This window comes from Engystomops pustulosus, chromosome 1, assembly GCF_040894005.1.
Source record: "Engystomops pustulosus chromosome 1, aEngPut4.maternal, whole genome shotgun sequence".
NCBI lineage: Eukaryota > Metazoa > Chordata > Amphibia > Anura > Leptodactylidae > Engystomops > Engystomops pustulosus.
The window spans coordinates 150,406,051-150,478,139 of record NC_092411.1 but is presented as its reverse complement, the minus strand read 5'-3'; the positions used below and the strand labels follow the sequence as shown (position 1 = coordinate 150,478,139).

At 43.0% G+C, this 72,089-nt stretch overlaps 2 protein-coding genes across 5 annotated transcripts in view; one reads left to right on the top strand and one right to left on the bottom strand.

Annotated features, from left to right (window-relative positions):
• TLE5 (TLE family member 5, transcriptional modulator) overlaps positions 1-5,196 on the bottom strand; it is a 17,127-nt gene extending 11,931 nt beyond the window's left edge. The window contains exons 1-3 of one of the 4 annotated variants that reach the window (XM_072110737.1): positions 4,785-5,196; positions 3,652-3,749; positions 482-545 (exon numbers count right to left, since the gene is read on the bottom strand). In XM_072110737.1, the coding sequence (XP_071966838.1) occupies positions 482-545; positions 3,652-3,749; positions 4,785-4,847 (225 nt within the window). In that variant the 5' untranslated portion in view covers positions 4,848-5,196. The remainder of the gene's footprint in view (positions 1-481; positions 546-3,651; positions 3,750-4,784) is intronic. The other 3 variants (XM_072110746.1, XM_072110754.1, XM_072110763.1) reach the window with 3 other exon arrangements.
• A 32,347-nt stretch (positions 5,197-37,543) lies between these two features.
• GNA11 (G protein subunit alpha 11) lies at positions 37,544-65,195 on the top strand. The gene is made up of 7 exons (XM_072110724.1): positions 37,544-37,968; positions 53,348-53,532; positions 53,664-53,818; positions 55,163-55,291; positions 60,002-60,131; positions 60,520-60,673; positions 61,193-65,195. Exons 1-7 carry the CDS (start codon positions 37,833-37,835, stop codon positions 61,381-61,383), a joined length of 1,080 nt encoding a protein of 359 aa, XP_071966825.1. The 5' UTR covers positions 37,544-37,832; the 3' UTR covers positions 61,384-65,195.
• Positions 65,196-72,089: the final 6,894 nt, after the last annotated feature.

Genomic DNA, 72,089 nt, shown 5'->3' with positions numbered 1-72,089 from the left:
AGGTATTACATGATTCCAAATAGACGGACAGCACCACAGCTGTTCCCATAACATTAGACATGTTATTCTTTATAAGTTGTCCACCATGAGGGATTCTTCTCACACAGACAACTTATCTGGAGAATGGGGGCCGCTTATATCCTAATCTAAATAAAGCAGAAGTCACACACGCGGATGGCCAATCCATGTGTATGGGACTGCTGCAAATAGAGTTATAGCACTTGTCCATCTACTGCAGCCACATAGCACAATGGACCATTCATTCAGAAAATCATAGGACACCACCTTAGAGAGGAGACAACCATCGGCCAGACATTTTATTCCCATATCCTATAGAGATAAGCGTTTGTTAAAGAAAATGCCCTTTAAAGGTGGCAGCATGTCAGTCAGAACATGAGCAAAGACAGAATTTATTTTCCTCTAAATCCTGAGTGTGCAGAAGATAAAAAGATGTCCAATACTTTTCTTTCTAACAACTTACCATGACGTAGTGCCTCTGCATCTCAGATTTCTCACTGGCCAACTTGTCACATTCCAGCTTAAGACTGAAATACATAAAGGATCTGTTAGAAGAGGATCATATGACTGATGTGTCACAGAGGTGTTATGGGTGCCACATGCTGACATTAATCCAGAATGTGGCACTTGACTAACCCTAACTTGACTACCTAATTCAAACGCACAGTGACCTCCTATGTGCCGGCAGTTATGAGAAGGGTAATGCCATTTTAAAGTGTAATTTCTGCCGCAGTATTAACTACATTACTAAGCTACATTCATGTTAGAGAAGTATAACTTGGCACCATAAGGCTCTTTTGAGACCAACCATGTGTCAGTTCACCATGGTGCCATAATATACATATATACAGTATTCTGCTATTCTGATCCAAAAAAAAAAATGACTCTTTGTATGGCCCCACATCTCTGTGCAATCCAAATCTAGTCAGACTTCCTCAATGCACTTGATATGGGTCTAAATGGGGCCTCAGAGTGTGCAATAACTAGTAACACTCAGTTGCCAATTTATTGGTGACAGGAGGAAGAATGCTCTATGCCATTTTTACCTCCAAGAAAAGATACCTCATAATTGATATACAGGAAGAGACATTTACATGGATACATCTAAATAAAATGGGAATGGCTGGTGATATCAATTTCCTGTTTGTGGCACATTCGTGTATGGGAGGGGGAAAACTTTTCAAGATGGATGTTGAACGGGAAGAGGGTCATGTAACACAGTAAATTAGTGAATTTTTACTCAATCTGTGAGTTGTTTAGGGCCGTATTGAGACCCCCATAGGACTTCAGTGAGACCCTTTTTTATGGGATTTCAGATTCATCTTGTAAAAATAAACTTCACCAAATGTATTATGGAAAATAAGATACAACTACTCTACTATGCCACTGTACTGTAAATGGTAAAAGAGGTTTTCCCAAAAACAAGATAGGGTCTCACCTCTATATTAGTTATATTGGTTCCTTTTACTGCATATGACCGATTAGATCTTCTATATGGCTTTTTTGTACTAGGTCTATTATGCCCCTGATGAGCCCATTTTCATCTGTGAAACATGGCATGTAGGGTTTTTGAGTAGGTGTGGCCTAAGAAACCTATAAACTTGCTTGTTTAACCAATTTCCTTGACTATCTAGGGTTCTTCCCTTTGAGTTATAGGTTCCCAATAATTATTCAGAGATACGTTATCTGTATTTGTTTATTACACTATTTGATGGATCCTCCATCCCTACAAATAGGGACAGTGGGCCTATATTAGGGAGAGGTTCCACACGGTGTGGCAGCTGGTTAGGGCTGCGGCCCCGTGTTGAGGTCTTAGGGTGAAACAGGGTATTCCAGTCCTCCCCTTCCCTTTTAGGGTTTTATAAGGTACCCCGCACTCAACACAACTAAGAGTGCTTCCCTGTGTTTTTTTTTTTTATCAGACACACATTGTTCTCTCCTTCCTTTCCCCACTTATTTTACATTCCGTTTCTGTGCACACTATGGGTATAGACAGAGGTCAATACCATTTTGCCCACATCTTAAGACTGCACACCACTGAAGTGCATGCAGAAGATGTCCCCCACATCGTATAGCTACAGGTATGTGACTACCCATATCTCAGTCTGTTATGCATATTGGGGTAAAAGAAGACACTGTATATTATGCCTATGAAAGGAGCACCTAAGTAGTTTTCCTCACTGATTGGTGTTTTTAGTGCTCCTCATTGGAGTTCAATTTACATTCTATATATTTTTATTAAAGTAGATTTAATAAAAGCTAAGTTTTAATATAGGTCCTCTACCGTATTGTACGCCATATAATTTTTGTCAACCCTGGTGGTTCAGGTAGGGAGTATACACTACCCTCCTCCTCTTGTACTTTTGTCCATGTAACTTCTAGCAGTACATTGAATCAGTCAGCTCCCTCCCCCTCCGTCTCCATCCTGGTGACAGGTGAAGTGGGGGCACATTTCAAACAACTATAACTGTATCATGGCACCTAGAACACAGTTCTGAAGACATTTTAAACAGGAGAATCTCATTTAATTATGTTATTAGGTACATCAGACACAGAGATGCCCATAGTTAAAGCTACAGCCAGAAATGGGAGCTTTAAAATAAAATTGCACACAAGACATTAGGATATCAGGACATTAGATGTCCCTGGTTCTGTGGCACAAAACATTGTGCCATGGTTCAGAAGATATTTTCGGGGTAGGTCTTATTTTTCAGGGAAACACAGTAGGAACACTGTATGGGGAAGTCTAAAATCCTCCTTCCATCTCAACAGGCTAGTGTACTGCTCTATGCACGACTGGCCAGCACATAGGTGAAAATGTTTATACCCATCTTGGAACAAATGCTATATTCATTTCTTTTAGCTTTCACCATGTCCTACTTTACTCTGATCCTGTTATTTTAGGAGTACAACCCCTTTAATACTTGAGCTGTGCTTATTCAAGACTGTCTACTGGGTACAAGCATAACCCCATCACAAGCTCAAAAGAGAGGCCGCTGCATATGGAATATATATTCTGCCAGAAATAAAAGCAGCTGGGAATGAAGTCCAAAGGCAAAATCATTGCTAAGGGGGGGGGGGGGGGGGGGGGGGGTATGTATAGCAAACCCTATAGAGGTACAACTTCATTGTCTTGAAAGGGTCTTATTCACAAAATCCATCCACACACTATTATAGTAAGCAGGACAAGAGCATGTAAGTTAGTATGCTGACATTCAATGACAAAAGTGGGATTATGAATTTGGTGAGCAATAATAACACACATGATGCTAGAAAGAATTCATTATAAAATAAATTAAGATGGTTATACGATGGGACAATCCCCAAAATTAACTTAAGGCTTAAGAAAAATAAACCCATGCACATCACGTAGGATCGATCCAGAAGCGTCTGAGGGAGCTGCGGTGACAGTGGCATAGCATAGTTCATTACAGTAGCAGAGCCTTGGCTGCGGGCCAGGATTTAGGTGAAGAGACAACTGTCTGTGGGAAGAGTCGTGGAGGAATATACAAGCTGCCTGCCAAGCAGGATTGTGAGGACTGGCGAGCATGTGGACACAATGGCACACACTCATTAGACTGGATGAGGCCTCAGCATGCTAGAGAAGACTAATGTCACAAGGGCTTGTCTTACCTGTGATACTGCGCCTGCAGCAACTGGAACTCGTCTTTAATGCGATCACAGGAATCCGAGGTGGTGAACTTGAGTTGCTGGGGCAGGTGAGAGGAGCTCTGAGAAGGAGAGGGGAGATGTGAAATAATGATTTCTATAGTCGTAAAGCATTCCTGCCATGCTAGCACACTCACTACACACAATGCTGCAGCTCAAAAGGGTTTAATGCACCAGAAATCAAGATCCAGACACACCAACATGATCCCGATGGTCATAAGGACAGCACCTTGTTGTATGGTGAACTGCAGTCATACACTTCCCTAGTGGAGCATTAATGACTAGAAGCCTCCACAAGTCTCCTCTTGTAAGATTGGGGAAACTCTCTGGAAGGAGAACTAAAGCCTCTCGCTCAGCCAAACCAATTCCCTACACTGTACTGAAGAGATGCAACCATGTTGAAACAGGGCGGTGTACAATTGGGAATGTGTTCCTCCTGGAATAGATATACCACGTAGGTAATTAAGGTAAACGTATGATGGTAGCGTCTAATACACTATACACTAAGGTAAACGTATGATGGTAGCGTCTAATACACTATACATGAAGGTAAACGTATGATGGTAGCGTCTAATACACTATACATGAAGGTAAACGTATGATGGAGGCCATTAATACACTGTACATGAGGGTAATGTATTAGAAATTGTGTATGTGCTACCGGTAGTAAATACAAACCTTCAATGAATTAGTTTATCTATACAATGTATTCCCAGAATGTGACCCTGAATATACTGCATACAACACATGGTAGGTATATAGTAACCAGCACCCATAAAACAATACAGTATACACACATCAGTGGTACCACAGTGCCGGGGTCCAACTGAGGCCTTGTATTACGCCAAGGTTGTATGGCAACACATGGAGAGTGCTGCTGTGCACTGCCTCTGTAATACAATGTTCTTCTACATGAACAGTATATATCTCACAGTACACATACAATACATTTCATCCTACTATACAATATTATAGGCTTAGAAAAACGAGAGGTGCAACTTGCAAAGACGCCACAGAATAGGGTTCATGTATGTAGTAATGAGCACAGGATATAACGTGCTCCATACATGACACACAGCACGCACTCACTCACTCACACGAAGGAGTAATGACGGGCCTGTCCTCACCGAGTGGCGGCCGCTGCTTTGAGGAAACATCATGTCCCTCTGTGGCCCCGGTCTGTGGTGATCCTGTACCCAGTGTCAGTGCCTCCAGCACCAGCCTCTCCTGCTGGTCTGCCAAAGATCAATGCCCTCAGCAGCTTCAATGGCCCGTTGTCTCGCACTCGTTAGCCCGTACACCGTTCTCCTGTGCCCGACCTCCCCGATGCTCTGCCCCGCTCTTTCACCCGCTTCACCCCCTCTCCTAAGGCCCCGGCCTGTCCCTGCTCTGCGCCTCGATCCCAGCTCTCAATCTAATCAGGATCCTTTTGTTTAATGGCGTCTGCGGCTGAATGGGTCTCTAGCACCCTCAGCAGGACGGCAGCGGAACTGCAGAAAACGGTCTGGCGCTTCCAGCGCTGTTATGAAGACTTCCAGAAGGAGCCAGTAATACAGGCACCTCTCCTGCTGTGTAGCGCCTCCTGAGGGCATTTTCAATATTGTGTTTTTGTTGCGTTATTAAACGCACCCAAAACGCAAGTGAAGGACTTGGCCAAAACGCACATGAGTTTACATTGAGGGCACGTTCACACGTTGAGTTTTGGTTGCGTTTAATTGCGTTTGAAACGCATTACAACAGCTGATGAGAGGTAATTTGTCTAATTACATTACCGTATACGCTTGCTAACGCAATGTTAACACATGCATTAACAAAACGCATGTGTTAACATTGCATTTACAATGTGTTTTGTAAACAGAAATATTAACAGTGATGTAATTATGAAAATCACATCTCAGCTGTTGTAATGCGTTTCAAACGCAATGAAAACGCAGGTCAAAACGCAACGTGTGGGCGCATGCACATGTGTTGCGTTTTTGACGCATTGCACTGGCTTCAGCCATGATTACATGCTAAGGTTACATTGAGTTTCCACTGCATCTACTAAAACGCAATGTAACCTTAGAATGTAGTCAAGGCTGAAGCCAGTTGAAAGCGTCAAAAACACAACGCGCGACACGATGCATCATGTGAACGCGCCCTGAAGCAGTTTCCTTAACCCCTTAGCGCAGTGCCTTAGCGCTCAGTGGCGGATATATCCGCCATGGAGCTGATGCCGGCTCGGCTCTGGAACGGCACCCCAGTGTAACACCCGCGATCGGAGTGGGCTCCGATCGCGGATGTGTAACTGTTAAATGCCGTAGTCAGCGCGACCGAGGCATCTAACATGCCTCTGGGGGTCTCTCCCATTTTCAGGGGGAGCCGATTGCTGCTATGGAAGGGCTGGGGTCTGATCTGGTCCCCAGCACTGCCTGCAGGAATTGCCAGTAAGATGGTGTCTGTGACGTCTGTGCAAGTACATAGGCTGACACTGCTAATACCCTGCAATACATAAGTATTGCAGGGTATTATCATGAACAAGCAATCATGTACCATGTTGGATAAAGTAAAAAAGAAAATGTTATTCAATAAGAATTAAAGTAATAAATCAATAAAAATGCCCATAAGCCCCATAACATATAAAGAGACATATAATAAATCATAACAAAACATATATATAAACATATATAGTATCAACCCGTAACAACCCGTAGAATAAAAGTAAATCATTATTGAACCTGTACGATGAACGCCGTTAAAAAAAACTGTTGAAAACCCACCAAAAATTATAATTTTTACCTATTCAATCTTACAAAAAATGCAATAAAAAGTGATCAAAAAAACATATGTACTCCAAAAAACAAGCCATCAACCAGCTCTGTAGCCAAAAAAGTACCAATGTTATGCCACTTGGAAGTCGGCAATGCAAAAATGATAGATTTTTCCCCACATTACGGTTTTATTTGACAAATTTAGTAAAATGTAAGAAAATATATTCAAGTCTGGTATCCCCGTAATCGTATCGACCCATAGAATAAAGATAACATGATTGTTAGGCTAAACGGTGAACACAAAAAAAAAAGTCAAAAATTCAGTACAGAATTGATGCTTTTCTACACCTGCCCTCAAAAACGAGTTCCTAAATTTTCCACAATGGGGGATACCAACCCCAAAATAGCAACACTGGAAAAAGCATCTCATCCCGCAAAAAAAATGCCATCACATGGACCCAATAACGAAAAAGCTAAAATTTTATAGCCTACAAAAGGAGGCAACATGAAAACTAAAATCCTGGCAGCTGCAGGGCGCTCCTTCCCTTCTGTGCACCCATAAAACAAGTAACGGACACTTGTGGGGGGGTCTCTGTACTCGGGAGAAATTGCAGAACAAATTGTATGGTGGGTTTTCTCTTTTTATCTCTTGGAAATACGACTAAATGAACGTATAACCGGCACAATTTGACAATTCTAAATTTCACCTCCATTTTGATTCAATTACTATGAAGATCTCAAGGGGATTAACAATCTTCCTAAAAGCTGTTTCTGATAGTTTGAGGGGTGCAGATTTGAAAATGGGTTGATTATATAGGGGGGGGGGTTTGATGCTAAATATGTAAAATTTCATTCAAAACAGTATTTATCCGCAAAAGAGTAAATTCTGAAAATACGGAAAATGGCTATTCGCGCAACATCAAAATAAATTATCCAGACATTTCAAAAATTATGAAAATGTAAAGTAGACATATGGGAAATGTTATTCAGCAACTTATTTAGGGGGTAAATTTATCTGTCTGAAAATGTAATGATTTCGAATTTCAATAAAGTGAAATCTTTCAAAAAATTCATCATTTTTTCTTTTATTGGAAAATAAACGCAAAACCTATCAGCCAACATTTACCACTAAAATGAAGTACAACAATCTCAGAATCGCTTTGATAAGTAACAATGTTCAAAAGTTATAACCATATAAAGCGACGCAAGTCAGAATCCAAAAAATGGGGCTGAGCCTTAAGCTAAATGAGTATACCCATTTGAGCAAATAAATATTATTCAATTTACCAATATACTTTCTGTTTCAGTTCATAAGGGTGGTGACACACATGGCGTTTTTAGATCGTAAAAAACGCATGCGTTTTTGACCGGTTTGAATTAAGATAATTGGTCAAACCTGTCAAAAAAGACCCAAAAACGGCCTAAAAACGCCATATGTGTCACCACCCTAAGGGTTTTCTAGATTTCTGCTTGTTGTCATTCTATCAAAAGCTTCTGAGTTTAATGTCAGGGCGCCTTCCCACAAGCTGTTTTCAACGTTTTTTTAAACGCATTCAAAACGCAAGTGAGAGAGGGGGTCTGCCTGAAACGCATGCGTTTCATTGCAAATGTATATATGCGTTTTGGCCAAACCCCCTCCCACTTTTGTTTTGGATGCCTTTAAAAACGTGCCGAAAACGCTATGTGGGAGTGGACACAAATCTGACAATGGACACAGAGCTCTGATTATTCTCTGTGTGATATAACGAGCTGTGCACCTGTGTGACCATGGTCAGATTTCTATCCACTGGAAGTCCACTTAGGCCCCTTTCGCACTTGCATTTTTGACGTGCAGAACTAGGATTGCACTCTGACCCATTGTAAGCAATGGGCTTTTTCATACTTGCATTTTTTTAATCATGGCATGCTCTACTTTTGCAAGTCACACGCGTAAAAAACGCAACATACAAGTCAATGGAGACGCATCAAAAATGCATTGCACTCTGAGACACATGCAAGTGCAATGTGTTTTTCACGCATCAATTGCCATAGAAAAGATAGAGCTCAGCCCTGAGTCCATTTCACGCGCATTATCTGTGCGTGAAAAACGCATTGAAAACGCGCGTGAAAAACTGAGACACTGAACAAACTCTGACTGGAAACTGATTGCACTCTGATGCAAAATGTCAGTTTTTCACTGACCAAACCCTGATTGCACCCTGATCAGACTCTGACGTGATCTGCAACGCAAGTGTGGAAGGGGCCTTAGAGGGCGCATTCACTTTATGCTAGCATCGCGTCTCTGGAAACGCATATGCAATCGCTCTGAGTCCCTCCCCATGTGTGCTAGCATCGCGTTATGAATGTGATGGTAGCGAAACATGTGAACGCGCCAAGAAGCTTTAGACAGAATAGCAAGCAGAGATCTAGAAAACCATGAGGAATGGATACAGAAAGTACAGTGCCTACAAGTAGTATTCAACCCCCTGCAGATTTCGCAGGTTTGATAAGAAGCAAATAAGTTTGAGCCTTCAAACTTCATACAAGAGCTGGATTGCATAAGAACAGATGCATAAATCTTACCAACCAAAAAGTTATGTTGCTTAGTTATATTTTAATAAATTTTAAACATAAAAGTGTGGGTCAATTATTATTCAACCCCTAGGTTTAATATTTTGTGGAATAACCCTTGTTTGCAATTACAGCTCATAATCGTCTTTTATAAGACCTGATTAGGCCGGCACAGGTCTCTGGAGTTACCTTGGCCCACTCCTCCATGCAGATCTTCTCCAAGTTATCTAAGTTCTTTGGGTGTCTCATGTGGATTTTAATCTTGAGCTCCTTCCACAAGTTTTCAATTGGGTTAAGGTCAGGAGACTGACTAGGCCACTGCAACACCTTGATTTTTTTCCCTCTTGAACCAGGCCTTGGTTTTCTTGGCTGTGTGCTTTGGGTCATTGTCTTGTTGGAAAATGAAATGACGACGCATCTTAAGATCCTTGATGGAGGAGCGGAGGTTCTTGGCCAAAATCCCCAAGTAGGCCGTGCTATCCATCTTCCCATGGATGCGGACCAGATGGCCAGAAGCAGCCCCACAGCATGATGCAGTGCCATCCAGTCTCCAAACGTCACGTGTGTGGTTGGCACCAAAGATCTCGATCTTGGTCTCATCAGACCAGAGAGCCTTGAACCAGTCTGTCTCAGAGTCCTCCAAGTAATCATGAGCAAACTGTAAACGAGCCTTGACATGACGCTTTGAAAGTAAAGCTACCTTACGTGCTCGTCTGGAACGGAGACCATTGCGGTGGAGTACGTTACTTATGGTATTGACTGAAACCAATGTCCCCACTGCCATGAGATCTTCCCGGAGCTCCTTCCTTGTTGTCCTTGGGTTAGCCTTGACTCTTCGGACACGTCTGGCCTCGGCACGGGAGGAAACTTTCAAAGGCTGTCCAGGCCGAGGAAGGCTAACAGTAGTTCCATAAGCCTTCCACTTCCGGATGATGCTCCCAACAGTGGAGACAGGTAGGCCCAACTCCTGGGGAAGGGTTTTGTACCCCTTGCCAGCCTTGTGACCCTTAACGATCTTGTCTCTAATGGCCTTGGAATGCTCCTTTGTCTTTCCCATGTTGACCATGTATGAGTGCTGTTCACAAGTTTGGGGAGGGTCTTAAATAGTCAGAAAAGGCTGGAAAAACAGATTATTAATCCAAACATGTGAAGCTCATTGTTCGTTGTGTCTGAACTACTTCTTAATACGTTAGGGGAACCAAACAGAATTCTGGTGGTTTGAGGGGTTGAATAATAATTGACCCATACTTTTATGTTTAAAATTTATTAAAATTTAACTGAGCAACATAACTTTTTGTTTTGTAAGATTTATGAATCTGTTAATAATTGTATAACTTTAATAAATTGTATAACTTTTCATGATACAGACATTAACTTTATACATTCATTTGCTGAAATGGGAATACCCATTTAACTTTTTCATTAGGCCGGTGACACACGTGGCATTTTTGGTGCACTTTTTTTCATTGCGTTTTGAAATACATGTCATTGCATGCACAAACAGCAGGGAGAAGGTCACAAATTCGTTTTTACAAATTCCACAAATGCTGCATATACATCCCCACAGACGGGCATCTGAATGAGCCCTAAGGCTGGTGCCACACGCACCGCTTTGTCTGCGTTTGAAAACGCAAACGCAGACAAAGCCGCGCCTACCAGGGCAGGCCGCGGGCCGATCGCATCAGCGTTTCTATGGAAACGCCTGCTATCGGGAACAAGCCGCCGTTTTTTTGAGTTAATTTAATGCAAAACACCGGCGGCTTGTTCCCGATCGCAGGCGTTTCCATAGAAAAGCCGATGCGATCGGGCCGCGGCCCGCCCCGGTAGGCGCGGCTTTGTCTGCGTTCAAACGCAGACAAAGCAGTGCGTGTGGCACCGGCCTAAGGCTACATTCACACGGGGGGCGTATATACAGACGACGTATAAATGGCGTATATATGTCCCCCATAGACGGCGATGGGCGCACGGCACTGTACGTGAGAGCTACGGTGCAGCACAAATGTGGCACTGTACCGTCCCGTAGCCGGGAAAAAGATCGGACCTATCCTATCTTTCCCCGGAATATGGTGCCCTCGCCATATAACTCTATGGAGAGGGGTGGGGGTAAGCACTCTCCCTGGTGCCGACATATGACCGCCGTGCTACGGTATGGGGGGTACATGTGTGTGGTAATTTAGCCCAAGGGTCAGTACCTATCCCCGTTCAGGTTTCCAGTTTGCCGTTTCCGTTTTTTTTTTTAAAGTATTTATTTTTGCAATTTTTGAAAAATTTTTAACAATTACAATAAACAAACCAAAGAACAAGATTGTCTGTTACATACTTTCTTCCCCACAATACAAAATAATTGAATAACATCCGTGGTAACGAACAGGATCTTATTGCGTTCCAATATTGACTAAGGGATATATCGCGATAAATGACAGCAGATAATGTAGCCAGACGTCTTGTTACGACAAAAATAACTGTTGACACATCACCAGGTCATCACCACCACTTTTCGGGCGTAGTATAAGACAAACCTAAAGAAAATTTTGTCATAGTGGCCATTGATAACTTCGTTTATGATGCCGAGGAGACACACAGAGGGAGACAGTAAGCGTGGGAAATCAAAGTGTAAATTTAGGAACTCCAGCACTTCGGACCAGAAGACATGAACCCTAGGGCAGGACCAGACACAATGCAGGAAGGATCCGACATCAGCCTGACAGCGAAAGCAAAGGTCATTGGGCATTGCTCCCATACGGAATAATCTAGCAGGGGTGAAGTATACTCGATGGAGGAATTTAGATTGGATCAGGAAGTCCCTCGCGCTCACTACAGATGTGAAGTAGGACAGTTCGACCTCCCTCCAGTCATCATCGGACAGGTCAGGGATATCCTGTCTCCAGCGTTCACGGGCTCTATCAAACGGTCTGGACTTTTGCTCTTGTAGGAGAGCATAGCACTGAGTGAGTGGCTTAGGGAGGTCCGGGGTACTCATCAGAGTCTCTAGTTTGGAGAATTTCACTGTCTGGCTGAAGGAGTCGAATTGGGCTTTGAATGCGTGTCGCAGTTGCGTGTAATGGAAGCTGGCCATATTGGGTACAGTATGTCTCTCCCTTATCTCGTTAAAGCTGAGTAATTCTGCTTCCGGGGATAAGAGCTGACCTACAAATTTCACCCCCGCCGCCCCCCACATTGTCCAGCCTGGGAGGGAGAGGAAGTGAGAAAGCCACGGATTGAGCCACAATGGAGTCCTGGGCGAGAGAGGGGGAGGGCTGCCTGTTTCTACCAGGGATTGTGCCGTACGCCAGCACACCGCTACCGTACGTAGGGGAAGTGGGGTATCAGATGGAGACTTATACCTGTACAGCAGGTTTGTAAGGGCCTCGTAGGAACCCACCAGGGCACCAGCCAGTGCAGTAGCTGCATTACCCATATCTATATCTATCCACCACTGGGCATATACTAGCTGGGAAGCCAGGTAATAAAGATACAGATCCAGGGCAGCCAGTCCACCCCTAGCCTTGGGAGCCTGAAGCAGCGCTAAACTGAAGCGCGGGACGCCCCCTTGCCAGTAGAAGGATCTGAGAATGCCGTCTATGCGTTTGAACAGGCTCTTAGGAAGCAGTATAGGACAGGCTTGGAAAAGGTATAGAAATTTGGGGAGGAAGATCATTTTGAATATGTTAATGCGCCCGTATAGGGACAAGGGGAGAGTGGACCAGGCTTTTAAGCGCGATCCCGTTGCATTTATCAGGGGTGTAATGTTTAGTTCCGTATATGCCTGGACCTTGCGTGACACCTGGACTCCCAGATATTTAAAAGTGGACACTACCTGAACCGGGACAGGGAGGGAGTGTACCCCTGCATCTAATAAGGGAAAAAGGGCCGATTTATCCCAGTTAACCCGGAGACCCGAGAACCCCCCATAGCATTCTATCAGGGACAGAAGGGATTCCAGAGAGGGGCCCACATCCCCAAGGTATACAAGTGTATCATCAGCATAGAGAGATACCTTTTCAATGATAGAACCTCTATGCCATTTCCGTTTAAAGTAAAGTCTACAAATAACAAACAAGTGTTTTTCCTGTTTATTTCAACAGACTTGCAATGGTGTCCTTTAGCTCCCCTTTTTATATCTTCCGTTATTTGAGCTGATGGTAACTGCCCCTAAGTTGCCATATACACTCACCGGCCACTTTATTAGGTACACCTGTCCAACTGCTCGTTAACACTTAATTTCTAATCAGCCAATCACATGGCGGCAACTCAGTGCATTTAGGCATGTAGACATGGTCAAGACAATCTCCTGCAGTTCAAACCGAGCATCAGTATGGGGAAGAAAGGTGATTTGAGTGCCTTTGAACATGGCATGGTTGTTGGTGCCAGAAGGGCTGGTCTGAGTATTTCAGAAACTGCTGATCTACTGGGATTTTCACGCACAACCATCTCTAGGGTTTACAGAGAATGGTCCGAAAAAGAAAAAACATCCAGTGAGCGGCAGTTCTGTGGGCGGAAATGCCTTGTTGATGCCAGAGGTCAGAGGAGAATGGGCAGACTGGTTCGAGCTGATAGAAAGGCAACAGTGACTCAAATCGCCACCCGTTACAACCAAGGTAGGCACAAGAGCATCTCTGAACGCACAGTACGTCGAACTTTGAGGCAGATGGACTACAGCAGCAGAAGACCACTCCTTTCAGCTAAGAACAGGAAATTGAGGCTACAATTTGCACATGCTCATCGAAATTGGACAGTAGAAGATTGGAAAAACGTTGCCTGGTCTGACGAGTCTTGATTTCTGCTGCTACATTCGGATGGTAGGGTCAGAATTTGACGTCAACAACATGAAAGCATGGATCCATCCTGCCTTGTATCAACGGTTCAGGCTGGTGGTGGTGGTGTCATGGTGTGGGGAATATTTTCTTGGCACTCTTTGGGCCCCTTGGTACCAATTGAGCATCGTTGCAACGCCACAGCCTACCTGGGTATTGTTGCTGACCATGTCCATCCCTTTATGAGCACAATGTACCCAACATCTGATGGCTACTTTCAGCAGGATAATGCGCCATGTCATAAAGCTGGAATCATCTCAGACTGGTTTCTTGAACATGACAATGAGTTCACTGTACTCAAATGGCCTCCACAGTCACCAGACCTCAATCCAATAGAGCATCTTTGAGATGTGGTGGAACGGGAGATTCGCATCATGGATGTGCAGCCGACAAATCTGCGGCAACTGCGTGATGCCATCATGTCAATATGGACCAAAATCTCTGAGGAATGCTTCCAGCACCTTGTTGAATCTATGCCACGAAGAATTGAGGCAGTTCTGAAGGCAAAATGGGGTCCAACCCGTTACTAGCATGGTGTACCTAATAAAGTGGCCGGTGAGTGTATTTGTTCAAAGGTGTATGCACAAAGCTCTTAAAGGGAATGTCTTGGATAAATTAATATCACAGGGCGGGTTCCCACATGCCGTTTTTGTCGCATTTCATTGGAAACACATCAGTTTTTTTGAAGAACCCTCCCACTTGCATTTTGGATGCATTTAAAAAGGCAACAAAAACGCCACATAGGAACGCGAACTGGTGGTTCCATGGATATCAAACACACATGATCTATTGGCCTCAGTGGGGGCCTACAATACTTGCACATAATGGTGGTCTGTGGTATTAGTTGTAGGGAATTTAGGTAAGGTGCAATTTTGGGCTAGGCAAAGTTAGATGCAACCAAGGAGCTAGCAACATGTGGCCGTTCATACATCCCCCATAGATGGCAATGGCCGCACCCTACTGCTCCGTACACAGGAAAAGGATAGGACCTATCTTTCCCCGTGTTACGTCCCGTATGCCATGCATTGCTATAGAGAGGGGAGGGGTCACCCCTCCTCCTCCACCTGGTGCCAGACGTTCGTGTGCATGCGGCATTAGGGCGCTGCCACACTAGGTGTTCTTGGACCATTTTGGACCGTTTTTAAACGAACTGAAATACATGCATTTTCAGTTAGTTTAATTGGTTATAACTTTGGAACGCTTTAACATATCCGGGTGATTTGGAGATTGTTTTCTTGAGACACATTGGGGCAGATTTACTTACCCGGTCCATTTGTGATCCAGCGGCGTGTTATCTGCTCTGGATTCGGGTCCGGCCGGGATTTATTAAGGCAGTTCCTCAGACGTCCACCAGGTTGCGCTGAAGTTCCCTGGAACGCACTGGTATACACCGAGCCGGGCTGAGTGAAGGTAAGTGCAAGCTCCGCGACAGATTATTTTTTTTTTTAAATGTGGTGGTTTTTCCGAATACGTTTTTCGTTCGTCCACGCCCTCCGATTTCCGTTGCGTGCATGCCAGCGGCAATGCGCCACAATCCGATCGCGTGCACCAAAATCCCGGGGCAATTCAGGGGAAATCGGTGCAAATCGGAAATATTCGGGTAACACGTTGGGAAAACACGAATCGGGCCCTTAGTAAATGACCCCCATTGTACTTCATGATAGTGGTACAATTTAAGTGATTTTGCGTTTCATTCTGGGAAAAAAAATGAAAACTAGGCAAAAATTTGGAAAAAATCCTCAAAGTTTGAAATGTTCTGCATTCAAGAGAGGTTGTAAAACTACCCTAAACGGAAGATAACTAACATTTCCGGAATGTCTGCTTTATGTTAGAATGATATTTTATCCATTATCTCCTTTTTTCTAGGATGTTATGAGGCTTAGGACAACACAGCTTTCAAGTGATTTTAAAAAGCCTTAATAATAGTAGACCCCTATAAATTACCCCACTATATAAACTACACCCCTCAATTTTTTTGGGAAAATACATTCATATAGGCCAGAAATGACACTTTCATAATGACTAAAATGATGAAATTCTCTGCCCAATTTCTCCCGAGTGTATCGACACCCAATATGTGGTGCTAACCTGCTGTATGGGCGCACGGCCAGGCATAGGATCAAAGCAGCGCTATTCAGAGCAGATTTGTGTTGTCACAATGTACAGGCTATAAAATTTTAATTTCTTTTTGGTAATGCGAACATATGAGGGCTTATTATTTGCGGAGTGAGATGCACTGTATAGGTAGTTAATTTTGGGGGTCTACAGCTTATTCATGAGATTTTATTAACTATTTTAAGGGGATTAGAAACAAAATTATCCATTTTTATTTAGATTTTTAGCACTTTTTTTCCCCGCTTGCCATAACATAAGAAAAATATTTTATCTTTATTCTCTGGTTCACTATGATAAAGGTGATACCTCATTTATACAGTTTTTCTTATCTTTTACTGAGCAAAACCAATACAGGCAGTCCCTGGGTTACTACAAGATAGTGTATAACAAAAAATGCCAAAAGGCCAATTTAACCCTTTTATGTGCTAACTAAAATTTAACTTTTTTTTTTTTTTTCTAAGTTTAAAATATTTGTAAGAGAATATTACATTAGTATTTTGGCTCAGTATTTTTGTTTTAAAATATATCAAGGAGGAGGGGCCATGCCACTTGAAATTTTTACCTTTTTATCTCCTTATGAGACTATTTCCTATACATGGGTGCAGTGTCTGTTCAGCCATTCACTCTGATTCTCACACAGACAAGGGAAGACAACAAGGGAGGGGGAATTTTTAGGATTGGGGTAGGGTAGAGAGGTAGGAGCACAGAGGTCTGTGTATCGCTATTAGCCCAGTGTTCAGTAGTTTTCAGTATTCATTCAGACCCTGTTCAGGGCGTCTAGATAAATAGCTTTTTCTCTCTTTTCTCTACAAGTGATTAATATCCCCTATTCTCCTCTATCCCATGTATAGCACATAGCATCCACTCTATTCGACTATTTGGGTATAGATCACTTACTCACTACCATCATGTAGTCTCTGGTGCTTGTTAACTATACCTAGTCCTCCCTCTCAACAACTTGCTTCGTTTTTAACCCCTGTTCTGGTGGCTACCTCAGTTGGCTGTATATTGTGGCCGTCTCTCATTCCTTGCTTTAAAACCTAAGATGCCCCCCCCCCCTCCCCGACATATTTCGCCACCTAGCGTGGCGTCATCAGGGGTTTGGGGCAAATGCCCTTTTTTTTTTTTCCATGTACAGGAAATAGTCTCATAAGGAGATAAAAAGGTAGAAATTTCAAGTGGCACGGCCCCTCCTCCTTGATATATTTTAAAACAAAAATACTGAGTCAAAATACTAATGTAATGTTCTCTTACAAATATTTTAAACTTAGAAAATAAAAGTTAAATTTTAGTTAGCACAAAAAGGGTTAAATTGGCCTTTTGGCATTTTTTGTTATGCATTGAAATTGAGTTAACCCAGCTACAAACAGGTTCAATTATTTGTCTGGACGTACAAGATAGGGTCCGGAGGTTTGTTCTTAAGTTGAATTTGTATATTTTATAATTGTAGATCCAGACAAAAAAAAATTTTGGCCCCAGGGACAGTTGGAGTTTAAACATTTTTTGCTGTAATGGGACCAAGGATTATCAATAAAGCTTCATTACAGACACCTTACAGATCATAGCAGCCTGGGACTAAAGTAAAGCATTCAGAAAGCTTCACCAGAGGTCAGAGTGGTCTGCCTGTAACTATGGGTTGTCTGTAAGTCGGGTGTCCTTAAGTAGGGGCCCGCCTGTATTGTAGAAAATCGCATTGTTTTTACTATCTCCAACTTTTTAGGGGCATAACTTTTGTATTTTTCTGTTGACAGGTCTAGTTGAGAGCTTACTTTTTGTGAAAAGAGTTGTTCTCCCGTGATCCCTGTCTCGGATCGCGGATGCACCCGTGTCTCTCCGTATGCCCCCGGACCTCCCGTTGCTGACCCCGGGTTTGGACTTGACCTTGCATCTCTGCTGCCTGACCTGACCTTCTGCCTGGAACTGACCACAAGACTGTCTCCTTCTAAGGTACCTCGACCTCGGCTGCCTCTGCGGGCTAGTCGCACCTGAGGAACGACCTGGTGGTACCCTGCAGCAGCAAGTCCATCCCACTTTGCGTCGGGCTCTGGTGCCACTTAGACTCTGGTCCCAGGTGTTGCCTAGTACCATCTCCCGCGGTGGTCCAGAGGATCCACTGTTCCTGAATCCTGACAGTAAGATCCAGCCATGGATCCCGCTGAGGTTCCGCTCCCTGAGCTGGCAGATATCACTACGTTTCTGGCTCGACAGTTCCAGCGGATCAACGTGCAAGGTCAGCTGCTTGATCAGATCACCTCTATGCTGCAACATCTTTGGACTTCCCAGCCGCATCCACCATAGCAAGGGTCAGCAGCTCCTCCTGCTTCTACTGTTTGCTTGCCTCCCGCTGAACCCAGGTTGAGACTTTCCTTACCTAGGCTTAATAGAAGAAGCGTCCCCATTTGAGAGAGAGGCTCTGGTGACCCGATCCAGGTTTCTGCATTCCTGGATTCGGGATCTACAGCAAACTTTGTGGATGCTGCCCTGGTCTCCCAGCATCACCTCCCAGTGGTTTGTCTCAAGAAACTCTCAAGAAACCACTGTCCATTGCCTCGGTCAGCGGCCAGAGTCTTTCCGTGCCCATCTGGTTCTGCACAGAACCCCTACTCCTGCAAGTTGGTGCTCTACACAAAGAGACTTTCTTTGTTTGTGCTACCTGAATGCACTTCTGCTCTCCTGCTGCTGGGTCTCACCTGGTTGCAGCATCATGCCCCTGTGCTGGACTGGTCCTCTGGGGAGATTCTCCGTTGGAATCTGGACTGTTCCTCACACTGTAGGGAGATTCCTCGTCCGCTACCTGTCAGGACTTCGATGTTGTCTTCCAAGCCTCTGAGGGGCTTCCCGCTGCATACCTGGACTTCTCGGATTTTCCAAGAAGCACACATTCCTCCACATTGTCCCTACGTTTGCCCCATCAACCTGCTGCCCGACTCCTCTCCTCCGCGGGGTCGGGTGTACCCGCCCTCAGTTCCTGAGACTGCCGCTATGTCTGAGTACATCAAAGAGAATCTGCAAATGGGCTTCGTACACAGATCCTTCTCTCCAGCTGGCGCAGGTTTATTTTTTGTCACAAAGAAGGATGGTTCTCTCCGCTCCTGTATTGAATATCACGGTCTTAACAAGGTCACCATCAAGAATCGCTATCCTCTGCTGCTGATCACGGAGCTGTTTGACCGTCTTCAGGCGCAACAGTTTTCTCCAAATTGGATCTTCGTGGAGCCTACAACCTCATCCGCATCAGGAAAGGGGACGAGTGGAAGAACGCCTTTAACACCCGTGATGGACATTTTGAATACTTAGTTATGCCTTTTGGACTTAGTAATGTGCCATCCGTTTTTCAGGAGTTTGTTAATGACATCTTCGGCGACTTGTTGTACAGTTGTGTCGTGGTATATCTAGATAACATCCTTGTGTATTCTGCAGATCTCGAGTCCCATCAGTCCCACATATGGCAAGTGCTCAGCCGCCTCAGGGTTAACCATCTCCGATAAAGGCTTGCAGATGGATCCTGCCAAGTTATCTGCAGTTCTTCAGTGGCCATGCCCAGTCAGACTACATGGCATTCAAAGATTTCTGGGCTTCGCAAACTATTATAGACAATTTATCCAACATTTCTCATCTCTGGTAGCCCTGATGGTGGTGCTTGCAAAGAAAGGTGCAAATTCCCGTGTCTGGTCTCTGAGGGAGGAGGAGGCCTTCTCAAGATTAAAGACTGCCTCTTCTTCTGCAGTATCAGTTCTTACTCGACCTGATACCAAAAAGCCTTTTCTTGTGGAAGTTGACACCTCCTCAGTGAGAGCTGGGGCGGTCCTTACTCAGAAAGGGCCTAAGGGCCTAACTCTTACCTGCAGCTTCTTCTCCAAAACTTTCTCTTCCGCAGAGAGAAACTATTCTATAGGAGATTGTGAGCTTCTGGCTATCTAGCTTGCCTTGGAAGAGTGGCGCTATCTCCTGGAGGGAGCCCGATTTCCAGTTAGTATTTACATGGATCACAAGAACCTTCAATATCTTCAGACAACTCAGCGACTGAATCCGCGTCAAGCCCAGTGGTCTCTCTTCTTTTCCCGCTTTGACTTCCGGATCCATTTTCGTCCAGCTGAGAAAAACATCAAAGCTGACGGTTTGTCCCGTGCTTCTGATGTTATGGGGGAGGACTCTGCTCCGAGACATATCGTTCCTCCAGAGAGACTTGTGCTGGCAGCGCCGGTGGACCTCCAGCAACTACCTCCCGGCAAGACTTATGTGCGATCTGGTCTACGAAAGAGGATCCTGACCTGCTGGTCTTCTGTTACTGCCCGTGGTCTCACGTGGCTATGGACGTCATCATCTGGCAACACCATCTTCTGGGTGGTGACTGACCGCTTTTCCAAAATGTCTCATTTTGTCCCTCTGCCAGGCTTGCCTTCTGTTCCACATCTTGCCAGTCTCTTCTTCCAGCACATCTTCCAGTTTCATGGTCTCTCCTGGTACATCGTTTCGGATCGAGGTGTTCACTTCGTCTCCAAGTTCTGGAGGTCTCTGGTGAAATTGGAAAACGGCCAAGTGAAGAGGGTGAATCAGACGTTGGGTTGCTACCTCTGTCACTTTGTGTCCGCTCGTCAGGATGACTGGGCTTCTCTTCTTCCATGGGTGGAATTCTCCTACAATTCTGTGGATTCCACTTCGGCCGGTTCTGCTCCCTTCTTTATTAATTCCCTCTTCCGTTACCCGTGTCTGCTGATGTTCCTGCTGTGGAGGACTTGGTATGGGATCTAAAAGCTATTTAGGAACAAGTCCATACCTCATTGCTTCTGTTCAGACCAAGTGTCAAGCGGACAAAAGTTGCAGCCCCTATCCTGTCTTCGCTCCCGGTGTCAAGGTCATCCAGATACGTCTACCTGGCTACAAGTTGGGATCCCATTTCTTGAGTCTATTTGAGGTCCTCAGTCGGATTAACCCGGTAGCCTACAAATTGCGACTGTCTCCTAGCATGCGCATACCCAACTCCTTCCACGTCTCTCTCCTCAAGCCAGTCATCTTGAACCGCTTTGCCCGGCACATTCCTCCTCCTCCGGCACCTCGGGCTGACTCCACTGATGTCTTTGAGGTGAAGGAGATCCTCGACATGAAGACGGTGAGAGGAAGTGGTTTTTTCTTGTAGACTGGAAGGGATTTGATCCTGAGGAGACATTGTGGGAGCCAGAGGATAACGTCCTGGACAAGAGCCTGCTCCAGCAATTTCTCAAGCCCAAGAAGAAGGGGAGGCCACTTTAAAACCATCCAAAATGCATGGTAAACATTCAAAAATACATGCGTTTTAAAAACGGACTGAAAACGCAATGTGTGGCATCACCCTAATAATGGACCAAGAACAGCCCAAGATCACACCGTGTGACTGCACCCTCAGGGTGCATTCACATGATGCGTTACTTCAGGTTTTTTGATGCGTTTTTGATGCATTCAGAAAGCTTCAGCCTTGATCACATGATGAAGTAACATTGCATTTACTAAAACATAATGTTTCTTCAACATGTGATCAAGGCTGAAGCCTTTTGAATGCTTCAAAAAGGCATTAAAAAAGTGACACAATGCATTGTGCATCGCAATGCATCCTCAGGGGGGAATCACACGTGGCATTTTGGATGCATCAAAACATGTGGACTGAAATGCGTGCGGTAGAACACAGGGATGTAACTATGAGAGCCAGGGTTCCATAGCAGAGTTCTGAATGGACCCGCTTTTTCTGCTTAAAAATATACATATAACTCTCATATATACACACATACATCTAACTATATACATTAAACATACAGTTCTTCACTCATATACACAAATGCACACATATAGAGCATATACACATCACATGAACACACACATACAGTGCCATATACAGACGTACAGCATATATACACACATACACAATATACACACCATAAACCATATACACATACAGTATATACACATCACAGATACACATATACAGCATATATACATCACATATATGTTATATACATATTATGCTGTACAACGTGCAAGCCTCCCAACATTTGGATGAGAAAGAGTGACAAAAAGAACATCCCCTTTTTTCTAAATCATGCCATTGTCCCGCCCACAAGCATAGTATAATAGGGGCCTTGATGGTCTCCACATGATACAATGCCTTACTTTGGCAACCCCCCCCCCCCATATGGACCCGTATAATACACCCTAATGCAACACTGCAACGTATAAAACATATAAAACCCCTCTTTAATTTTATCCTCCCTTTACATTTGGTTTTCCACTTTTAATTATCCCCTCAAACTTACACATAATACTATCTGTACTCCTACCCCTCCTCACTTGGTTTGGTCCCTGTTCATACTATGGCCTCTGGTGTGGCCCCTGTCCTCCATCCTCCTCCTCTAGCTCCTGTCCTCCAGCCTCATTCTGTGGCCTCCTGTCCTCCATCCTCCTTCTGTAGCTCCTGTCCTCCAGTGTACTCCTGTAGCCTCCTCCTGTCTTCCAGCCTCCTCCTGTAGCCGCCTGTCCTCTATCCTCATTCTGTAGCCTCCTGTCCTCCATCATCCTGTAGCTCCTGTCCTCTATCCTCCTACCTTCTGTAGCTCCTGACCTCCAGCCTGCTCCTGTGGCCCCCTGTCCTCCAGCCTGCTCTTGCGGCCCCCTGTCCTCAAGCCTCCTCCTGCAGCCCCCTGTCCACCATCCTCCTCATGTGGTCTCCACTCCTCCAGAGCTTCTGTGGTCCTCTGTCCTCCAGCCTCCTTCTGTAGCCCCCTGTTTTACAGCCTCCCCCCATCCCCCAGCCTCCTCATGTGGTCTGCCGTCCTCCAGACCCTCCTGTCGTCCAGCCAACTCCAGTAGCCTCATGTCCTCCAGCCTCCACCTGTCCACCAGCCTCCTCCTGTAGCCTCTTGCCCTCCAGCCTCCTGTTTCCCCCTATCCTCCAGCCTCCTCCTGTGGCCCCCTGTCCTCCAGCCTCCTCTTGTGGCCCCCTGTGACCCCCTGTCCTCCCGTGGCCCCCTGTCCTCCTCCTGTGGTCACCTGTTCTCCAGCCTCCTGTGGCCCCCTGTCCTCCAGTCTCCTCCTGTAGCCCAGATCTTCTAGCCTCCTCATGTGGTATACTGTCCTACAGCCTCCTCATGTGGCCCCCTGTCCTCTAGCCTCCTTCTGTAGCCCCCTGTTCTCCAGCCTCCCCCCATCCCCCAGCCACCTCATGTGGTCTGCTGTCCTCCAGATCCTCCTGTCCTCCAGCCAACTCCAGTAGCCTCATGTCCTCCAGCCTCCACCTGTCCACCAGCCTCCTCCTGACCTCCAGCTTCCTCCTGTCCTCCAGCCTCCTAATGTGGCCCCCTGCCCTCCAGTCTCCTCTTGTAGCCCCGTCTTCCAGCCTCTTCCATTCTTTAGTGTCAGGTTGATGATGGGGCCCCCTGACACTGCCGGTCCCATAGCGGCTGCTATGGCTGCAACCGCTGTAGTTATGCCACTGGCAGAATGCCTGCATTTTTGAATGTTTCAATGCGTTTGGCTAGTGTTTTTATTCATTGCTGTGAGTGTAAGCAGCTGTGTAAACATTTTCACATCTGATTACACTTACAGCAATGAAGAAAAACAGTTCCAGAGTAGCCACATGCATTGTAACAATTAAAAACGTAGGCATTTTGATACACCCTTTTTGACGCATTCCAAAATGCATGTGTTTGTTAACACAATGTTAACACATATGTTAACATGTGTTGACATTAGCATTTTGTAAACACAAGTGTTAACAGCTGCTTCATTAGGCAAATATCTCTTCAGCTGTTGTTTAAAACACATGCGTTAAAAGTGACGTGTGATTGCACCCCATTATGGAAACGACACCCCTCAACATATAAAAAAAACAACTGTTAAGAAGTTTGTTAACCCTTTAGGTGTTTTATAGGCTTTAAAACAAAATGGAGGTGCGGTCTACGGGAAGAAGATGGTGAACTCCAGTGGACATGAGCAGGGAAGCGACAGATGCAGGAAATTGGACGCACAGGGGCAAATTTACTTACCCGGTCCATTCGCGTTCCAGCGGCGGCTTCTCCGCTCTGGATTCGGGTCCGGCCGGGATTTAATAAGGTAGTTCTTCCGCCGTCCACCAGGTGGCGCTGCTGCGCTGAAAGTAAACTCATCGCGCCGGAATGCACCGAGCTGGACCAGGTGAAGGTAAGCGGTCCTTATGCGACACATTTTCGGTTTTTAAATGCGGCGGTTTTTCCGAATACGTCGGGTTTTCGTTCGGCCACGCCCCCCGATTTCCGTCGCGCGCATGCCAGCGCCGATGCGCCACAATCCGATCGCGTGCGCCAAAATCCCGGGGCAATTTAAGTACAAGCGGCGCAAAACGGAAATATTCGGGTAACACGTCGGGAAAACGCGAATCGGGCCCTTAATAAATGACCCCCACAGTCTTTGTGAATCGCGTTACAGTGCATTGTCGTTGGTCAATGCACTTCGGGTGAACTCCATCGGACAGGTAAGTAAATGTGCCCCATTGAGTTAACATTGCATTTTGTAAACGCAGATGTTAACAGCAATGTCATGAGGCAAATCTACGCTTGTCAGCTGTTGTATTGCATTTCAAAACGCATTGTAAATGCCTCACCTAAGCACAGCATCAGGGTTATAATATCCAATTTATGCAATGAGTCTGCCATGGGGTTTTTCATAGGCATAAGGGACTTAAGAACTGTAGACAGATAGTATATATTTATGCATATATCTAAAATAGCCCTCACAAAACAGCACACAGTCCACTTCTTTTATCAAATATACCTCTAACAACTGACCAAGTCTGTGCTCCCTGCATGCTGTATAACCCATACAGTATATACTATATCCCACTGAATAAATAATTATATAGAACTCCTTCAATAAATATGTCATTTACCCTCTAAATACGACTTTATAGTGCCCCCCTCAATATTGTCTTAGTATTAAATACAGATCTAATTTATGTACAGCAGATCCTGGAATTACACATAGTGGATATATCCTAATTAATATATATATATATATATATATTATATATAATATAATTTTAGTTAGATATGACACCCCTAATTAATAAATATACCAGCACCCCTCATTCATTTCTATGGAGCACCAGCAGTAACCCCTTGTTAATTTCTATTGAGCACCAGCAGCACCCCCTCATTCATTTCTATGGAGAACCAGCAGAACCTCATAATTAATTTCTTTGAAACAATAGCAGTACGCCCTCAATAATTTATATGGAGCACCAGCAGCATCCCCTCATTAATTTCTAAAAAAAAAAAAATTTTTTATTTCTAGTGAGCACCAGCAGTACTCCTCCTTTATTTCGATGGAACACCAGCTGCCCCTCATTGATTTCTATTGAGCACCAGCAGAACTCTCTCAGTAATTTCTATTGGGACCCAGAAACACCCTCTTATTAATTTCTATTGGGCACTGTAACGGGAGCTCCTGCTGGCTCACCCGTGCCCCTATGTGTTAGCTGGCGCAGCGTTTATTGTCCCAGAATTCTATATAAAACCACCTCACCCTGCACACCCAGATCTTTGTGGTATGTGCCTCAGAGCACAAAATCTTGTTTCATTGCCTAGTGCTTGTATGCTGATTTCCCATTGTGACCCCGTTCCTGACTTTGACACTGTGCTGCCTGTCCTGACCTCCTGCTTTGTCCCTGATGTTGATCCTGTGCTGCCTGTCTTGACCTCCTGCCTATCCCCGACCATGATTCTGCCTCACGACTTTGTACCACGCTTTGGCCACCACTGTGGGCAAGTCGCGCCTGTGGAGCTACCTGGTGATACCCTACATCAGCAAGTCCATTCCGCTTTGCGGTGGGATCTGGTGAAAACCAGGTGCCACTTAAATTCTGCACCCAGATTTCGGCTTACACCATCGCTCGCGGTACAGAGGATCCACTACCCCAGATCCTGACAGTGAGATCCGGCCATGGATCCCGCCAAAGTTCCGCCACCTAAACTAGTTGATCTCCCCACTATTGTGGCCTGGCAGTCCCAGTGGATTGCCGTAGAAGGTCAGCAGCTTGGACAACCCACCGCCATTCTACAGCAACTATTGACCTCCAAACAGCCACGTCAAGTTCCTGCGTTTCCTGATAGCCTGGTTTGTCTACCTTCCACAGAACCTGGCCTGAGAATCTCTATGTCTTCCAAATATGATGAGGATGCAAAGTTGTGCAGGGGCCTTATTACCCAGTGATCCATGCATATTGAACTAATGCCTACACAATTCGTAACTGAATGTTCGAGAGTAGCTTTCGTGATCAGTCTTCTCTCTGGGAAAGCACTGGCATGGGCCACTCCCCTCTGGACAGGGTAGATCCAGGTACGGCAGACATCACCACATTCCTCGCTTAACTACAGACCATCTTCGAGGAACCATGCGTCATTTACTGAGACTGCCCTTCTGATCTTGTGCCAAGGGGACTCCTCTGTGGGTGACTATGCGGTGCAATTCCGTGGCTTCTGAACTTTTTCTGGAATGAAGCAGCCTTGGTCGCCACCTTTAAAAAGGGATTATCTAGTCAGATCAAAGACGCCCTGTCTGCATGGGACCTGCCGTCTACCCTGAGATGTCTAATATCCTTGGCCACTCGGATAGACATCCGCTTCTCTGAACGCAAGGAAGAGCAGCGGGTTGAAGTAGCACAGCCCAGAGTCCTACGTTTTGGCCACCTGGCTCCAGTTTCCATGGTTCACCTCTGCCGTCTCCTACGACTGCTACCGGGAACCCTATGCAGGAGGGTAAAACCCGGTCAACAACCCAAGAGCGCTACAGACGTAGACAGAGAAATCTCTGCATCTACTGTGCCAGCCCTGAAAACTTCCTCCAGTCATGTCCAGTGAGTCCTCAGCATCCAGGAAGTCATTCACACCTAGGGTTCCTAGGAAAAGTGTCCTTTGAAGGAGAAGCGTCCTTCTCCAAGCTTGGATCTTCCAGTTCTGTTTAGCTTTGGAACCACTGATCCTGTTCAAGTCTTGACCTTCCTGGACTCCGGTTCTGGAGGGAATTTCGTAGATGCTGCTCTGGTCTCCCGGGATCGTTTTCCTGTGGTTGGTCTGGAAAAGCCCCTGGTCATCTTGTCCGTCAGTGGGAATATCCTATGTGACCAAGTTGGTAGGTCTTCCTGCTGTTTCATAGTATCATCATAGTATCATAGTATATAAGGCCGGAAAAAGATGTAATTCCATCAAGTCCAACCGTATATGTTTATATGGACCTTGCTGACATCTTCTCTACCTCCGCACCATCCCTACGATTGTCCTATAGAGCTGTTCTTAGGTGCCTAAAGGTCAATCATCTCTATGCCAAACTGGAGAAGTGCTACTTCCATCAGAAGAGTCTTCTGTTTCTCGAATACATCATCTCCGTTAAGGGCCTACAGATGGATCCAACCCAGTTATCTACGGTACTTCAGTGTCCTTATCCTGTAAGACTTTATGCCATATAGAGATTCCTGGGTTTGCCAATTATTACTGGAAGTTTATACCATATTTTTCCTCTCTCGTGTCTCCAATTGTGCCGTTAACAAAAAGGAACACTGATCCTTAACTCTGGCCTCCGGCGGCTGAAGAAGCATTTTCCAAGCTTAAGTCTGCCTTTGCTTCTGCCCCTGTCTTTACACGGCATGACACTGAGAAACCATTCCAACTGGCAGTGGACGCTTCCTCTGTATGTGCCGGAGCTGTTCTCACCCAGAAAGGGCCCAAAGGCCGAAGGCTCACTTGTGGGTTTTTCTCTAAAACCTTCTCCCCTGCAAGAGGAATAGCTTCATTGGAGATCGTGCACTTCTGGCTATTAAACTTGCCTTGGAAAAATAGCGCTATCTTTTGGAAGGTGCTCATCAAACTGCTCAGCGTCTCAACTCACGACAAGCTCGCTGATCCCTTTTCTTTTCACGCTTTAATTTTCTGATACAATTCCGACCTGCTGAAAAGAATGTCAAGCCTGATGCTCTCTCTCGTGCCTACAATGTTGTTGGGGAAGAACCGGCTCCACAGCATGTTATCCCTCCTGAAAGACTGATTCTAGCTGCTCCAGAAGATCTGTGGCAGCTCCCTCCTGGCAGGACTCATGTCCAACCTGCTCTATGGAAAAAGATATTGACTTGGGGACATTGCTCTCTAGTGGCTGGGCATCCAGTGGTGCAGCGCTCAGTAGCCCTCATTTTTTGTTACTATTGGTGACCTGATCAAAGATGTGCGTGATTTTTGACATCCTGTGTTCGTAAGAGGCCATCTCGCCTAAAACCTGCCGGTCTCTAGCTCTCGTGGCCCAGCAGCAGGGGGGCCATGGACTTAATTACGGATCTACCATCTTCCTCTGGGAATTCTGTCATCTGGGTGGTAACTGACTTGTTCTCCAAGATGTCCCATTTTGTTCTGATGCCTGGTCTGCCGTCAGCTTCTCATCTGGCCAGTCTGTTCTTCCAGTCATATCTTCTGGCTACATGTACTCCCTCTGCACATTTCTGGGGTCCAGTGTGTTTCCAGATTCTGGCATCTACAATCAATTACAGGTCAAGTGACTTCGCCTTAGCATACCATCCTCAGACTAACGGACAAGTAGAAAGAGTTAACCAAACTGGGCTGTTACCTTCGTCATTTTGTCTCTGCCCGTCAGGACGATTGGTCAGCTCTGTTACCATGGGCAGAGTTCTCCTTCAACTCCTTAGATTCTGAGTCTACGGGCGCTGCCCCTTTCTTTATTGTCCTTGGACGAATTCTACACCCACCTTTTCCTCTGTTCGTTCCTTGGATGTTCCTGCGGTGGAAGAGTTGGTGCAGGACCTCAAATGGATCTGGGAACAGACACATTAGTCTTTGCTTCAGGCCTCGGCCCGCACCAAGACCCAAGCTGATAAGAAGTGTAGGCCTCCTCCAGACTTCCCTCTGGGTGACAAGGTGTGGTTGTCATCCATATATGTCCGGCTGAAGATTCCCAGCTACAAGCTTGGTCCACGTTTTCTGGGGCCGTTCGAGGTAATAAAGCGCATAAATTCTGTGGCCTATAAACTCCACTTCCCTCTCATTATGCGCATCCCGAACTCCTTCCATGTCTCTTTCCTGAAGCCTGTCATCTTGAACTGTATTTGAAGTAAAGGAGGTTCTGGAGTTGAAGACAGTGAAAGGTAAGCGGTTCTTCTTTGTTGACTGGAAGGATTTCGGGTATGAAGACAATATTCTGGTCCATGATCTCCTGCAGAGATTTCCTCAGCCGAAGAAGAGGGGGGAGGGGGAGAAAGGGGGGGGGGTACTGTCATGTACGTGTTCGCTAGCGTGGCGCTTCCTACCAGTCCCCGTTCCTGATCCCAGTCCTCCATCAATTCGTGCGTCCCCATCTCCTAGGGCGCATGCGGCAACTTTAGAAAATTTAAAGGGCCAGCATAACGTTAATTGGCGCTGCCCATTTCCCAGAATTCTATATAAACCTGCCTCTCCCTGCACACCCTGCTGGATCTTTGTGCTATATGCCTCAGAAAAAGCATGTTTCATTGCCTAGTGTCTGTCTGCTGATTTCCACTTTGTGACCCCGATTCCGTTCCTGACTCCGTGCTGCCTGTCCTGACCCCCTGCTCTGTCCCCGACGTTGATCTTGTGCTGCCTGTCTCGACCTCCTGCCTGTCCCCGACCATGATTCTGCCTCACGACTTTGTACCACGCTTTGGCCACCACCACGAGCAAGTCACGCCTGTGGAGCAACCTGGTGGTACCCTGCCGCAGCAAGTCCATCCCGCTTTGTGGCGGGGTCCGGTGAAAACCAGGTGCCACTTAGATTCCGCTCCCAGGTGTCGGCTTACGCCATTGCTCGTGGTGGTACAGAGGGTGCACTACCTCAGATCCTTTTACCAGCAGCACCATCTCATTGATTTCTATGGATCACCAGCAGCACCCACTCATTAATTTTTTTTTTGCACCAGCAGCACCCTCTCATTTATTTCTATGGAGCACCAGCAACATCACCTCATTAATTTCTATGGAGAACCAGCAGCATGCCCTAGTTAATTTCTATTGAGCACCGACAGCACTCCCCTCATTATTTTCTGGGGAGCACCAGCAGCACAATCTAAATAACTTCTATGGAGCACCAGCAACGCCTGTGCATTAATTTCTATTTCACACCAGCAGCACATCCTCCTTGTTGATTTGTATTGAGCATCAGCAGCACCCCTCACTATTATTTTTTTATAGATAACCAGCACCTCTTCTTAGATGCTATGGAGACCCAGCAGCAACCCTTTATTAATATGTTTGAAGCAGCAGCACCCCCTCATTCACTTGTGTACAATGCCCCAGGACTGAGGCCATTGATAACAAAATAAAATTACATACCTCTCAATGATTTTGAGTCCCTACTAAAGTATATTAAATGCAATATAGCAGCTCAGAAGAGGATATTTGCCAAATTGTATTGCTGTTAACATTTACAAAGCATTTACAATGTTAACACAATGTTAATGTGTCAACATTGTGTTTACTGTTATATTTTGTACACACATTGTTAACTGAACTATAACATTATGTAAACACATATGTTAAAGGGGTTTTCCCATCAGGGCATTTACATTCAGTTTCATTAATCTGCCATATATAAACATTTCTTCAATTAGATGTTATTAAAAAAAATGTTCCCGTGTGAAGATAATTTCTCATAAATGTAGTCATGTTGTCCCTTAGAAACCAGATAGCTTCCTCGGATACGACCACGTCATACTCTGGCAGCGGTGGCCAGACATGCGCTATTGAGTCCTGCCGGACCACCAGGATTCAGCGATCATTACCACAGGACGGCTGTGCGACATGTAGTAACTCCTGGACATTTCATATACAAAAACCTTTTGTTTCTTTGTGCACGCACTCCAGCAGAGGTGGACGTATCCGAGGAAGCAATCTCGTTTCTAAGGGACAACATGACTACATTTATGATAAATTATCTTCACACAGGAACATTTTTTTTAATAACATCCAATTGAAGAAATGTCTATATACGGCAGATTAATGAAACTGAATGTGAATGCCCAGACGAGAATACCCCTTTAACATCATGTTTCTAAACTCTAATTTTAACTTAACTTTTTTCTTAAAGTAATGAAGGCCACTTGTTTTTTTTTACTTAGCTGCTTTTTTCTAGCCATTATACAAATTCCAACAGTCTATTCACTAGGACTATCAGCTGTGTATCCACCAGACTTCTGCACAACACAACTGATGGTCCTAACCCCATTTCTAAGGCAAGAAATCCCACTTAAACCTGACAGGGAACACTTGTGATGTGAAAACCTTTTCTGGTGACTACCTCTTGAAGCTCATCAAGAGAATGTCGAGACTGAGCAAAACAATAATCAAAGTAAAAGGTGGCTACTTTAAAGAACCTAGATTATAATACATATTTCCAGTTGTTTCACACTTTTTTGTTAAGTATATAATTCCACATGTGTTAATTCATAGTTTTGATGCCTTCAGTGTGAATCTACAATTTTTACAGTCGTGAAAATAGTGAAAACTCTTTGAATGAGAAGGTGTGTCTGTACTGTATGTCCCCTACATCCCCTTTTTTTGTGTGAGTCTTCTACGGCCATGCCAGCTGTGGATTACAACGAATTGGATGGACTCTGATGTTGACCAGCCTCTTCTTTTACAAATAAAATGGTTAACGAGTGTTTGTTTGCATTTTTATTTCAGTTAATTTTTTTTAAGTGTGTTTTTTTTGGGTGTAACTTTGTATAATTTGCCATAGTAGTGGTGCTGTCTAGTTGACAGTGCTCCTTATTAAGGGCACATTGCCAAGAGGGGTAGGAGACATGTGGGGGACATATATGCAGAACCCATAAAATACATTGGTGGCAATGGTTTCATTAGTGGTATATATGGGTGAATTTGGTAAACATTTTGAAAAAAAATTGCTATTTTCAAACTTTAAAATGTTCTGGTTGTCAAACTGATAGTCTTACTATCCACATTAAATTGTGTCCATTTGTTTTATTATGACGCTAGAAAGATCATAAATCAAACAGAATTCCCTCAAATGTTCAAAATATTTTTAGAATCAATTATTTTACGAACCGTATAATTTCTATAGGGTTTTGGAAGTTCTGTTAATAGAAGGTCCCCACATATAATTATGCCCTGCCTAATGAAAGACTAAGGCCCCTTCCATACTAGCGTTGCATTTCACGTCAGGGTGCAATGCGTGGGAGACTCGAGCATTTTTCAAAGGGACCATGGTTCAGGAATAAAATTTGTTATTTAATTGAAAAAGAATGTCTTCTGATAAGTTAGCAGATGTATCTTCTTCACTGTTCCGCGCGTATATTAACTCCCGACAAGTTAGCAGATGTGAAGAACAGTGAATAATAGAATAAAAACAGTGAACACAGGATCATTTAAGTGAAAAACACAGTGAAGAACAAAGTGAAGAATAGATTACAGATGTTCAGCACATCTGCTTACTTGTCGGGAGATACGCACGAACGGTGCGAACAAAATAGTATGTGAAGAACAATATATATGTGTGAAGAACATATTACAGATGTATGGAGACATCTGCAATGTGTTCTTCACACACATATATATTGTTCTTCACATGCTATTTTGTTCGCACCGTTCCGCGCGTATCTCCCGACAAGTAAGCAGATGTGTCGCACATCTGTAATCTATTCTTCACTGTGACATGGATCGCGGGAGCACCCGTGACAGTACCCCTCCCCCCTTTCTTGGTCCCAAGAAACCTCTGGAGGAGGCTGCGATCCAGAATATTCTCCTCTGGCTCTCTGAGGAGTCAGCCTCTGGAGCAGAAGGAGGAGATTGCTGAGAAAAGCGGTTCAAGATGCAGGCTTCAAGAGGGAAACATGGAAGGAGTTCAGGATGCGCATCGAGGGAGGAAGGCAAAGTTTGTAGGTCACTGGGTTGATGCGCTTGATAACTTCAAAGGGACCAAGGAAGCAGGGGCCAAGCTTGTAGCTTAGTATCTTCAGCCGGACATATCTAGAAGATAACCACACCTTGTCCCCTGGAGAGATGACAGGAGGAGTCTGCCGTTTCTTGTCAGCCTGAGTCTTGGTGCGGCCAGAAGCAGGGAGAAGAGACCGACGGGTCTGGTCCTAAATTGGTTTAAATTGGTTTAAAATCCTGCACCAGATCCTCTACCGTCGGGACATTGGAAGGAGTAGACAGCGGAAGAGGAGGACGAGTGATTTGTCCTTAGACCACAAAGAACGGAGCTGCACCAGCAGACCCATTGTCCAAGGAGTTATATAAAACTCAGCCCAAGGAAGCAAATCAGCCCAGATATCTTGACGGGCAGAGACAGAGTGGCGGAGGTAAAAGCCCAAAGTCTGATTCACCCTTTCTACTTGACCAATCGACTGAAGGTGGTAAGCTGAAGATAAGTCCTGATTAACTTGCAGCGGGTACACAAGGAATGCCATAACTTGGACACGAACTGAACCCCTCGGTCAGACATGATGTGCAGCGGAAGTCGGTATCGGCATTAGAAATAACAGTCCAGCCGGTTTGAGACGAGAGGCTTTGTTGCGGGCACAGGAGGTGCAGGATCCTATGAAATCCAGAACATCTTGGACCATACCTGGCCACCAGTAGTAGCGGGAGATGAGAGCCGTGGAGTGTTGCACCCCTGGGTGCCCAGCCAGTTGTGAAGAATGTCCCCAAGACAGAATCCTCTTCCGGAGTGCAGGTCAGACATTCTTCTTGCTGGAGGTAGCTGCCGAAGATCCAGCTTGGAGAACACCCTGGAACCACGCAGCCGATCAAATAGTTCAGTAATCAACAGCAGGGGGTAGCAGTTTTTAACCATGACCTTGTTCAGCCCACGATAGTCAATGCAAGGTGGCAAGGAGCCGTCCTTCTTGGTTACAAAAAAGAACCCTGCGCCAGCAGGAGAGGAGGACTTGCGTATGAAACCTCTCTGCAGGTTCTCTTTGATGTACTCGGACATGGCAGCCGTCTCAGGGACAGAATGAGGGTAGACGCGGCCTCTAGTAAGAAAAGCACCTGGCAGGAGATCAGGGTAAAAATAGGGACAATGCGGTAGCAAAATCTCTGCTTGTTTTTTTTGGAAAAAACATCCGTAAAGTCCAAGCTGGCAGACCCTCCAGAGACTTGAGAGACACCGAATAAGTCAGGACAGGTAGAGGAGTCACCAAGCAGCTAAGTGGCATTCTGGGCCCCAATGCAGGATCTCCCCCGTCTTCCAGTTGAGGACCAGAGCATGAAGTTGCAGTGATGGAAGACCCAGGAGAACAGTGGAGGTGGAGCGTGGCAACAAATAGAATGACAGTTTATCTTTGTGAAGAACTCCCACTTGAAGACTGACAGGTTCAGTGCAGTACCGAACCGGAGAGAAGCTGACAGCTGACCGAGGTAATAACAAGGGGTTGCTTGAGAGGAACCAACGGAACGTGATGCCGGGAGACCAGAGTGGCATCCACAAAGTTCCCAGCAGAACCAGAGTCCAAGAATGCTGAAACTAGCACAGGAGTGCGGGTACCCACACTGAGGAGTCCTAGTCACTGAGGTAGTAAGGGCAGGTGGCAGAGATGCAAGGTCAGCAAACAGATCTGAGGTCAGCAATAGAAGGTCAATGCAGAAGGGAACGGAACATGGGAATGCAGGAGCACAGGAACACAAGAGCACGGGATAACTGGAGCACAGGAGCACAGGAACACAGAGGAAGCTTTCTCTTCTCGATTATGGGCTCAAAGTTCCGGCAGGAAGTGATGGGTGCCGCCGGTAAAAATAGGAAAGCCGGAAGTGCCACCACCAATTAGCGATGCGCTGGCCCTTTAAATCTTCGAGAGCCGGCGCACCTAGGCCGCATGGAAGCAGGAATGTGGAGAGGTAAGTGCGGGTCAGGGGGAGCCACGCAACGGAGAGGTGCACGGTTCTTCCCGCAATCCTTGACATGGATTGCCGGGGTACCTGTGATAGACTGTTCACATGTTCAGATTTTCAGATTCAGCTTTTGAAGCCAAAAGCTTCAAAGTGGATCATAATGGTTAAGAACATATCATTGAGATAAGCTGTTTTCACTCTACTGGTGAATCTGAAAAACTGAACGTGTGATTGCACCCTAAGGGGGGAGCTGCCTAATGAATTATTAGGGAGAGACCCTGCATAATGGATTATGGGCCACAATGCGGGCAATTGTGATGTGAGGGGAATTTATTATATACGTGGGGGCACAGTATGGTTGGCTGTGATGTGGAGGGTATATATCAGGGCCGGCGCCAGAACTGGGCATACTCAGGCAAGTGCAGGAGCCCAGAGCTACTGGGGCTGCCCACACAAGGCTGTGCATAAGGAATCCATGGGGTTGAAAGTGGCTGTATCTAATGAATCCATAGGGTGTGATGGGGACTTTATATTGCTGTTGCTTTTGATAAAATAAAGTAACCTTCTTGAGAGTGTGATACCTTTTAATGGCTAACAGAAATATAAGATGTTACAAGCAAGCTTTCGGGACAGCTATGGTCCCTTCATCAGGCATGGTTCTGCTCTCAGACATTTCTGATTAATCTCCCCATAGACAAAGTGACAGTCTGAGGCAGAGACAGTCACTGTTAAAAGAGTGTCCGGTGACAGTCGCTGGAATGAGAATGTCAGTGACAGTCGCTGGAATGAGAGTGTAAGGAACAGACAGTCTCTGGAATGAGACTGCCAGTGACAGACAGTCGCTGGAATGAGAGTGTAAGGGACAGACAGTCGCTGGAATGAGAGTGCCAGAGACAGACAGTCTCTGGAATGAGAGTGCCAGAGACAGGCAGTCGCTGGAATGAGAGTCTTAAAGACAGACAGTCACTGGAAGAGACTGTCAAAAAAGTTTATAAAAAAGGGATGGTCAGTGACAGTCTAACAAAGTGGGGCACATTTACTTACCCGTCCCTGGTGCGATCCCCGATCCGGAATGTCCCACAATAATGAACTATGCCATGATTCACTTAGATTGAATATGGTCCACCGTATGTATGTAAGTGCATGTCTTGCGACACAATTTTAAGGTTAAATCCCGCGCTCAGACCGAATCCGTCGGATCACCCGACGGCCCATCCCCCCGATTTGTGTCGCATGAAAGCCGGCGCGATTGCGCAAAAAATCTGATCGCGTGCGACACAAATCCCCTTTTAAATACCTGTCACAGTCATGCGAAACCCGAAAGTGCGGTCCGCGGACCCTTATATTCTATATTCCTTATAAGTGATCAAAAGGCCAAACAGTCCTTAAAATGGTAGCGTTAAAAACGTCATCAAAACGTCCTAAAACATTACACAACCCACAGCTCCATACACTGAAGTATGAAAAAGTTATTAGGGCCTCAAGATTTTTTTTTTTACAGGTGTTTTTAATTTTTATAAATGTATGAAAACATACATCACACCAACCCAATGAATGAAAAAGACATGTCATTTTGGGTGAACAGAGAAAGCCATAAATTCCAAGCCAAGCATATGGTGCAAATGCGTTTTCCATTTTCACTGCATTTGGAATATTTTTCCCGCTTCCCAGTACAAGGCATGTGATATTAAATACCGTCACTATGAAGTGCAATTTGTTTTGCAGAAAACAAGCCCTCATACAGCTCTTTACATGGAAAAATTAAAAAGTTATAGATTTTTGAAGCAGAATGGAAAGGCAAAAAAAAGAAAAAGGGCCTCAGCATTAAGGGGTTAAAGGATTTTTCAAAATGTTTATAATGTATTATTATGTTTGGGGAGTCAGACCATTTTATCAAAACTCCACCAAAATTGTCACCAACTCTGTAATCCTGTCGGTAACAAGGGTGGGGGGTTATCTGTGTTTATTATTTTTTTCATTAATCAAAGAACAAGGAAAGAAGAATGTGAGGGGATGCAATTTCAGGGTGAGGGGATATAATATGAACGGAGATGGGACATTTTATGAGGGGTCACAATAAAAGGAGGTTTTAACATGATGGGGGCACAATATCAATGTGACAGGGAGCTGGGGGGCCACAATGTAAATGGGCGATGGGGGCACCGAGTGGGTACTATGCTGTGTGGGGTGAAGTAAAAAGCATGACTTTTCTGATACATGCCCTATCATTTAAGAGGCATTCACTAACCCTTGTTCTATAGTAATCTATGCCCTATGCCATAATAAAACTTACCTCCCAGTAAACTACCCCCAACAGACCACATTACCTTACAGGCTTCAGCAGAATAACCTACAACCCAATAACACACAATAACAGCCCCCATACCAATAAACCAAAACCCCTGTTCATGCCAACCATGGATCACTCTTATCTGGGGTGGGGCTGTTAGACATGCCAAGGTGTGGGCTACGTCTGCATTCACATGTATCATGTATTTTGTTTTGCACACTGAAAAGGTGAGACCGCTAATTTCCTGGAGACGCGGTGAGAACAGTACTGAGCAGTCAGCAACAAGGAGATAGATGTGGAGAACACTACAGGTTATGTTCTACGAAGCTAGGCCAAAACTCTAGGCCATGATTGCTATGGTAACCGAGTAAGTACAGCGCCATCCTTTTACGCTACCCACAATTCCCCGCACCCACGCCCCAGAATCTACGGGAAGAGAACAACCAAGCCTGACGTGCAGGACGTCCCTCCCTGGCAGCAGACGTGTGACAAGCGGCTCTCTGATTGGCCGGCTCCGCTGCCTCTTGCGGAGCGTTTTCTGACAGGGAGTTAGGTTGTGTCTGCTCCGGGGGCGCACAAAGCGGAAACCCCGGTCACGGCCAGGCAGGGAGGGGAAGTGATTGGTGTCCGCCCCCTCCCTCCTCCTGTATCCTCGGCTGGATGCTTGGCGCCCTGTGAGGAGGCTCGGAGACCGGGGTGGTGAGTAAGTGTGCCCCCCGGGTGGGAGAGGCCCCCGGTGCGGGCCGTGGTGCCGGGGGAAGGGATGACTCTGGACTCCATGATGGCCTGCTGTCTGAGTGAGGAGGTGAAGGAATCCAAGAGGATCAACGCCGAGATCGAGAAGAAAATCAAGAGGGACAAGAAGGAATCTCGGCGAGAGCTGAAGCTGCTGCTGCTAGGTACTGGGGCGGGGGCTGCGGAGCGGGGTGTGTACTAGATGGCACAGCACTGGCACTGCGGTGCCCACTGCTCATCATCTGATCCCCAGGTGTATAGCACATAGGAGAAGCCCTTTACCTCAGGCCTCACATAAGATCTATCTATGATGTACACATCTATTGGGGAATGGGGCTGTTCTCAGGACGATCATTGATCCTCATCTCTAGTGATCGCCCATGTACAGGTCACTATGCTGCGCCCTAATGGCAGAAGATTAAGGCCTGGGCTGCCGGTTTATAGGGTGCCCAATCTTTCTGTTTTTATTGGAAATAAGAGGCTGACACAGATTGACTCCCTTCTCCTTACTGATGATATTGGGGTGGTACTGGCGGTGGGCCCATGATGCTCCCTAATCAATAGACAAGAGTAGGGAAAGAGTCTTCTCTCCTGTAAACAGATGGTATTGCTTTCATTTCTCCTCTTTCTGCACAGATTGCTTGAGCTTAGCCTCTTATCACACCTTACATTATTACCCAGTATCTGGAGAACCTTCCTATTTAAAACTCGTAACTTGATTCTCATCCATTGATAAGGACTACACCCTAAATGTATCTCTATTCATGGTGGAAATGGTGTTTAACAACCCCCCATACAAAAGTATACACAATCCCAAGGTCTCTCATCTGTAGAGGGACGGCTATACAAATAAGAACTGGCCTGTGGAATTCTCTTCAGGGTTATGGGTCTGTCTCTGAAGGTGATGAACAGTGGCAGCTATTGTTTGCTTGTGGTTTGACCACACATCTTGTATGCAACATGCAACTATTTCTGTGCTTAATATTAGAAGAATTGGTTTTATGAACACAAGATCTATCTGATAGTTTGTGCAGAAATTATGATATGTGCATTGGTCCATTGCCTGTAATATGTCAGCATACTGTGTAAGCTGATGGCTTTCTAAAATAAAATTGGACAAAAGTCCCATGAGAACACTGTTCTTGTTAATTTGACTGAACCTTCCAGGTCATGATTTTCTGATTGAAGAAGATGAATAATATAAATGCTTCGGGTGGCCGGAGATGGCAGTGCCATTGGGATGTTTATGGAATGGGAAGGGGTCATTTTCAAACACTTTTATTCAGAAGCATACAGAAAGGGGGAGATTTACCTCCTCATCTGACATCCGTATATCCAGGTGACAGATATTACAGACATCATCTGCCTGGGGTGTGTTCTTGCCAAACATTGTACACTATTCCCTGACAAAAGCGTAACTGCAACAAAATGTGTAACTTCTTGCCAACCACAGAATTCATTTGAACAGCTGGGCAGTATACTCAGCATGGACATAATAGTTAGTCCTTGCAAATTGTGCATCAGGACTCCGTTGAAGGTTTATTACTTTCCCTGGACTGCTAGACAGAACTTGGTGAGCCCATGGCACGTCTTCCTTCTTCCAGCCCAGCAATCAAATGATTGTTCTTGAAGACCCACATCAGCTCTGCAGGGGGCTTCTGGTAACTGGGCACTTATAGCACCCAATATTAGAGGTACAATCGCCTCTAAAACTATTTGATGTAAATTATCCCCTGAAGAGCTAATATGCACAATTTTTAAAAGAAAAAAAGGCAATATTTTACATCTACTGTACATCCTAATATAAATAAAAAAAGCTAACTGTAGCCCACATAATGTCACCTCAGGTGATGTAAGCTTTGTGTCACCTTTTTTTGAAAAATAAAAACAGAAAATAAACTGATAAAATCTACTAAAAATAGATGTAAACTGATTAATGTCCCACCGCAAACTCCCAACTTTGCGTTCTTGCTAAACAAGGGTGGTGCTGACTCTAAGTACTATCTTTACTTTTCTCTAGCAAAAGATGAATGTTTTCTTCTCATTTTCAAAATACTTTGGAGACAATTTTTATAGGTAAACGGGCGAGATTTCACATTGAGGGCATTATAGAAAGGACACATCGGGTGCTGCATGTGACTGATCCTGCATATTTTGAGAAGTTCACGTCAATATTTGTGCACATTACCTTTTATAATGACGTAAATTGTATATAAATTATAATTATATTATAGGTACCGTAGTAAAATAAACAGATTTTGTGCTTGTAATTCTCTATGGGAAAAATATACTGCAGTCTTGAGGGAAATGTAGCATCCATTTCACCAATTGCTGGGGTCTCCAGTGGTCAGACCCTACAACAGATTGGGTCTGACCACTGTGAAAAGGGGATACGTTTATATAATTGGAAAACTTTTAAAATCAAATCTGTAGTTTTAGAAATGAATGTGTTTCAGATTCGATGGGGAGGGTTTTGTGTCGCTCATCTAAGCACAGGGGAAAGAAGATTCCTCATGACCTGTAAAATCAAACTCTAAGATTTGCTATTATATAAAAGCCATATAAATGACAGTTTCCCTTTAATAATGCGTCTGTTCTGGTTCATAAACGAAGGGTACTGCATGGGGCGGGGGGCAGTTCTAGGTATTTGTATTTGGGTGTCATATATTCACTGCTTAAAAAATAAAAACTGAGGCTGCATTCACATATTGTGTTTGCATTGCAAGTGTTTGGGACTTGGACCAATATAAGTGGTTCCATTTAACCACTTCCCGCCGCAGCCCTTTTTCGTTTTTGCGTTTTCATTTTTCACTCCCCACATTCAAAAAGCTGTAACATTTTTATGTACAGAGCTGTGTGATGGCTTATTTTCTGCGTAACAAATTACACTTCAAAATGGTGGTATAATGGTGGTTTAATATTCCATGCCGTATACTGGGAAGCAGGAAAAAAAATTCCAAATGCAGTGAAATTGGTAAAAAAAACGCATTTGTGCCGTATTCTTGTGGGCTTGGATTTTACGGAATTTACTGTGCGCCCCAAATGACATGTCTACTTTATTCTTTGGGTCGGTACGATTACGGGGATACCAGATTTGTATCGGTTTTATAATGTTTTCATACATTTAAAAAAATTAAAACCTCCTGTACAAAATTTTTTTGGGGGGATTTTGCCATCTTCTGGCGCTAATAACTTTTTCATACTTTGGTGTATGGAGCTGTGGTTGGTGCCGTTTTTTTGCAGATTTTGATGACGTTTACAAGGTTATCATTTTTAGGACTGTACGACCTTTTGATCACTTTTTATAGAATTTTTTTTTCTTTAAATGGCAAAAAAGTGCCATTTTCGACTTTGGGCACGATTTTCCGTTACGGGGTTAAACACAGTGAAAAACCGTTATCATATTTTGATAGATCAGACATTTTCAGACACAGTGATACCTAATGTGTTTATGATTCTTACCGTTTATTTATATTTATATCAGTACTAGGGAAAGGGGGGTGATTTGAATTTTTAGGTTTTTTTAGGGTTAGGGTTTTTTACTTTTTTTCAGACTCCCTAGGGTACTTTAACCCTAGGGTGTCTGCACGATCCTATCATATACTGCCATACTACAGTATGGCAGTATATGTGTATTTTACTACTCATACATTACAATGTGCTGATAGAACATTGTAATGAATGGGTTAACCCGAAGCTACCATGGCGACGGATCGTGACATCATCGGGGAGCGACGATCCTCAGAAAGATGGCGGCGCCCACACACCGCCATCTTTTTGAAGCCGCCGGCACCTTTGCGGGTGTTTTCCTGCAGATCGCCGCTGGCACCGATCGCGCAATATGGAGCAAAGACTTACCGGCTATGGAGAGGGCTTGGCCCGAGAGCCCTCTCCATGCACCGGGACCCAACATGTGACGTACTATTACGTCACATATCGTTAAGGGGTTAAACGCATGCGATCAATAAGGAGCACTCAGTGTTTTGCGTTGTGTACATGCAAAACACCAGGTGCTTATACCTATTCAATGGAAACGCATGTGCAATCTGGAGTGTAACTCCTAGTCAATCGCACTTCTGTGAATTCAACATGTCCGTTATGAATTAATACTGATTGTGAATCAATTTCTCCTGCTGTTGTGCAAGTGGAACAGACCACAGGTAGAAAGGCAAACAATGAAGGACAACAGACAAATAGCAAGGTAACCCCTATAAAGGAGTGGTTCTGTATGTGGTCCCTATAGATGATTTCTCTGTTCCAATTATTTTTGGATGTTGTTTTGGCTATTTTTGCGTTTTTGTCATTGCTCTCACTCCTAGAAGTGGCATTATGCTATGTCTAGAACCCAGAGAAGTTGCTTGGGTAGTTCAGCTCTTCCAAGTTGGCACATCGGTTCAAAGTCTGGCAAGAATGTTAGCTGTTTCTGTCAGCACAGTGTCCAGGGCATGGAGCAGATACCAGGAGACAGGTCAGTACATCAGGAGACATGCAGGACTGCTAGCTCCTCCTATTTGTAAATGCCAGAGCCACGCAAAATGATCTCATGCACGACAATATCTATGTGTCTGTTCCAATGGTCAGAAACGGACTTCCGGTGGAAATTTTTCATTACCTCCAGTCTTGTAAATGGTCTTTGTTGTGTTCTTCAGTTGCATAAATAATATCTTATCGGAATAGTCCCTGAGCGTTTCTTTGGGGCTCCACGCCCTGAGTAATCCTTAGAATACAAATGAAACGCTCACCACACTGTGATTTGCTATTTAGCAATTTTTCTTTATCGAAAATATATCAATTACAAACATTTTAGGCAAAACATAATCACCCAAGTGTGAAAGTCCATATAATCCGGCGTGAACTTCAGGCTGAGCACACCATGTAGTTACTTCATTAAGGAGGACAGCATCCAGCACATCATGTGACGTTTCGGGTGTGGCCCCTCCTTCAGACATGCTATGTTGTGTTCTTGGCATTTTTTAACTGTTATTTATCATGGGTGTCCTTGCCGGTGTTACATTTACTCTTCTGGTTTGCTTGGGGTTCGTTGCTCGTTGTGCAATGTTTTATGCTACCTCATCTGATAAGTTGCAAGTCAGTCTATGTAACACTTGTTGCAAATACACTGCTCAAAAAAAAAAAAAAGGGAACACTCAAATGACACATCCTAGATCTGAATAAATGAAATATTCTCATTGAATACTTTGACACATTCTGTTTAAAGCTGAATGTGCTGACAACAAAACCACAAAAAAATAATCAATGGAAATCAAATTTATTAACCAATGGAGACCTGGATTTGCAGTCACCCACAAAATTAAAGTGGAAAAACACACTACAGGCTAATCCAACTCTGATGTAATATCCGTAGAACAGGATAAAATAAGGCTCAGTATTGTGTTTGTATGACCTCCCTGTATGAACGCTCCTGATGAGGTTGCGGATGGTGTCCTGATTGATCTCTTCCCAGACCTGTACTAAAGCATTTGACAACTCCTGGACAGTCTGTGCTACAACGTGACATTGGTGGATGGAGTGAGACATGACGTCCCAGATTCCGGTCTGGGAAATAAGTGGGCCAGTCCATAGCTTCATTGCCTTCATCTTGCAGGAACTGCTGACACTCTCCAGCCACATGAGGTCTAGCATTGTCCTGCATTAGGAGGTACCCGGGGCCAGCCGCACCAGCATTAGGTCTCACCTGGGCTCCTAGGATCTCATCTCAGTATCTAATGGCAGTTGGGCTACCTCTGGGTGTGCGTCTCTCCAAAGAAATGCCACCCCACACTATTACTGCCCCATTGCCAAACCGGTCATGCTGAAGGATGTGGTAGGCAGCAGATCGCTCTCCATGGCTTCTCATGACTCTGTCACGTCCGCTCAGTGTGAACCTGCGTTCATATGTGAAGAGCACAGGGCGCCAGTGGTGAATTTGCCAATCCTGGTGTTCTCTGGCAAATGGCAAGCCTCCTACATAGTGTTGAGCTGTGAGCACAACACACATCTGTGGACGTCGGGCTCTCATTCCTCCCTCATGGAGTTGGTTTCTAACCGTTTGTGCAAACACATGCACGTTCCTCCTTTCACAAAGGCAAAGGTAGCGGTCCTACTTCTGGGCTGTTGCACTCCTTCTGCCCCCTTCATGTCTCCTGGAGTACTGACCTGTCTCCTGGTAGCTCCTTCAGCCTCTGGACACAGACACAGCAAACCTTCTGGCCTTGATGTTGGTCCTGGATAAGCTGCACTATCTGAGCTACTTGTGTGGGTTAAAGAGGCGTTTTAGGGAGGCCATAAAGGCACATGGAGGCCACACACAATACGTGGTATCATTTTGTTTCGTTATATGGTCATTACATCAAAGTGGGTTCAGCTCTAGTGTGTTTTTCCAGGCCTCCATTGGTTAGTAAATTTGATTTCCATTGATTATCTTTTTGTGATTTTGTTGTCAGTGCATACAACTTTGTAAAGGACAAAGTATTCAATGAGAATATTTCATTCATTCAGATTTAATTGTGCCCAAAGTACCTCTCTGCAACTCGAAGCGCAACCACATTTAGCTGCTGAAAGTGGTTAAAGCGAACCAGTCACTCTGATCTATATCACTCTGCCTTATAAAATAGAATATAAGCAGAGACTGATCTCTGAAAAAGGTCAATGATGATTTGGAGATCGATTCTGGAGTAAATTCAGAACTCCTAGGTGAGTCAATAACTGTGTGCATATACAATATCAAAGTTGGAGAACAATTTTTTTGTTTTTGTTTTTCTGAAGCAATATAATTTCCGTCAAATTTGATTTTTTTTTTTAATTTTCTTTTGATTACACCATGCCACTAGAACTGTTACACAGTTACCCAAGTAAATCAACAAAAAAACCTTATTTTACTAAAATCAAGATCATAAAAAGAGAACAGAAATGACTGTAGCACAGACAAAGATTATAGCTAAATTTTCTGGAGGTTACAACTGTCACTAATCGGTTATGAAGTGTACAGGCCTTTGCTTTTAATAGCCTTAATTGGCAATCTCTCCAAAAGGAGAACACCTACTGTCTGACCCTAGTCAATAGCCTCGCACACAGCCAAACCAGTTCCCTACGCTGTACTGAGGAGACCCAAACAGGTGGAAACAGTGCTGTATACAGTTGGGAGTCTGTTCCTTATGGAATAGATATACTGGTTTGGCTTAATCCCACACCATATCTTTAAACTTCTTGTAGGTCATACTTGGTGTTCAGGGGGCTGCCTTTCAAGGTGGGAAAAGAAGGCATTGTTTTCCATTAAACACCTTGGAAAATGTATACATATGCATACTTTTAATGACTTTAGAACATTTGTGGCCACAGGGCATCACTAGTCTCTCGCACTACTCTGGTGGGATTTTGGCATACTCTTCTTCAAGTCTCTTCCACATTTCTGTGACTGTGGGATTCTTGGTCATAATTTTGTCACCAAGGATTTTCCAGAGGTTTGCTTTTGCGTTGAGATTGGGCCTCTGGGCTAGCTATATTGTTTCAATGTTTTCTGTTTTCAAGGAACTGCTTTATCTGTTTGAGAGGGGGCATATTGTCCTGCATGCAAATTGCTATTTGATTTGGTGATAAATACAAACCACATGTTGTTGAAGAAGGTTCTGATACACACTTACATTTATTTTGCCATGTAGCTGTATGAGAGGTCCAACTCCTGCTGTAGAAAACATTCCCCAAACCGTGACCCTTAATCCACCACCTTTCACTGACTTCTTTATACACTGTGTTCAGTCTTTTTCCAGTTTGTTGATGGATATAATTTTTTCCATCAGATCCAAATAAATTAAACTTTCTTTCATCAGTAAAATGAACCGTGAACCACTTCTCCTTTGTCCACACAAAGTGCTACTCAGCAAAGGTGAGTCTAGCATTTTGATTCTTTATGCTAATGAGAGGTTTGGTCACTCAAAAGTGGGCTTTCAATACAAGTACTCTTAAATGTTGAGACCGTGTATGACAAGACAGATCCTTACCCTGTTCAGTGGTGAGCAATTCCATTGTTGAAACGATTACCTGGAGATTCTTCGTGTTATCCTGTCCTCTATTGCATATGTCTTTCGAGACCAACCAGCCATCTAAGGGGGACTTCAGTGAGAAGTAACTGACATGGAATAACCAACTTCTGTTGCTTTGGCTGATGGTCATCCATGTGTTCTTCATCTGGACAACCTGCTGCCAGGGTTTCAAATACTTTGGAATTACTTTGGAGTGAGAGAGTAATTGTCTATGGAGAATCGGGCAGAGCACAGCACCCCGATCAAAGAAAAGGGGCTTTGAAGAAGAAAGCAGGTTGCGTAGATTGGACAATTACTGCACCTGAAGAGGCTCTGGTAACTAACTCCCCTTCCCCTCAAGCACTTTTTCCTAATTACCATAATTATAAAAAACAAACAAAAAACAAAATACTTTTATAAGGCATGGAACGGTCAGGTGGCATATAAAAGTATGATGGATGTCTCTGTTCTTGTACACACATTGCAGTGCTGATAGTTTGGGGGAGTTATTTTGCATAGGTCGCTGCAACTTTTCATGGTAACTTTTGCCACCAGAGGCAGAGATGATGTGAAGTCTAGAGATCTCCTTTTTAAGTTTAGGATGTTCAGTTAGAGGAGTGTGTTGCAACCCATTCTACAATACCTGTGCATGGTACTACCAAGAAAGGAACTGCTGTGTGTCTACTTGGCATGGTTAAGAGACCACATGGACTTGTTTCAGCAGAACAGTTGGATAATGAATTAAAGATTCTTTGTGTTAACTTCTTTGTGACTTTGTGACCTCTTTCACTGTATTTTAGATCTTGAATACTATTTTCCGTTGTCTATGTACTTAAACATTAGTGTGCACAAAATAATTTCACCATCAGTCGCTTTGTACCTGAGCACGTAATTTCCAATTACCAGGTTTTTTTTAATACATTTTCCAATATAAAAATAACAGTATATATCCCTCTACCACCCTTCTGACAAGAAATAGAAGAAAAAAAAATTTAAATTCCTACCTACATAAGTTGCTCCAAACCAAGTGGATTCTAAAAGCCATTTGCTCCAAAAGTCATGCCCAATTCCTAGAAGTCCATACTTTCCATCTAGAGAGGTTACAGTCCTGTAACATTTTGTGTTTTACCACTGTCCCATTCCCTTGCATTACATACTTTGGTTAATGTCATCAGTCTCCATATTAATGTATGAAACTCTACCCTAGCTACATTAGCATTCAAATGGGCGAGAATAACTGTGTTGAGTGTTGGTGTTAACCCTTTTCTCAGCACCCTACTAATCCATTGAAATGCTTCCTCCCAAAAAACTCCTTTTTTAGGGAAAAGCCATACTATGGATTAAATCCGCTATATCATTCTCATTGAATCTCTGACCTTCATTCTATATAGGTCCACTGGTTAATATAACCTATAAAGGATATTAACCCCTTTTAAACCTATGACTTTCATTTATCAACCCTACTTTTACATTCCTGTATATCCTTTATATCATGGAGATCAGACAGGTTTCAGAAGCAGCTCCTATGGGAGCCGGCTGTATGTGACCACTGGGCTTCTGGCACCACGTGCAAACATGACCGTGGCCTCTATTGGTTCTTCCTCACTTGCCTCCACCCCCACCCCCCACAATCACATATCGCATCCAAACAAACAAAAATGAAATAAAAAGTTATCAAAAAGTCACATTTACCTGACAAGGATGCCAATTAAAAGTAAAAAAATAAGCCCTAATAAAGCTCAATAAACAAAAAAAAATCAAAATTTTATGCCTCCTAGAAAATGGCGATACAAAAACAAGTGATTTTTTTTCCTCCAATTGTGTTTTCATACTGCAAAATTGGTCAAACATAAAAAAGCTATATAAATGGGATGTTGCCGTAATAGTTCTGACCCATAGAACATAAATAACGTCCCTGCCAAATAAAGTTAAAGGACGTCAACCTCCACGGTAAAAGACTGTATGCAAGTGTAGGTGTTAATGGAGCCTGGAGCCCCTCAGGCTCATTTGCATACAGTCCTTCATCCTGGTGGTAGATGCCCTTTTACAAAATGGGATTGTTTTTCAGAGGTTTCAACAGTTACCTTGATATCTTATGTCACATAGCCTCTTATTAAGAGAAAACTGAGCTGATGCCAAACTATACAAACATTGTACCATGTTTACACCATGAAATGTGGTCCAAAACCACAGCCAGAGAAGAAGCTAATAAAAATATGCGAATGAACCTGAGGCTCATGTCACCTGAGGGCCTCATGGCTCCTTCGCTAGTTAATTTATGCACACGCCCCCGCTTTATTGTTATTCCCTCCATTCAGCAGCTCGCTCTGGCCAGACGGCAGGTGCCGTCATCCAGCTGTTTGGAAATCTTGCGCATGGGCCCCTTGCGCAGTGGCACTGGTAACCTGCAAGCAGTGCAAGGGAGAAGTTCTCGGGCATGCGCAAGATTTATAATCGGCTGGATGACGTCTCTGTATGTCTGTCCAGAGTGAGCGCCAGGAGGGGTGAATAACAATGAGGCGGGGAGCCATGAGGTGCTCAGGTGACTCTAATGGTTTATGTAACCCTCAGTAAAAATTAGAATTGGGAATGCTTTGTTCTTGTGTGAATGGGCCTGAGGTGAGACCCTGGTCATGTTATGTCATGTCACACAGGTGCACAGCACATTATAGCACACAACTCTGGTTACTCGGTGGACCTGTCTGACATCACATGACCATGAACTGGTGTTTATCCACAGGAAGTAAAAAATGAAGCTTCCTATAGATTGACAGCAATCGGAGAGCTAAAATAAAAAGGTATTGGACAGAAAGCTTAGGGAAATTGTATAACTTTACATTACAAAAACAATATTTGCAGAAATGGGAATTCCCCTTTTAATATTATATTCATGAGTGTAATCATAAGGTCTTGACCTCCATCTGCAGCCATTTATTGATCAGGAATGTCTGACAAGGTAAAAGGCATTTCTAAACCATAGGCTTTACTTTACATATGAGAAAGTTGTGCAGTACCTTTAAAATATGTATATTAGTAAATTAGCTAATATCCTCCCACCCCACACCCAACAAAGCACAGACGTACCTATGGAACAAAAGGAGTGAGTGGTAGCTCCTGGGAGCAGGGCAATCTATGAGGAAGAAGGAGGTGACACAAGAAGTGAAAAGCTTGTATCATGGTCCAGCCATTTATTATAAGGGAATAGAACAAAATAAAATATAAATAGAGGTGCTGTTGCTTGACCCAGCCACTAGCCGACATTTTATATAAAAAATCCAAGGCCAATGGTACTGCTGGGAAGCATTGAGCTTGGTATCTGGTGTTTGCTGGATAACAGATGGGAGGAGGACACAGGATGGGTTGGTAAAGAGAGTTGATATTTCATGCAGTTAGAGGGTGTGATACGATTGCCTTAAGAGATGAGTTTTAAGAGCATGTTTGAAATATTTGAGGTTGGGTATTAATCTGACAGTCAGGGGCAGAGAATTCCAGAGAATTGGTGCATGTCGGGAGAAGTCCTGGAGACATTACAGAGAGGTTCAAATTAAGGTAGAGATCACTGAAAGATCAAAGAGCGCTGCTTGGGCGGTAGACTGAGATGAAAGAGGACAGGTAGGGAGTTCTGCAACATCATGCAGAACTTTTAAATGAGGGTGATTGTTTTAAACTGTATTTGGAAGGAGACTGGCAACCATTGCAACGAGGGGCATCAGTGTAGCATTTGGTCTGAAAGACAAGCCTGGCTGCTGCATTAAGAATAGATTGGAGAGGAGAGAGTTTAGTGAGTGGAAGATAGTAGAGATTTACAGTAATCTAGACGATTGTGAATCAGTGCAACAATTTAGCATTTTAGAGGTTGCAATTGTAAGAAATGGGCGGATTCTAGAGATGTTTCTGAGATGTATGCAGCAAGAGAGTAAGTGATTGAATATGTGGTGCAAGAGAAAGGTCAGAGTCCAGCACGTCCCCAAAACTGCAGGCCTGGTGCCTAGTGCTTATCATGATCCCACAGTCCAAGATAGAGAGGTTAGGATAGACTCTGTTAGTAGATGGTTGAAAGACAAGAAGTTCAGTCTTAGAAATAAGAAGAGAAGAGGACAGAGTTTAGATATAGCAGAAAGACATTTACTAGTGTTCTGGATTAAGGCGGGGGTGATGTTACATGCAGAAGTATATAACTGGGTGTCATCAGCATAGAGATGATACTGGAAACCAAATCTGCTGATGGTATGTCCGCTGGGGGTAGTATATAGGGAAAAGAGAAGAGGACCTAGGACTGAGCCCTGAGGAACTGGACACTGAGAGGAAGATGAGAAGAGAAAGATCCAGAAAAGAAGACACTAAAAGTGTGATCAGAGAGATAGGAAGAAAACCAAGAGAGTACAGTGTCCTTCAGGTCAATGGAGTGAAGTATCCTAAGGAGCTGCTGGTGGTCTACAATATCAAGTGCTGCCGAGAGATCCAGAAGAATGAGGAGAGAATAGTCACCTTTGGATTTAGTGGTGAGGAGATAATTGGAGACTTTAGAAAGAACAATGTCACTGAAGTGCAGAGAGCAGAAACCAGATTGTAGGGGTCATGGAGGGAGTTGGCTGAGAGATAACGGATCAGTCGAGAATAGACCAGGAGTTTAGAGATGAAAGGAAGATTAGAGACTTGTCGGTAGTTCGTAGCACTGAATGTTTCCAGAGAGGCTTTCTTAAGTAAAGGGGTAACAACCACATGCTTGAAAGAAGAGGGAATTGTACCAGAAGAGAGGGTACGCATTACAAAAACATGAGCTAAAGCAGCTAACCCTTTTTAAGTTTCTCTGAAAAATATTGTAGGTGTCTTCTGCAAAGGGCCCTCTTATGAGATTACCCTGATGTGGGCAAATTCCATGGGTATGTATTTTCTATAGAGCACCAAGAGCAGATAGACCAATGGAAGCAGCAAACAAGATGTGTAGGCGAAACCCAGGGTCGTGTGGACATGTGTGACTGGCATCCTGCTTATGTCTAGATATCTGTGTGCGCTATATAAAGAATTATTATTATTATTAGATATGCACATTTTTACAAATATTTTGGGAGTATATTTTTAAATAAAGAATATACTACACTATCCATACGCGTATTTCTTCTAGTGAAATTATCTTAAAGAGAGATGGCAGTGAAGGAGGATTAGGAAACGCGATGGAGTTGGTCTGAATGGTGACCTATTCTTGTCAGAAATCTGTGGAGACGTGCAATACTCATTTAAAAGAATCGATGCGTCAAGCAATATACCGTGTTGGATTCATAAAGAATTTATAAAGGATTGTTGGAGCTCCGGTCAGAGTAATTTGGGACTGTTTGTGGACCGGTCCTGAGCTGTTGTTAGCTCCAAGGAGCCAAGTGTGCAACACATTAAGATTGTTATAAGGAAATATTCTACTGGCGCCCAATTATCAGCTGCTTTCTCTTCATCTGTGTAAAAGTGTACACAGGTGTATCAATGGGAGGGATAGTTTTCCAATCACTTCCTTCCTTTATGGAGTTACTGCCTACCTGTGTGCCTGGCGTTTCATTGTTTAATAGAACAAACCTGAACAAATACTACCATCGTGTAGAAGCCGGCAGTGACTCATTCTTAAAGGCGACTTGTTGACCCTCTCATTATGTGTCTGCATTGCAAGCTACTTATTTTAATTACAATAAAGGCAAATCATATAGTTCTGTGCCATTCCTCCAAACAATGTAAGAATAAATTGCACAATGGTTATTTCCATTCCCATAGAGACGCGTCCTTGAACATTCCAAAACTATCAGCACTTTGAAGGGTTTCTGTCACAACTGGTAACTGGTCTGTTTCTATCTTAAATTGCCAAAATCCTTTCTGTTGGGAAATTGGTGTTTTACTTCCTTATGTTGCTACTTGCACATTGCGGCGACAATTCTATTAATTATTGGGGCATTATCTAATGCTGCTGGTCCCCCAGAACTGTATATGTAAGTGACTTTGCTCTGGACCAAACAACTTAATAAAATAATTTTAGATATTTGCATTATTTTGATTGGCTGAGGAACATTACCTCCTCCCATCTTGTGTAAATAGGGCACCACCCTTTCTACCAATAATACACACCATAGTATGTGAGCATTTCCTTAAGGCATTACAAGTCAGATATTGTTTGTTGTTAATATAGATGGGGGGGGATGCTGCCAATGACAAGGTCTGCCCGCGTACAGCTTTTAGGCGGGGTATGTATTATGTATATATGCAAAAGGTATTACATATTATAGTCTTATAATCCTTACACCATGCATAGTAATGAAACGAGTGGCTTCACTGCACTTTCCCCAACAATTCGTATAGTAATGGTCACAAAGCAAAGGAGCATGGCTGTCAGTTTATCGCTGGAGTTTTACATTTGGAACCAAAAGAATTTTGTTAGACATTCAGTCTGTTTGTGGGGGTGTTAACAGAGCTATTGTAGGCCTGCATCCTATTTGCTTGATTTTGGGGACAGAGAAAAGGTGTGATCTGCTATGGTTTGGCTGCATCCTGGGGATCTCTAAAGTTCTTGACTTTGAAAAGTGTTGTAGGTAAATAGTGGATGCAGAAAGTAAATCCTGGCTAGTGACAGTTTAACAGTGATGCACTTTTTTGTTTTCTTGTATCCGTAGTGCTAATGTACTTTGTACAATTCATGGCTGCATTGCCATTGTCCTGTCACCTTGCCATCCCACCCCATGCTGGTCAGTGGTTATAGCCTACGCCCATCCTGGCTGGAGCCTTTTGATATCTGGTGGCGCTGTATCCATGCCAAATATCTTTTTTTTTCCCATTCATCTTTTCCCAATTCATACACTGTGGATGAACTAAAAGAAATGAGGATTCGGTTTTACTTAGGTTGCCTCTCTAAAGTGAGTTGTGTGAGGGCCTCTCCTTATTCGCGGTTATTAAATATTTTATTGATTTACAGCCAACAATGAAACATGCCAGTAATTTTTCACACCGTTCCCCTTCATTTTTCCAAATTAGGTGTTGTTTTCAGTCTTGGCATTTATCGTGCATTTTTACTCAAAGTAGTTTCCGGATGTTATCTCTATTACTGCTAGTGTGGGCAAAGGTGTCGGGAAGCGTACAAACTACACGTCAGTCAGGTGTAAAGTCACAAATGCCACACTGTTATGTTTAGATAAAAAAAATAGAGCCGTGATTCTCAATGGCTAGGAAACCTAAAGATTGCTATTTGAGACATATCTGTGTCTAGCTTTAACTTACTTCATTGCACTGCTAATATTGAAGACACTTTCTTACTTCCATTGCATATCTATATACAGTACAATCCTACATTTTGAGGTCTGCTCTGTAGGGACAGAACTTTAATGAGTAAGTCGCACTGGAGAAATTACATCACTATGGCTGATAAAGCAGCAGTCCATGATGGGCTAGCGTTCTCACAAGTGTATTGTATCCTATTTTATATTCACCGCAATTTTGGAAATAAACCTCTAATATCCATTTTCTCACGTTAAACCATTTAATGCTTGCATTTTAGGTACAGGAGAAAGTGGCAAGAGCACTTTTATTAAACAGATGAGAATAATTCATGGATCTGGTTACTCAGAAGAAGACAAAAAAGGCTTCACCAAGCTTGTGTATCAGAATATCTTTACTGCCATGCAGTCTATGATTCGTGCCATGGAAACATTGAAAATCCCCTATAAGTGTGAGCAGAACAAGGTAAGATATGGTTATAGAACATGTAAGTACCAGTGCTACCTCCAGCCCATAAAGCTTTCCCTAATATGACTATTGATGGAGTCACCCACGTAGCCTTTATACTATGTATAAACTTGTGTTCTCCTCTCCAGGCTAATGCACAGCTTGTACGTGAAGTGGATGTGGAAAGGGTCTGCACTTTTGAAGAGCCATATATCAATGCCATCAGAAACCTGTGGAATGACCCAGGTATCCAGGAGTGTTATGATCGGCGACGGGAATATCAGCTGTCTGATTCAACCAAATAGTACGTTCTTGTAGGATTTCTCTTTGTCACTTTTGATGTAATATCATCTACATTCCTATAGAGTTTTACATCTAGGATTATTTCCTCCAGGTTTTTCTTTCTTTCTATGCTGCAGTTATTTAACAACAGATAGGTCTCTTGGATTACACAGATAGTGCTTTGGCTATACAAACATCATATTGACAAGCTGTTTCCCTGTGAATAGATGCAGACTATGGCAGGAAACCTTGCCCAAGTGCTTGTCACCTGCTGGAAGGACAGTGCTTGTTAAAGTCTTTTCACACTGAATATCCATGTTGTTAAAGGGGTATTCCCACAAAGACAAATTTCTTAAATATACTCAGGATAACAAAATAACACATTCTCTAATTCACTGTTATTAACAAAAATACAGCATTTCACAGATATAATTCCAACCTGTCTCTATCAGTCCTGGTATATATAATTTTGATTGCACCGGGATCCGACCGTAAAACTTCTGACTACGGTCGGGCAGGACCCCATTGCCAGACCAGCTCAGGCACTTCCTGTCGGCAAACAGCGTGCAGAGTTTACTGTACAAGGTCTTTATCCTGGGGAGGGAGGCACTCTATGTGTGTTATTGCTGAGATGTAGCAGGGCTGAAGCGTGTCATTGTGTGTTATATCCATCTCATTTATCTCTTATACCTGATTTGTTTCATCTCTTTTTCTGTCAGATACTAGTAGAGTGCACAGTAGCTAAATACAAGTGTAGCTAAACCCTGTACCCTGATAATATAAGCACATTGTCAGTGCACAGCATCTCATAGCACAGAGGTGAAGTGTCTGCTTTAGAGAGTTCCACCCACTCTGGAATTTTACAATGCCCATCACTGAGTGATTGGAGCTAAAACAGCAATAAAACTGAGTAAACTTGTACACTTGTAAACTTTATTTTGTAAACATCACTAGGGTATTTACATTTGAGAACTTTTTTTTTCATTGACAAACCCCTTTAAGGATTTTTAGCCATTTCCTTAAATTCGTTAATCCTGCTTTAATCTATGTGAGGATGTGATCATTGCAGATATTTCACCGGCTGTGGTGCATAAAGGACAATTTAATACTACCTATTACATTAACAGACAAAAAACTTTGCATGTTCCACCATTTAAAAAGATTTGTTAGTGGTTTCTAACGGCTGGCTGAAAATGTAAGTGTGGTCGTTTGATGGAATTTTAGTATGGCATGGACAACTGCTTGTGGAAGGATAGAAAGTTGTGTAGTAAGTAGTTAAAAACTCACAGCCTGAGAAATGGAACCAAGTGGCACTGTGTCTTGTTTGTTTGATATATTAATATTTAAATATTGTTTTTCCTTTCAGTTACTTGACTGATATGGATCGCATTTCCAAGCCAGGCTACCTACCCACCCAACAAGATGTTCTGAGAGTCAGAGTGCCAACTACTGGTATCATTGAATACCCTTTCGACTTGGAAAACATTATTTTCAGGTAACTTCAATATTGCCTGTTTCTCCATCTCATTTTGTTTGAGATTTTGATGTGTTCAGGAAAAAGATGCTGTGCTTAAATAGTTGCAGAAAATATAGAATTATATCCATAGGGTATTGAGTCGTACGTCTCGCTTTGCTGGGTGCTCTTGAAAGGGAATTCTTCCCCATACAATATAAAGATTAATTTCAGGCGCACCGTTTTTTGATGCTTTCAAGTGAAGATATTTTTATTGTGGCAATATAAGTTTGTGTAACATTTCAACTGTTAAACAGTCTTTGTCAAGCACATACAGCGGCTGGTAGGAAGGATTATCGGGCAGCAAAACGGCATTGCACCAGTATGAACATGCAAATCCTTAGCGCTCCCTCTTTTGGAGATATAACCTTTCCTTGTTACAGGTGGCTGCATGTGTTTGACACAGACTGTACAGTAGAAAAACAATACAAAAATGTATATATTTCTGCAGTAGATATATCTTCACTTAAAGGGGTTATCCGGCTGTTAAAAATTACTTAGAGCCGGGCTGTGGTGGGCTAGTTTAAACATAATAAACATGTACTTACCTCCTCTGGCGGCACCGATGTCCCGCGCCGCGGCCCATTTGATCCATGCCCCTGTTTGTTTACAGGGGCACAGAAACTGCGCGCGGGGAGCTTCCAGTCTGGGATGGGGCCGGCTCCTCCCATCTGTCCCTATCTCTGTGTTGTAAGCGCTGGCAGATGGTGTCGGATGGGAGCTTCTGGCTGGCCGGAAGCTCCCTGTGCGCCCCTGTATACAAACCGGCGCACAGAAGAGACTGACCGCGGCGCCGGACGAGGTAAGTACATGTTTATTATGTTTAAATAGCCCACCCCAGCCCGGCCCTCAGTATTTTTTAACACCCGGATAACCCCTTTTAAATGTATCATAAAGTGGTGTACCAATAATTACTCTTGTATACTGCAGTCTGCTAAGACATTGATTTCGGTGCTCTTCTGTTGGGAGCTCTGCAATGGTGTCATGTATAAAGGCATCACTTGACCAGAGCAGCTAACGAGCACTTGTGTGGGCCCAGTTGCTGGGCTAGCAACACAAAGGTTTGTTTTTTTTCCAATCTGCTCTTTGTTTGCAAATTTGAAACCTGAATTTAAAGGACATCTATCACCAGATCAAGGATTGTAAACCAGAGAAATCTGAGATGAGAGGGCTTTAAAAATTATGCAAATGAGGGACTCCAGGCTCCATTAACTCCTATGAAGCCTGGAGCCCCTCAGGCTCATTTGTATTATTTTAAAATCCTTTTTTTTTGGAAAAACCAGGGCATAAGAAGCTAAAAGAAAAGCAGATCCTGCCAGAGGGGACACACATTGATGTGCTTTGTTTACAATCCTTGAACTGGTGATAGATGTCCTTTAAGAAAGAAAATGTTTTATTGTTATGTTTCCAAGCCTAAATCCACCTCTCAAACATCTCAACTGACATCTTAAAGGAAATCTACCACCGGTATATAAGGGTATTTTAGCTAAAGGCACTTGCTGGTGGGCTCTGTGCTGCTAATCCTGGAACGTACTGTGGTTAGGCAGAAAAACAGTTGCTTTTGTAAAAAAAAACTCCTACAAACAAATATTGTTTAGTGGTTGTTTCTATGATCAGCACAAGTCCACATGTATTTCCTTGGGCTCATATACATGGCTGTGCTTTTTATGGCACCCTGTATAAGCCGTCTGCCTGAGCTGCAAATTTTAGAGCAAGTCCTATTCCTGTCTGTATTTGCGGCTGGGGCATTCTCTCCTGCTGCCATTGGCGTTTGAGGGGACTTAACAAGTATATGACATTAATGGGCTTTAGACAACGGACCACAGGTCCATTGTTTACAACTTGTGAATCTACATGTTTCTGTGTGGGTATCCTTATGGGTAATGTAATTCTTGTGAAAACTAACATATCAATGACCTAGTCGCAAAATATAAGCTTTATGCGCTTGGAAATAATTAGAAAATTGTATGGACAAAGAATCTAAGGTTTAGCTAAATGTTTCTTTTCACAAATAGGCATTTGTTCACTGAATTTCTTACGGTCTAGTTTGCTACAATCTTGACCTTGGCAGTATTAGCCTTTTGTACCCTTTCAATCTTCTGTTAGCATATGTTGTAGGTTTCATAAATGACCGAAACTGGAGCTGTGCCTGTTAGCATTTCTTGAAGTTGATTGTATTATATTTGTTCAAGCTGTCACCACCCACTTCACCCCTCCTCAAAATCATCATATTGAAGCTGTATTGCAGAATCGACCTAGATAGAATAGAGATTTCATTAAAAAATTCTTACTTTCTTGGATATTTTAGGATAACTTCTTCAGGTTCTAAAGTCCTTTGGCCTTTATCCCCAGGCCTATACAGCTCATTCCTGATGTGATGAACCCATGGGAATGACGGTTTTTACAGTCTGTTATTAGAGCACTGTATTGACTTGCCAATTGACATACCATATATACTCGTGTATAAGTTGAGTTTTCAGCACAAAAAATGTGCAGAAAAACCCCATCTCGGCTTTTACACAAGTGTATAAACATAATCTTACATACTTCTCTACTTTAGGGGTCCCTGATGCTCCGTGCAGCTGCTCTTCCATCTTTCCTTCACTAGAAAGAGAACGTCCATGGGCTCTGCCCTCCGGCATATTTCATCAGCGCGGGGGGGGGGGGGGGCAGGGCATTTAATCAGCGTGGGGGGCTGGCTGCAGGGCATTTAATCAGCGGTGGGGGGCTGGCTGCAGGGCATTTAATCAGCGCTGGGGGGCTGGCTGCAGGGCATTTCATCAGCGCTCGGGTGCTGGCTGCAGGGCATTTCATCAGCGCTGGGGGGCTGGCTGCAGGGCATTTCATCAGCGCTGGGGGGCTGGCTGCAGGGCATTTCATCAGCGCTGGGGGGCTGGCTGCAGGGCATTTCATCAGCGCTGGGGGGCTGGCTGCAGGGCATTTCATCAGCGCAGGGGGGCTGGCTGCAGGGCATTTCATCAGCGCTGGGGGGCTGGCTGCAGGGCATTTCATCAGCGCTGGGGGGCTGGCTGCAGGGCATTTCATCAGCGCTGGGGGGCTGGCTGCAGGGCATTTCATCAGCGCTGGGGGGCTGGCTGCAGGGCATTTAATCAGCAGTTGGGGGCTGCCTGCAGGGCATTTCATCAGCGCTGGGGGGCTGGCTGCAGGGCATTTAATCAGCAGTTGGGGGCTGCCTGCAGGGCATTTCATCAGTGCAGGGTGGGGGGACTGGCTGCAGGGCATTCTATCAGGGTGGGTGGACTGCATCAGCACAGGGGGCTGGCTGCCGGGCATTTCATCAGCGAGGGTGGACTGCATCAGCGTGGGGGGGCTGGCTGCAGGGCATTTCGTCAGCGTGGGGGGGCTGGCTTCAGTGCATTTCATTAGTGGGGGGGGGGCTGCAGGGCATTTCATCATGGGGGGGTGGTTGTCTGCACGTCTATATCGGCGTGTCATTAATGGGGACGACTACTGATTCCCTGCATTGTAGCCTATTCTTTGCTCTTGCCAGACTTCAAGCTGTTAGATTACTGTGAGCAGCTACAGACTGTGCCATCTCTGCATAGTTACTATATGCAAGCGTTGTGATCTGAATATGTGCCCACCTTCCCTGTGGAGAACCTGTTTGGTGCATACCAGGCAGTATCCTGAGAGGAAGGGGAGTGAGACCTCCTGTTGAGACACATAAATTCATGTAATTCGTAGCAGGTCTTTATGAGAACACATGACCCAACTGACAAGGCAGATTGGCAATAAAAGAAAATTACTGGATTGTCTCTAAACATTTCACAGCAAAAACCTTTCAACCCTATAAAATACTTCCTTCTACAAGAGTATTTCATGAAGGATATAGAGTACAAAAGATATGTGATAAATGTTATATTGGTAAAGGTCCGACCTCTTGGACTGACAACCATGAACAGAATGGAGTAGCCCACCTCGCCTCAACTCATTGCATTTAAAGTTTGATGCGGAAAACCAAAGTGTAAGGCTCTGTCCTCTGTTGTGTTATTACTGTTCAATTCAAACTCCACACAGCCGTTTTATTGTGGCTGGAGAAAATAAGTGACAGGGCTCCACCAATCTACTTGTTTGGCTGGGTTCACATAACTTTTTCATATATATGCGAAGTATTTATGTTGAAAGCACCCGATGTATATGTTTAGTGTATACATTGACAAATAGTGGCAGGCAGAGGCACAATTGTCTCCGTCTGCCCACTATACATCCTATCCACCAAAAAAGCAGGATGGAAAGATGTAGTTTCATCATGCAGCCTCCGCCTGAGCATTGTATGTGCTCAGTGGAGGCAATGGATGGCTATGGGGAGTGGATGCAGCAGTGTATTGCATCTTTCTCCACAGCCCCGTCTAGTGCATACATCGCTCGGCAGGAGGGAGGACCCGGGTATGCCACTATCCATTAGAGCCTTGCAGCGCTGGGGACCTATGTTCTTTCCGTGTTTGCATGATTTTCCTCCCATACTCCAAAACATACTGGTATGTTGATTAGATTGTGAGCCCCATTGTGGACAGGGACTGATTTGGCAAGCTCTGTGAAGCGCTGCGTGATCTGTGTGCGCTATATAATAAATAAAGTCAGCCTTGGGTTTACTACCATTATTTCTATGCATTTGTGAAAATATCCTGTATTGTAAGTACTTGAACTTGAACTTTGTGTGGTTTTTAACAGAATGGTGGATGTTGGAGGGCAGAGATCAGAGCGGAGGAAGTGGATCCACTGCTTTGAGAATGTTACATCTATCATGTTCCTAGTAGCTTTGAGTGAATATGACCAAGTCCTTGTGGAGTCTGATAATGAGGTATGTGTCCCCCTTTCCCAAATGCCCAATAGAAAAAAACTCATTAACCCACAATGGCACAGTAGCAACAAGTACATGTGCAGTGGTGTTTTACAAGTGATTTACTTGATAAATATCTGTAAAGCTACCTTGATTTTAGATTAATAGTAATTATATAGTGAGCTCCACCGTGGCTATAGGCCAAGTATTTTAAGTGTGAAGACGAGCACATATTTAGAGCCATGTAAAGAAAAAAACTGCAGAGACCCATTTTAGAAATGTAATCTTAGCAGGATTTTGGTCTTATTTTAAATACAAAAAAAATCTAATGAGAGGTACACTTTATCCTTTTGGATTCTGGACAGATCATGATTACTGACATTATTTCAATTCTCATTACTTCTACTAGAACCGGATGGAGGAGAGCAAGGCTCTTTTTAGAACTATCATTACGTATCCATGGTTCCAAAATTCCTCGGTCATACTTTTCTTAAACAAAAAGGACCTTCTTGAAGACAAGATCATGTACTCTCACCTTGTAGATTACTTCCCTGAGTTTGATGGTGAGTACAAGAGCTGTGCTCGGAAATAGCGGTTCCGTTGAAACATTTTAAGATGTTTGGGTCAGAGAAGACCGTTGCATTGGATACTTGTACGTCCAAAGGTTGTCAGTATAGATAAATACTACTGTATTGATGTCATTAGCTACTGTCAGTTGCAGCTGTACCTGGGTGCGGTCACACGTGGCGTTTATCAGCTAAAGAAAGAATTGTCTAAGTAAACCGCTGCTTTTACAAAATGCAAATGTTCACAGCTGTTTAATTTGGCGAATCTCTCTTCATCTGTTGCAATTCGTTTTGAAACGCATGCGCTAGACGAAACGTGTGGCCGGACCCTTTCAATCCTGGCCTTAAGAGGCTTTAGCAAATGAGGCCCAGTAACCGGGCGCTGAGATTTTCACTGCATACATTCAAAGCCAGTTACAAAATAAAAATAGCTGCCCTGTGTAAATTCAGTTCCCCATCACTGCTCATAGTTGTAGATGTGTTCATGTGTTTCTTCTTACACTTTTGTTTCTCCAGGCCCTCAACGAGATGCAACGACTGCTCGAGAATTTATTCTGAAAATGTTTGTGGATCTCAATCCCGATAGTGATAAGATAATCTACTCGCACTTCACCTGTGCCACAGACACGGAGAACATCCGATTTGTTTTTGCTGCTGTCAAAGACACCATCCTACAGCTAAATTTGAAAGAGTATAACCTGGTGTGACCTGACCCCTTCCCCATTCACCTTATACAGCATGGTAGCCCCTTATACTACCAGAATTTGACATTTTGATTTCTCCCCCCCCTCCCTTTTTCGTTTGCCAAATTAGTGAAAAAGCAGCACAATGCTGCAAGTCTGCCTTTGATAGAAGTCGTAAAATTCAAGTGATTTTTATTTTTTTTTTTATATATATATACATATATGTATTTTAAATTGTTTCTACGGAAATGTGTCTTTTACAATGAGTGAGGTGAGCGGAGGTGATGGGACAGTTCCTCTTGTCTATATGTACCTGTCATCGCAGCAATTGTCTTGCCTCTAGGGTTGTTTTATTGGCTTGCGCCTGCAGTCATTCTTCACTGAAATGATTTTCCCCTGTCAATGCTATTTAATTGCATTGCAGGTGTTAACTGACAAATACAAATGACAGGGCTAAATGTGTATTCTTTCCAGGGCCGATGGCATTGGTTGTGTATGTTTGTTTTGTATATTGTATCTTTATATATAATTTTAGTTTTTATTCTTGCCATTTTTAATCCTCCCCAGTAATTTCAGATGTCATTTTCTCTCCCATTCTTAATTTGGGGGTAAAAAAAAATGAAAAGGTTGTAAGGTACTCTACACATTTAAAGGAAATGTACCATTTGATTTCATGCATTATGAGCCAAACATACCTTAAGAATGCTGTGTCTACACTGATGCAGGCACATATCTTGTTTTATCCCTGAGCTTAGTGGTTTTGCGTAAAAAACAATTATAACATTTGGGATGTTGGGAAAGCTGGACTGCTGCAGTCTGCTGTTGATAAACACATTACACAAAGTTTTCTGAAATGTCCAGACAGGACTAATCAACCTGAGCTGGATCACTCAAAGGCAGCAGTTTGGGGGTGATGAAGCGATTGATAAGTCTGCCTGTCAGGTACAACACAGTGATTACATCATACTCTTGAGCAGTACATACTTGAGCTGAGAGGAGAAGCGCCGAGCCAGGCAAAGGAGTGACAGAGCCTCATTATCCTGAATTTTATAATGTTTTTTTTTTTTTTAGCAAAACCACTCGGCTCATGGATTAAACAAAATATGTTTCTGCATCAGTGTAGCTACAGCATTCTTAAGGTATGTTTAGTTCATAGAACATGAAATCAATTGGTAAATTTCCTTTAAAAAAAGGCAAAAAAGGGTATAGCTCTTGCCCATGGATGTAATCTCCAATCTTCCCTAGGCTTCATTCATATAGCTAAAACCTTGTAATGTATAGAGGTGTTTAAGGATGCTCATGGAAGTGTGTGGCTCTGCTGTAACCCAATTTTACAGATTGCATATTGAGTTTATTTTTCTAATATTGTATCAAGTTCTATATAATTAATAGAAATTATTTGTGCCATGTTGTGTCGAATGACATGTTACCAGTTGTATTTGTTGCGCCAATAGTGCAGAGCTGCAGAGTCTCTAAGTGCATGAGGCTTAGGAATTTGAGAGCTGTATTAGTTGCTATGGACAAAACTTTTGTCTGTCATCTACTACATTCTTTATAACTTCATCTCCTCAAAGTCTAATTTAATCCGTTTATAACTGTTTTGGATCCCTTTTTATAGGTTATAAAAATGCTGCTTTGATGACAGCTCCCTTTTTACAGTAGCTTCTTTTCCTTTCACTATAGTAACATGTTGTACAGACAATCCTTCAAAGAAGCCTATATACTGTTGATGCCATAATATTGCTGATTTTTGAATCCAAAGTGTTAATTGTATAGGATTAGAGTTTTGGGGTTTGTTTTGTTTATGCGGTTCTGCATCTAAAAAGTTCCATGTTTGAACAGCTTTGGTTTGTAGATGGAAAATGTAAAGTCCATCATCTTAATAAGTCAGAATGCCACAACCAAGCTGCTGTTAGCTGATACTTTGTAGGGACTTTGAGACATGTGGATCCTTACCTTCTTAACTTTGTGGTCATTCATAGCTTTATCACAGGTGTCTGTTTTAGTGTAACACCACTTTGGCAAGTGCCTCTAAATCTTACCATAACCCCTGAAAACAGCAGCTTTCTCCCGAGGGGAAACACCCTTACAGTTTTGACTACTTAAGTGTATAAAATCTGTAGGGCAAGGAGCCTACTGAGGCCAGATGCACACAACAGTGAAAAACAGCCTTCACTTAATGCAATACTTTGTAACAGATGTATTCATGTGTTATTGTAATGAACCATATATTCTGTGGAGCACTTCCTAGTCAGAGATGCACAATAGAAGTCAGTGGGTCCGTGAAAAGAACGGTCAGCACTTGAATGACATTTGACATAAAAGAAAAGAAAACAAAATAAAAAAAAAACAGACCATAGACCGTTGCGACTTGTCAACTACAAATGGACTGTCAATTATTATTTTTTATTTTTTTTTTTGTTCATGTGCACGAAGCCTTAGCTTGTGCCATCTTTAACCAGCCTGGGGTTTTGAATGCTGACACCAGTAACATTGGCACAACAAGGAGACATTGTGCAGGGCTCACAAGTAAGGTCTAGAGCATTTCATGTGATTCACACCACCCTTGCATGGCAGATTTATTTAAAAAAAAAAAAAAGCAATGACTGATCACAAAGATGTATATCTGCATGTTTCTGTCAAGTCTCTTACCAAGTGCTGGTTGTTTAGGAAGTAGAATTTATCGGACAGTATCTCTTTATGTGTCTTATCTTAATCATAGAAACTTAACTTATAGCATTTGTTAAATAGGAAATGGAAATTATTTCCAAATAAACAGCGTTGATCGTCATCGGATTGTCCCATCTCCTACCCAGATCTCCAGCAAGGTTACCACTGTGTGTCTTCTGGATGATGGCTACGAAATTAACCCTTTCTGATCATCTTGACCTGCAAGATGTTTCTTTACAAGTCCTCCTGGCCATATGTAATGGGGGATAATATCTTGGTATTCCCCCTTAGTTATTGCAGTGTTTTATAAATACTACCTTTATTTAGGAATGAATATGCCCCTTGCTATAAGAAGTTGTCAAAGCATTCCATGACATGTAAAAGCACAATATAGATGGCTTTCCATTACCAGAATTGATGTGTATATATAGAAAACACTATGTCCAGATGTAGCACAGCTGAACTAGTCCTAGTGCTCTTTGCACATCGAGATAACTTACTAAACAATCATGTTGGCCCATAATTTAACTGACAAATTTAAAGGCTGCATCTTTGTTCAGACGTGTATAGCTGTGCGTAAAAACTTCTTCACATAGTTTACTTACTCCTTAGGGTGCGTTCACACGTGGCAGTAACGCATGCATTTTCAAACGTGTCAGAACAGCTGAGAAGAGGAGATTTGCCTGATTACGTAGCTCTTAACAAACGCATGTGTTAACATAGCTTTAATATATGCGATTTGTTAACTCTGTTAACAGCTGTGTAATCAGGCAAATCTTCTCTTTTAAGCTGTTCTGATACGTTTAAAAATGCATAGGTTACTCCCAGGTGTGAACGCACCCTCAGTATTTGCTGGTTTGTTGCTCTTCTGGTTATACCATGCAGCAGTCTGTCCCTCTCTGCCCTTAAAAGGGTTGTAACAGTGCAGACCTTTCCGAATGGATGAAAATCTGGGCTAAATACATAAAGCATGTATGCACTTTCTTACCACTGACAGGAACTCTAAGGGGCAATGTGCATAAAATACACTACAATGTTAAAGTACAGACACTACATTCAGTATAGTATAAACCCAGAACCGTTCTCCTGTTTGTCTGTTCTGGCTTGTATATGAACAGTTTTTGCAAAGGCTTTTTATTGCACTAAATAAAAATGGATTCTTACTACCAGTGTTTTATTCTTGTAGTATTCGGGGAGCTTGAAGGATTGTGGTGTCCTTACCACAAGTGAGAAGCATTTAGTTCATGTAAAGGACTCGAGCGACAGAGATCTTGTTCCATTTTAATAAGAAATCCTACTGCTCTACAGTCGTGACTCTTTCTCCTTACATGGAATAATGGAGCCTGGCATGTACCCAGTGGACTCCATTCCGCTGATTAAACGTGGTGCCAATCTAATTATGTTATTATATTGGTATATTCCATCTAGAACTGACCTTTCTCTAATAAGTTGATGATTTGCTGCTGAATTTGGTCAAGAGACTGTTCTGCAACTTCACAACTCCGTGATTACTTTCTTCAAGGTTTTAATGTGCCTTATGAATATAATTGAAAGGAGTCTTAAGTGTCAGTTTTCTTTTAACACTTTAGGGGTAGTAACGCGGGATCCTATACAAGTAAGATCTGCCACATGCTCCGGTAGTTTCCAGTTTTGACATGGGAATATATTAAAATGGTACTTGTAAAATCTTTTTATCCATTATGAACTTAAATTATTGCTCAGTATTTTAGAAAGGTCAGTGTGAATGCTTCATTGTCTATCAATTTGGTTATAGCCAATGCTGCAAAATCTTTGTTCCAGGCTGTCTTTGTAGATTGCATTACAAACTACATCACAACTGCATTCAGTTTTGGTTTCAGAGGGGTGTTCCAATTTTGGCAAATTATTGTTTGTATAATGAAAAGTTATATAATTTTCCAATATACTTTCTGTTTCAATTCCTCACAGTTTTCTAGATCTCTGCTTGCAGTCTTTCTGTAGAAAGCTTCATTATTTATTTCCAGTGGACAGAAATCTGACCATTGTCGCACATGTGCACAGCTCATTAGTTTCATAGAAAGTAATCAGAACTATATGATACTAACGAGCAGTGCACCTGTGTGACCATGGTCAGATTTCTTTCCACTGGAAATAAACAATGAAGCTTTTTGTAGAAGGACAGGAAGCGGAGATCTAGAAAACCGTGAGGAATTGATACAGAAAGTATATTGGAAAATTGTTACTTTTCATTATGCAAATAATATTTGCTGAAATGGGAACACCCCTTTAATAACTATTAATTATGTGTTTCAGCTGTTACACATTTCCCATCAAAACTGAATGTAGTTTTAATTGCAATATATGAACACTACCTCAGGTCACCTTCTTTATTTATAATCTGTGCCCAATAACAACTTCTGCAAAACTACTACTCCCAGTGTATCCGTAGAGTCCACAATTGTCAGCTTATATGTGGAAATGCAAATAAGACGCCTCAGATTTTAATATCGAAAAGCTAAGGAGTTTGCATTTTGGCCTATAAGAAGTTGTTGTCCCACTATATCCCACTATATATGGCAATTTTTTAAGAGTAAGGAAGACTGTGTTTTATGTTCCTCACCAGTGATTTATTTAGAAAAGTAAATTTCGTTGCCCATTTTATGTCCTCTTTTATAGGTGTCTGAAGCCATTACTTCCAGACAGCATACAGTATTGTTTTTGCTTTTTATCCTTTTAACAATCGCCTCTCTTGTGTGGCCAATGCTACATTTTAATCAGTTGTCCTTAGAATTCTTTCTCCCCGTTTAAAGTTAGGGACATGGTTATGTTGAAACACTAAAAATGCCTCCAATATGATCACCATGTTCACAGTTTTATCTTTTTTTTTTTGTTCTCCAAGTATGTTTGTACAACTTGCCTCTCTGCCCGTTTGCACTGTTTGGGCTTTGACTTCACATTTTGTCTTATAAGTTTTCTCTGTTTCACAGCTGTTTTATATGATGTACATTATATAATATAATATATGTTTTTTAATATGCACTTGTAATTATTGTGAAATGTCAGCCCCCTTTCCTCCCCCCACATTGCGGTTTCATGTTGCACTGTGTAAAGAAATGATGAAATAATAAATACAGTACCCAGTCTTCATTCCTGTGTCTGTCCAAGGTGAAGTGTGGTGTCTGTCCAAGGTGAAGTTTTTCAATGCAATGTTTTTATTGTCTTGGCTCTTCATTTGTGCATTGATTTTGATCAGTTTTAATATTCATTAAGTTTTACCAATTTCATTTTATATTTTAACTTTAGCAAGTGCCAAAGTCATGAGTCATAGGCTTTACCACCAACCTACAAGTACTCCTTGTGTTTTGTTTTCTTTTTGGTTAAATATATTCCTGCTTCCCCATGTTGAGGAATGTAATGTAATATATGTATGCACTCTAATAGTTGTTAATTCATGTTACATGATAAAGCGAATGAATAAGGTCAACAAGGGCTTCTGTATATGCTTCTGAACATTCCTCATACTAGAAATCTCAACCTTCCTTTTTTGCTTAAATAGCGTATACATTCTAAGCTAGCTTGAAAGAAATTTTTAATTCCTGTGTATCTCTATGATATCTTTGTCTAATCAGCTTGTTATTCTTATTTTTTTTTGTGGGGGGGGGGGGGCTGGGGAGATATTATGTGGTATTGGTGGGGTTTAAAATTTGTTTTAAAAAATATTTCTCCATATTTTTCCTAGCCATATCAAAACCTATGGCACTGGGTTGATACTGTTGAATATTAGGCTAAAACTACACATTTGAAACCCACTTCTTAACAGACGATCAGGACTTCCAGTCTACAGCATTGACCATAACCTAGAAAAAAAAAAGGAAACAAATGACAGTTAAGACACCTCTCTTAATTGTGGGCATAAACCTAAATTTTGTAGTTCATTTCAACTTGGATTGAAGAGATTATTTTATTAGTCACTTGATAATGTAAATTTTTGTTTTCTCTCTCCTAAATGCTTGACTTGTTCTCCCTATTGCTCAGATGCACACTGGAAATTGACTTTCATACTGTGCTCCTTAATAAATTGTTTGAAATTGGAATATATTTGTTCCCATAGTCTTGTGTGAGATTTTCATTTTAGGTTTTTCTCATTGTTTTTGTAGTTTCAGAAATATGCTTCAAATTAACTAATGCATGACTAGCCTACTCCATTCCTAAGGTTTTTAATTGGTCCTGCAAAATGGCTGCCTCAAAAGGATGAAGTTGTCAACTATACTCTGGTCATCACCTAAACTGATATCTAGGTGTAGATGGCACAGTTGTGGCTCCTTCACATTGATGGATTAAGGTTCATATTCACCTTGAGGATTTCCATAAGGATGCTTATAAAGGATGCTGATTGTGGTATCTTTGGGGTCTGTTTCCCACCCATTCTAGTCCACAAATATTTTGCCATTCAATGTAGCAAATGCATATAAATAAAGCTGTGCCATAAAAAAAAAATGCCATTTGTATGTCAAAAAAAGTAATTTAATATGGTACATGGGAAAGCAAATACAAAATTGGCCCTGCCCTTAAGGGGTTTAGTGTCCGCTGTTGTATCCCAATAGATGGTGCCTTCTTCTGAGGAGCCCTTAAAGAGATTACTTTATAAAGGAGATAGAAAAATACAGTAACAAAAAGAGAAATTTAACCATGACACAGAAAATAAAAAGAAATACAATTCCTGTTACATGAAAAAATACCCGTGTGCAGGACACAACATAGGATGTAATCATAGCCAAAAATCTTTACAATGTAAGATATGTTGTACAAGATACCAAATAGCAAGGAGTAGACGTGACAAATAACAGGAAAGGAGAAGGAAAAAAGAGAAAACCTTTTGTTTCCAAAACCGAGCAGCAGTAAGAATATAACTATAACTATAAAATATTAAAAACTTTTACCTTGCTCTGAACTAAGGTAATATAAGCAACTCTCTAATTTGCACTCATTGGCTATCTTCAGCCGGTTACATGCTAGTAGGGGTTTTACCTTGACTCCCTGGCTGCTCTCCCTGCCTTTTATCTTGGTTGCCATGATAATCCATATCTGTAGCTGGAGAGTAATAGAGTGGCTGGATCTTGCTGGGAGGGGCATTAGCAATGGTGCATGCTCCTGAGCTGTAGCTGCAGGAAATTATCAGTCATGATAATTGCTGGAAACATGAAAAATAAACTTCAGGACCTTGAGTGATGTCACAAGCATTTGCCTGATCACATGATTCAGGTCAGCCAATTGCAAGGAGGAAATCTTTGAACATTGCCCCATAAGTGATTTTATAGCAGAGCTGGCTGTGTTTGAAATATGTAGAAATGTGTATGTATGAAGGTTTAAATGCACAAATAAAGCCAGAGCTCAGGCTCCCCATCAGAATGTCATCAGATCCTGCACCTTGGTACTTGTTCCATACTTTCAAATTTGAAATGGTTGAATACCGGGTTTCTGGCGTAGAAGTAGTGAAATAATTGCAAATTCTTGCACAGTGCAAGAATTTATTATTACAATTCCAATTTATGCCACCCTCACAAGGTACCACTGCCTCGTTTATTTTCACTAAAAAATGGCATAGTTTTGTCTGGAGGCCACCTGATACATCAGGAGGCTTGAGCCTCTTAAGCTTCAAATCCAGACACGGATTTGAACTCACAACCTCCACAGTCAATCTGCCATAGAGATACAGCGCCTCTAGCTAAAAAATTATTAGTTTTTAACCTTTTCATTTTTATTAAGAACAAAAAATTGGTCATTTGTGACATAACCAGTTTTCAAGTCACAAATTTTTATACTAGGTGATGTTACATTTGTACATGGTACCCCTTGTTCGAAAGGCGCTTCTGAACTTTCGTCCATTGAATCAGTTTTTGGATGGTTTCTACAATTGTTTTGCAGAATACCCTTCCAGAGCGGTTGATTAGATGTGAACTGCCTCCCACCATCATACATTCCTTTTGATGATGGTCCAGAGGTTCTCAATGGGGTTGAGGTCAGGGGAGCATGGGGGCCACACCATAAGTTTGTCCCCTTTTATGCAAATAGCAGCCAGAGATGCAGATGTGTTATTTGCTGCATAGGACGCTGCATTATCATGCACGAAAATGATCTTGCTGCATTATTCACGGTTCACTACTGCTCAAAACATTTCATGAAAACTCGTACTTTTATTTTTCAAATGAGTTGCAAAATGAATAGAAAATATAGTCCAGACATTGACAAGGTTTGAAATATTTTTTTCTTCATTTGAAATAATGTTCTCCTTCAAAATTTGCTTTCATCAAATAATGCTCCCTTTGCTGCAATTCCAGCATTGTAGACCTTTGGCATTCTAGCTGTTAATTTGCTGAGATAATCTGGAGAAACTTTACCCCATGCTTCCAGAAGCCCCTCCCATAAGTTGGATTGGCTTGATGGGCACTATATGTGTACCATACGGTCAAGCTGCTCCCACAACAACTGAATGGGGTTGAGATCTGGTGACTGGGCTGGCCACTCCATTACAGATAGAATATGAGCTGCCTGCTTCTTCCCTAAATAGTTCATGAATAATTTGGAGGTGTGTTTTGGGTCCTGTTGTAGTGGGAAATTTGCTCCAATGAAGCACTGTCCACAGGGTATGGCATGTCGTTGAAAAATGGAGTGAAAGACTTCCTTATTCTAAATCTCTTTTGATCTTGTACAAATCTCTCTCTTTACCAGCCGCAAAGCAACCCCAGAGCATCACGTTACCTCCACCATTCTTGACTGATGGTGTCAGGTACTCCTCCAGCATATTTTTTTTTTCAGTTGTTCTGGATCTCATGTTCTTCTGTGTGATACAAACACCACAGACTTAAATTCACCTGTAGCACTTTTTTTCCAACCTTCCTCTGTCCAATGTCTGTGTTGATTTGCCCATTAATCTTTTCCTTTTATTTGCCAGCCTCAGATGTAGCTTTTTTTTGCCTCTCTGGCCTGAATGCCAGAATCCTGGAGTTGCCTCTTCATTGTCGAGGTTGACGTTGGTGTGTACTATTTAATCAAGGCATCGGTTTCTTAAACTTGAGACTTTAATATACTTGTCCTGTTGCTTAGTTGTGCAGCGGGGCCTCTCACTTCTTTCTGCTCTGGATAGAGCATGTTTGTGCTCTCCTCTGAAGGGAGTAGTACCATTGTAGGAAATCTTCAGTTTCTTGGGAATTTGTAGCAGGGAATGGCTTTCATTTCTAAGAACAAGAATAGACTGTCAAGTTTTCATAGACCAAACAAATATAATTGTTTCAGATTCTCAACCAGCTCAAAGGAAGGTCCGTTTTATAGCTTCTCTAATCAGCCAAACTGTTTTTAGTTGTTCTAGCATACTTGAACAAGGTTTCTTTAAACACCCTTTGGCTTTCTAAATGTACCATTAACCACTGGAGTGGCGGTTGTAGGAAATGGGGCTATATACACTTATGTAGATATTGCATAAAAAAATAGACGTTTGCAGGTAGACTAGTGATTTACTACATTAACAATTTATAGAGTGAATTTATGATTCATTTAATGCTATTTTCATTGAAAGAAAATGTGCTTTTCTTTAAAAAAATAAGGACATTTTTAAGTGACCCCAAACTTTTGAGCGGTAGAGTGTGTGTGTATATATCGATATATGTATAAATTGAGTACAAATACTGATGCCATGTGCCATGTGTTCAACTTTTTAAACCTATATAGGAATTTTTTTCCCCCCAACTCTTTATTTTCCACATTTTCAAAAAAAGTATACAATATAGTACAGCAATACATTATGCTAGGATGTTACATAGAAAATAACAAAAAATTAATATTGTAAACAAACAAGATAAACATTCACCTGGATTCCCTTTAGAAGCTAAATAAGTTAGGTATAGAATGAGGAGTACGTATACCACCGTAATAATCGTGAAAGAGAGCACAGCCCCATCAAGGAAGAGGAAAGTCCCATGCAATATGAATACCACCCTGCCCATATAGAATCAAAATTATCCATCTGATTTCTAATTGTTGGCACTAAGTGTTCCATTGTCCTCACATCTTTTATGCAGTGATAC

Bases quoted from the DNA above. Each gene is read 5' to 3' on its own strand.
- GNA11 (XM_072110724.1), top strand. From the start codon at position 37,833: ATGACTCTGGACTCCATGATGGCCTGCTGTCTGAGTGAGGAGGTGAAG. The intron at 55,292-60,001 runs GTAACTTCAATA...GGTTTTTAACAG, and splicing joins TTGGAAAACATTATTTTCAG to AATGGTGGATGTTGGAGGGC. The intron at 60,674-61,192 runs GTGAGTACAAGA...TTGTTTCTCCAG, and splicing joins TTACTTCCCTGAGTTTGATG to GCCCTCAACGAGATGCAACG.